Below are 72,089 nucleotides of genomic sequence, written 5' to 3' on the forward strand. Positions count from 1 at the left end.
ACACATATTGAGTCCCAGAATTCAAGTTGAATCATAGGCTCCTTCTCAGTCTCCTTTATAGGTTATACTATTTATAGTAGGTGACCCACTGCCCTTTGTCCTTGTTCCTCTTCTATTCTCATTTCTCTCTCTTGTAGCTTTCTTTCAGAGCATCTTCTTTCTCTCCACCATGGTAGTTTTAAAGCTCACTTTTCTTTAGGAAGTAATTTCAGTGTTGTTTTTTACTTCACAAAAAGGATTGCCTGGTTGGCTAAGTCTTTAGAGAAAAGAGGAGTGAATAATAAAAAACATGATACATATATAAAATGCTTTCAAGTTTGCACAATACTTTCCCTACAACAATCCTGTGCTGTATGTTTGGCAAGCATTTTTTTTAACCTCACCTTTTATAGTTGAGGAAATTGATTCTCAGAGATGTCAGGTGCCTTGATTATGATTGCGAAGCTGAATAAGTGTCAGATGGGAGATTTGAATAGAAGTGTGTGACTCTGAGTATGAAATCTATCACTCTTTATATCATACCACACTGCTTCTACTAAAAGGCAGAATTTCTGAATTCTACTTCTGGCAATTTCACTACTTGAGCAAGTCATTGGGAAAGACTTGGTTTCCTTGTCTATTAAATTAAGGGATTGGATTAAATGATCTCTAAGGTCATTGTAGCTCTAAAATCCCATGATTTGATGCTACATCAAAACAGAACTTTAAAAGGCAAAAGTTCATAGAATCTTGAATTTGTTACCTTTGTTTGGTGTAAGAGGATCATGTGGGCTTGTAATATAAGACCCCTTTACCCTGAGAAGGATTGCATGAAAGGAGACATGAAAATAGTGAGAAACTGAGAGATTGATGAATATATGAGTGCATCCAGGAATGTTGCCAATACCTTTGTTTAGCTTTATATGCTTACTCTAGGCACTGGAACTTTTTTTGTTTTCCTCAGTATAAAATTGCACATCCCCTACATCTGTAGTCAGTCCATCTGATAACAGGGTTATAACTGGGTAGAGCAAGCTTCCTGGGAGATGTTATGTATTCAGCTTCCTTTGTAGGGGAGTGGGATGATCATTTCTTCTTGGATTCTTGTTGTGTGAGTGAGAAGGATCTAAATCTATTTATTCAATAGTAATAAATCTTGTAATTAAATCATGAATATAAAAATTTGTTTACTTCTTGAATCCTGAACCTGACAAGTATGAAAGGGCATACATTTTGCCATGATTTACAAATCATTTAAATCCTGAGAACAATTAGCCTGGTTGAAATAAAATGGCTGCTGAACTAGACTGAACCTAAAACCAAAGGATAGTTTTCTTTCTCAGTGAGCTGCTGAAAGATTTGTATGTAACAGAGCTTATATGCTAAATAGTAATAATAAGCAAAAAAATTATCTCAGAAAAGTTTTTTTTCTTTCAGAAAACACTTCTCAAAGAGTTGTAAGATTTTTACAGTCTGATACAATCTCATTGTAGGATGGGGCCTAAGAATTCATCCAATCCAACTTCTTTCCTGCCAGATGCATGAATCTTGTCTACATCATCTACAAGTGGTCATTACCAAATATGTTCCCTTTTCACTTAAGAGGACCTTTTCTTTTTAATTCAAGGCTTAATTTAATGGAAAAAAATCAATTTTATCTTTCATCTTTTTTTTTTCCAAGGACTATTATAATCTGTTAATGCCAAGTTGTAATTTTCCCCTTAAATTTTTATAGATTTTCCATTTCCATCTTATAATGTGCTTAAAGCCAGGGTCTTCTTAATTGCAGGTTGTGATGTCAGGCTATATCAACAATACCCTGAGGCAAGAGCTGGGTGTAGTATGAAAATGCCTAACATTGCCTCACATTTGGTCTTATGCACTGAAAAATTTCCAGTGCCATTATTAACATTTTAAATTAAATAGAGAACATGATGACAGCATAGGATTTGTAACAAGCCCAAAATTTATTTATTTCGTCTAAAGCACAAGTAATATTCTTGCCATGAAATATGCTCAAAATATCCTCTTAAACTTGTATGATGAAGAAGTCTTATTTGACAGTGTTATTAGTAAATATTAATTAATGAATGATGTTTCTTTGTGTTATAGTAGAAAATTAGCTTGGTCAACAGACCTGGATTCTAATTCTGCAACTGTTAAAAACAAGCTGTTGTATTTGGGCCTGTTACTTAGTCTTTATTAGCCTATTTGTAAAATGGGAGTGGAAAGGGGAAGGAAAGAATCAGACGACTTTTTTTAAGCTTGTATTTATAGAATGCTTCAATGTTACAACACTCTTTACAATCATTATCTCATTTGATACTCTGTGTTGTATAAGTAGTTTATATTAATAAAGAGGAATAGAATGAGGTAAGTTGCTTGAGATCATGTAACTGGTAAATGGAAGCACTAGAGTCAACCCGAGGTTTCTGTATCCACATTGACTGCATGAAGTTAACATTTCTTCTAACTATGGAAAAATTGTATTATGCTATGAGTCTTTCTGGCTTAAATAACACAGTACTGTGTCTCAGCAGAAATAATACATTTTTGCTGGAGATTAATTTCATATGGAGAGAAGGAATGATATCCTAGAGAAGAGTCTCAGTGTAATAATAGTTCATATTAAAATTGTTTCATCTACTGCATTAAAAGAGACTTCTGATTTAGACTAAAGCTAAGACCCCTTCTTTCCAGTTCTAAGATTCTGTTGTTTTTTACTTGGAACCTAACTGTAACTGGTGGTAATGAATTATTTCAACACATAGGAATGAGGATTTGACTTGTTTGTCCCATTCACTTGTTTAAACTGGCACTTGTTATTGTTACATCCTGTTGGATTTGCCCTTTTGTTCCATAATTACAGGTAGAGGTCCCCTGTGACTACTAGTGCTAGCTACATCAAGAGTCTTTAGTGATCCCTTTCTGGAGAATCATCTGATTGGTTAACTATTAGATGGTAGAGGTAGTGTCAGTATTTTGTTGTAGAGACTTTAGCATTGGTTTACAGATTATCTAAAATTTAGAGCTGAAAAGATCCCTTAGAGGATCAACTCCCTTATTTCACAGATGAGGAAACACTAAGGGCCAACATGGTTAAATTATTTTTCCAAGGTCACAAAAATCAGCAACAGAGGTAATATTTAAATCTATGTCCTCTAATTCCAAGTTTATAGATCTTTCCATTGTACTATTCTGTAACTATTTTGAACAATTAAATGATTCTCCATTTATCTGTCAGTTAAAAAAATGGCACTCAATCCTGTTCTTGTTGTTTCCGATTAGGAGCATGTAGATCCTTTGTATTCAAGGACTATTTTGTTTTTCTTTCTGTTTTCAACATTTAGCACGGTGCCCTTGATATAGTAGCTGCTTATAAATGTATATGGCTGAAAGGTAGAAGCCCAAATGAGCAATGATAAAAAAAAAATCTAAAAGCAAAAGAGTTAAGATCATCACAAAAAAGAGACATTTCACAAACTAGAAACTGATGAGGTTTTCCTTCCTTCCAACAAAGAAGTGGGGTGGCTGTATATGTTGAGAGTAAAATTCACATAAATAAGGAAAATTGTGATGGTTGATTAATGGTTCTTAAAGCATCTCACTTAAGGAGACTGAGCCACACATCTGGTTAAATTTATCTTGTCTCTTGTTAGCCTGAGTTTTTGAGGGAGCACATGCACGCGCGTGCATGCACACACACACACACACACACACACACACACACACAACTTGATAATCCATTTCGTTAATCATCTCTCCATTTTTTTAATTTAGAGAAACAGACTGATTTTCAGCTTGAAGTAATTTTCCAACACATTATAAACTCATCTAAGACTAGCATGAGAGAGCATGTGCCATTTCCTGTTTACTGAATGACTCTCTGGCTGTCTGCTTTGTGTCTCTCAGGTTAGACCTGGAATTGTTCTCTGCCAGAGATGTCATGGAGCCATGTGTGAGGGCCCTCCACTTAGAGGGAAATGTTGCCTTGTTGGCTCAGGCCCTCATCAGTACCAGTCAAAGTAGATTCTCAATGGTTTACAAACTGAAACTGGATCAAACAAAGGTGTTGCTGGGAACCATTACTAGGTAAAACCTTCCTCTGCTCTTTCCACATTGGATGGGCTTTCTGGCTATCATGTAGATTAGCAAAGAAACTTCTTTGCGTGCTCATGGAGCTGCAAAGACATATGGTAAAAATGTTGCAGATGTTTGTTACAACGTAGCACTCATGTGGTCATATGTTGCATGACTTACACTTGTGATTGCTGAGTGATGGAATTGTTTTAAACCTTTTGAGATCCACCCACGAGAAAAGAATTTCTCACCCTACTTTATGAACGTGGGCTTGCAATATGGCTGTAAGATGAGTCTTTAATTCATCCTACATCCTCTTCTCCAGATTTCCTGTTCTTTGTGTTTCTTTATGACATATTTTGTCATGGAAATGTTCATTAGCCAAATGGTAGGACCTGACTTCCAATCCCCAAAATGATAAGTCCATTTTTAACTAGCCAAGTAGGTAGTTGCTGTCTCAAGTTTCCCTTAAGTAGTTATTTAACTTAACCACACCAAAATAAAAGAAAAAAGGAAATTAGGCATGAGGAGATCATTTCTTCTCATTCCTAAGACAGAGTTTTCAAAAGTAATAACATCATTGTCAGAAAAGCAGATACTCTATCCTTTTCATCTGTGGTTTCTTCCCCTTCCTTGCTAATCCATGAACTCCCGATGTCTGGGAGGAGAGATTGCTCTATGCCTTTTATTTTACAAGTGTCAGGAGGTAGAACTCATAACTTTCATGACTGAATCACTCGGAAAAAATCTTTCCCAGATGGTAACATTCTAATCGTTGTGGTTAATCTTAGGCTTCTGAAATGACATTTATTCAGCTTCTTGATAGCCATAGTGATTTTTATCTCTCATTTCTTCCAATCCAAACTTATCATTAATATCAAGTGAAGCATAAAATAAGGAGATGTATATTCGCTAACGTTCTTTGCCACTGCCATGGAAGAAATCCAGGATGAAGTCCAAGTCAAGGCAGAATTCTGTATAAGTGGTGATGGCCCTCCAGATGTGTCTGTTTGCAAATGATATTGTGTTGATTTCATCAAGCCCCAGAACAACTGCAGATCCTCCTAAATGAGATCCATAATCATAATAAACAGTTTTGCCTATCTCCTCACATAGGAAAAGCAAAGCAGATGAAGAATGCTTATTGCCTGATTATTATATGTAGTTCAATGGATAGGATATAGCACTTGTCCATTGGTATATGTATCTTGGACAGATAGAGCAAGCTGACAATGAGTTGGGCCCAGGTAGAATGGGAGAATATCCTCCTGGATTGTCTATGAGAAACTGCCAAACTTTCTTAATGGTCCCAAGCTTCTTCTAGAAACAAAGGGACCTCATAAAAATATACATATATTTTCTATTTCTGCATAATTGTGAGTCCTGGACCATTAGAGAAACATGAAGAACTTTATAGAGAATGAAGAACTTAAAATCAAGGATGAACCAAAGGGCAGTGGTACGAGCAGGCTGTAATACATTATAAATAAGGAGTTTTGAAGGAAACATGTAAAGGATGTTATTATATAAGAAAAAACATGAATGAAGAAGATGAGGTCAAATGGAAAAGGATAACTAATGGACGATTTCTGTGCTCAGTTGGTATTCTGGTGATGTCAAGGAAAAGCAAGGAAAGCCTTTAGGTTGTTGAATAAACTTATGGAAGATTATGGGGAAGATTGGACAGGCAGGTGAGTTGTCATATACATTACTGATGGTTCTTCTGAAAAAGAAATTGTGGATCATTTTGAATATTTGAGTACTTCCTCTCAATCTGGTGAGACAGAATGGTTCGATTCTTCATATTTTCAAAGACTGATAACAAAGAATTAGAGGTCTAAATAACTTGCCCTAAAGCATGCATTGATTTTGTGGGATAGCTGGGATTAGCAATCACTGTTGTTGTTTTTATAAAATTGTGAATTGTGAATCATAGAATTTTCAATCAGAGGATCCTATCATTGGAAAGGATCTCATAATTCATCTAGGCCAACCACTCTCAAAGTCTTGAATCATTCATCTTCTAGAAGATCCCTAGGAAATATGCTCTCTTAATTTGTGCAGTGTTTCATCTAAAAAGCCAAGTGTTTGTTGTATAGAAATTAGATATATGAATCCAGAAAGCTAGAAACTCTCTTGAGGGACCTATAAGTTAGATGCACTAAGGTGGCATTATGTTCTAGATAAAAAGAGTTCTATAACATATAGACAGCATTTAGTCTTAAAGGATCTAAGACCATGACCTATTCAAGGATACCAATCTTTTATTTTAAAAAGATCAAAGTTTTGAAGTCTTCTTATAAATAAAAAAGACAGTGTAGAATAGTGGGTAAAACCTGCCCTCAACGCCTGCTTTCTGATAACTACTGGCTTGTAATACTAGAAAAGTAATTTGACTTCTGTGATCTAGACAACTCTCTAAAACTGAAGTTACAAAGAAGTTTCCAATCTACATTGGTTAAGGGAATTTCTTCATCTTGAAGTTCCTGATAATAATGAAATCAAAAAGTCTTGTGATCCCTATTATTGTCTATAACGTGGACTGGATAATAAGACAGATGAGTGAACAGAAATCAGACCTTGTAACAGAGTTAGTGGAGTGAAACTGCTTTGTTGGGTGAGAAATGTATAAATCTGGTCAAAAAAGTGCCATAGTGTGAGCAGAAATGGAATGGATAATTCCTGAATGTGATGATCAAGAAAAGACACCTCAAACTCACACTAATATATAGCATGAAACAAAGCAGTCTAATTATATAATAAATGTTCAGCCATGGCAGCTGATGATTCTACTCAATACAATAGTTCCTCTAAGTCACTGGGAGGCAACAAGGGCCAGGTTCCTCAAACAATTAAGACCACAAATAAAGGAACTATTCAAATATATACTCAGCATAAAAGAAAATGCTTTACATTGGCTATTTCAGCCATACCTATACACAGACAACAGTCTTTTCAAGATATGGAGGGCTCTGACATTTGGTACCTAGCATATAGCAAAGAATCTTTTGGGGTTTATTTTGTTATTTGGAATTATCAGGCAAGAGAAAGCATCAAAGCAGATTGACCTGAGAATCAGAAGAAAAGAAGAAAAGGAAAAGTTTTTTTCACGGGACCAATGAAAAGGCTGCTGAGCACATTGGTTTGTAATTTGAATTGACTCACTAATAGCTTACACTGACATAACCTACATCATTAATTGGAATCACTTCATCCACCCCTGGGCTAGAGCAGCTGCTCTCAACACTAGCCAGTTGGGTGACACTAGAAAGGAACAATGAGTCATCAAGTTGCACCTGCAGTGGGAGCTGATGTGTGTGATATATGCTTCAAGTATGAGACGTGTGGAGTCATTTACATTGAGAAACAAATTCTGAGTTACTTTCAAAATTCATTAACAAATACAACTTATTTTTATTATGGAGTTAATAATTTCTAAACTGGGAAAAACATTTAAGATAATACATTAGTTTATCTGGGGTCATATAAAACCGGATTATCTAGTATTTTTAGCATTCACTGTCTAGTCTTCCATGCCTTTATGGAAAGTGTCTCTGGATAAAGGATAACAGGTAGTTAGGAACTAAGTGCTTTGGTAGTATCCCAGAAAGGAAAAGTCATCTCTGGAAAATGATGATTTTTCTTTCATTGCTGACTTATAGATAGCTTGAGGTCTAACTTAAAAGAAAGGCCCATGCTAACCAAGCAACACCTTTGCCTGCAGCATCCAGCCTATGTGCTTTTGGAGATGTTCCTTCCATGGACAAAGTAGGCTGGGCTCCACCCTGCTTTGCTGGGAAGACTGATGAGATCACAGTCCTGAGAATTAGAGCTACAGGCATGTTGTTTTGTTAGAACAGGAAAATGATTCTCAGTTATAGAGTACATTTTTTTTTGTTGATTTCCAAAATACACTGGATATTGAGCAGACTTGAAAGGATATAACTTTCCACCTTTGCTCTTTCTAGTCTCCTTCTTTCAAGCCACCCACTGATCTGATTTTCACTGTTATTGTACTTTAAGCCAGGTTCCCACTAGCACACTACTGGTCACAGGAAAAGATAAATCACAAAGGAAAACAAACAGGAAAAGCTAGTGCAGCCATGAGCTACTTCTGAACTTGTTCACTTAATGTGCTTAGTTACTATATATGTAACTATCCCTTTTAATTTCACTATGTTAATTGTCTCTTTTGGAGAAGAATGCATCCATAGGGTCCCGGGAGAGGCCATTCAGGGCAAGTACTTTTGCTATAGCTATCCCTCCCCCTGTGTTTGTGCCAAACACACACAATGCAGATTGAGGAGTCGTGAGATGAGATTTTAGTTAGGAAGCAAAAGATTGAACATTCCAACATAAATTTGGCAGGAAGGCCTCCCTATAAAATTTTCTGAGCATACTTGAACCTGCTGTGAATACTTCTACCATCTCCATCTTGTACCTCTCTGTCAAAGATTTCCCAATATACCAATATTTGCCAAAGCAACGGTACTTTTGGCAATTTTCAGGGGGAGGAGGATGAGATCATTAAATTTACCTCAATTTAGAGATAAAGATGGGATCTCAAAGACCACGAGCACTATGTCACCTTACTTCTATTTCAGATAGAGGCTTAAGAAAGATCTTTGAAAGTAAAAGATGATAAAAAATGGGCAATATTTTCAAAAGCACAGTGACCTTGTAAGAATGTTGATTTTTCTGCTGTAGCCATTTACTCCTGAGAAGTTCATACACAATGCAGATTGTGGTACTTGTGATTTGAAGCCTTGACACATGGATTTGAGCATGGATGATTTATGCAGAACGCAGTCTGGCTGAACGAAGTTAGAAGGAGACCCTGACCTCAAAGCATCAAAACATTGCAAGCTTATTTTTTCTCTGCCATTTTGGATAAAGTAGCATGTTTAGGAATAATAAAAAAGAGCGGGGGGAACTAAGTCAAAGAAGACTTTATTCTAAGGGATAGTGATTGAGGATCTTTGCCAAACCTCAGCAGGCCAGGATGAATGCATCAGCAGGGGAGAGAGAGAAGGAGTGAATGCAAATATACATTTAGGAGCTGGGCTGTATACACAGAGGGAAAACATTGTGTTTTTCAGGTTTTCTATTAGTTCATGAGAAGCTACTGTGTGCTTAAGCCAAAGTATGAAGAGATGTGTCTTTGGATGTTTTCTTTTTCTTTAATGGAATACCTTATTGAAAAATTTGGGTAGATATGTAATGCTACACATATATTTTATGCATTTCCAAGCTTCTAAATTTTTTTGTGTATTGTCTGTGGTTTCCATAAAACTCCCCCACCCCAATTCCCATTTAATTTTTATGCTGATCTACAATATAACAAAACTGTGATGGGAAAATCACTAAGTGGCAGAATTACTGTACTCAATTTATTAGAGACTAGGGATATTCTAGGGTATTCATGGGCAAATTACCAGGAGAATAGAAAAAAAAAGATACTTTTGTATCAGGGAGAATAATTAAAGACACTTATTTCCCAAAGGCAACCTTCCCTATTCTGCTTAATTTCTAGACCTAATTCATTATTCAAGACAGATTTCCTATGCATTGTTCATTCATTGCACATCATAGTCAAGAGGATAGACATGCTTCTTTCATTTGTTTTTTCTTAGATTGATAGATTGATCATTGTCTTTGAGTGACTCTTGGTTTCATTTAGGAAATTTTGTGATATTCTAGGCTTTAATAAAATAAACATGATATTGTCCTCAAAAAAGAGAATCTGGAGAATTTCATTATTTGGAAGGAAGTACTCTTCAATTTGGACTGTTGGAAATCCTCCTTGATATTGGCAAACATCTCTGACAATCAGAATTTGTCAAAAAAAGGTTATATTTTTATTATTACTGTTAAGTAATGATATTTTATTTAATGTTAGTATTACTTTTAAAGAATGCCTGTAACTATATATGTGTATATATATTTCCCCTGAGGCAATTGGGGTTACATGACTTGCCCAGGGTCACATACAGCTAGGAAGTGTTAAGTTCTGAGACCAGATTTGAACTCAGGTCCTCCTGACTTCAGGGCTAATGCTTTATCCATTGTGCCACCTAACTGCCCTTGTAACTATATTTTATAACCAATTATTTTTCCTATAATCAATGACAGTGGAACTATTTATCATATTTGGACTCTAACATCAGTCCCAGATGTGCTGCTAGAAGTCAAGATGTCACTAAAAAAAAGGGGAGGAGAGATCATGTATTCACTCAGAGTATCTGTGATGGAGGCAAAACCATCTCAAATATGTTAAAAGATTGATTTCCATGATAGTTGAAGAAGATAAAAAAACGGAAAAACAATCTTTGACATCATTATTATCAAAACAAGTCCAGTATCTTCTGACCCTTCTGACCCTTATGCCTAGTTCTCATCTCTTCAATATTTTCATGGGATTAATCTGTGTATGCATTGAGGGCATCTACTATGAGGATACAAAAAGAAATTTTCCTCAGGAGATTGCATTTTTATTATCATACAACTGTTTGAGAAGTATAGAAAATAGAACACCCCACTATGCTGTGTTTGTTGACTATAAAAAGCACTTGATTTGATGGAGCAAAATGATATCTTAAAGGCTTTCTTCCTAGAAGTTGTATCCCTCTTTCATACATATATAAAAATGAGTCAAGGCTCCCAAAAAGATGTAACAATATTGGTATATATGAACAGTCATTTAAACATCAGTACTATTGACATACAATGTGTTCTAGAAGCTTAAAAATTAAATTTATTATTTTTAACATACTTTTAAAAAATTAAGTTTCAAATTGTTTCTCTCCCTCAGTCTTCCCCCATCCATTGAGAAGACAAGCAAAATGATATCAATTACACATGTAAAAGTATGAAAAACAAATATCCATATTAGACATATTGTCAAAAAACCCAAGAAAAATAAAGATAAAAATTACACTTCACTTTGTACTTAGAGTTTATTAGTTCTCTCTCCTGAAGTAGATTGCATTTTTTAGCATGAATCCTTTGGAATTGTCTTAAATCATTGTATTGATCAGAGTAGTGAAGTCTTTCACAGTCAATCAACAATACAATATTGCTATTACTGTGTATAATATGTTCCTGATTCTTCTCACTTCACTTTGCATCAATTCATATGAATTTTTCCAGATTTTTCTAAAATGATTTTTCTTGTACTTTCTCATAGCACTACAATATTCCATTAAAATTATATAACACAACCTGCTCAATCATTTCTCTAGGTGATGAGTATTCATCCAATTTCCAATTCTTTGCTGCCTCAGGAGTACTACTTTAAATATTTTGTGTGTGTATATGTGTGTGTGTGTATGTGTGTGTGTGTGTGTGTGTGTGTGTGTTTGTGTGTGTATGATTTTCCTTTTTCTTTGATCTCTTTGGGTATTGCTTTGTCAAAGAGTATATACATGGTGACATAGTTCTGTTAGAATTCTTACAAGGGGTTAAGTCAGTGGAATTGATAGAGACAATGGTTGTTTAGCAGGGTGCTTAACAGATCTCTAAATGTACTTAGTACTTACTACAATTCCACAAGATTTCACACATTTAAGAGAGCATATATAAGCTAGGAGCTTCAACCAGGATTGACTCCGGGAGATTCACAAGCTAGGATTCAGTCGAGGAGATTCACAAGCTAGGATTCAGTCATGGAGATTCACAAGCCAGAGACGGCAGCTGGGCAGAACGAAGGAAGACAGAGAAGTGGTGGCAGGCTATCCTGTGGAGAACACTGAAACCAAGATCCAGAAGACCTCCAGAAAACTAGCCAAGCCCCAAGTGAAGGAGATAAGATTTTGAAAGAGACAATAAAGGATTTGGACTTTTAACTCCTGGCTGTGTTTGGGGTGATTACTAAGAACTGAAATGAAGGCTGCTCCCAAAAGCCCCTCAAGAAACCTGCTCCCAGAATACATTATATTTTAGAGAAGAATATTACATAGTTTCAAATTGTTTTCCAGAATGGTTGAACTCATTTACAACTCCATCAATATTACATTAATATCCTATTGTTTCCTCATTCCCTCCAGCATTTGTCATTTCCCTTTTCTTTCATATTAGCCAATCTGATAGGTGTGAGGTGGTATCTTAAAATTGTTTTAATGTGCATTTTTCTAAGCAATAGATATTTATAATTTTTTTTCAAATGATCCCTGATAGTGTCTACTTCTTCTGAAAACAGACTGTTGGTATCCTTTGACTATTTATCAATTGAGTATGACCTTTATTTTTATAATTAATGAATTTTTAAGTTTTAAACTGTAAAGCCTATATATATTCTACATATGTGAAGCCAGTTTGTGCATGTGCACACACATACACACATACATGTATAGATACACATTAGTAAGACTGATATTTTAAGTTGTTTAAAAAATGTAATCCATCAAAATCTACATTGTCTTGTATGTATCAAAGTAGTTACTTTGGGAAGGTATATATGTAACTAAATGATGCTCAAGACATTTAAAAAACTTTTTCTTGTAATTTCTTTCAAAGCCAGTTTGTGAGCTGCATATAAACATGAATCTCATTGTAAAAACAAATTGAAAGAAGAGAGTATTGGAGGCAAGTGATTTTGACTTTCTCAAAATTAAACTCATCTCTATAGGATGAATGCATTTGCTGGAGCTCTTTCTAATAAGTGGAGAGTAGCAGATAAATTATTGGCTTATCTTAATGATTTAATATTTTAAAATATAGAGGATATAATAAAGGGAAATAGTGTTTTGGCCATTTAAGAGAAATGGTTGCCTCTATTCAGATGACTTCCAGGTCTAGATATAGCCAGTTCTAGTCTCTCTCCTGAATTTCATTCACCAATTACCTTTTGGAAATTTCAAACTGAATATCCTGCAGACATCTACACCTCAACGTATCTAAAACATATTCTTCACAACCTACCATTCTTCCAGACTTCTCTGTTATTGTCAAGGATAGCACTATTCTTCCATCAACAGTAGGAGCATTGCTTGCTTCCTCATGTGCACTATTCCCTCATATTCTAAAGCCTGTTACCAAAATTTTGTCAGGTCAAGTTTTACAAGGAACGTTTTCTCAAAAAGGACCTGGTGCTCTTTAGAACAAAATTCTGACAGCACAAATTATTCTAAGTCAGAAAAGAGGGGAACTACCTGAAGAAATGGATTTGTATGTAAAAGGTAGTTAGTTGTCAATTTATTCTCAAGAAAGTACAACAAAGCAGCTGCAGATGATTACAAAAGAATAGTGTTAGGGCTTATACTCACTTCGTATATATAACTAATGATAACAGCAGAGGAAAAAGTTCCATATCATAGTTTGGGGATGGCTACATGGGTAATCTTTGCCCTTCCCCATCTCTCTCCATTCCTTGTTCCTTGCTAGCTCTTTATAGAAGGTTGGGTTCTGAAACTCAAATGTGAGGTTGTGGAGGGATCCCCAGGCTGTCACTGGCTATAAGCTTTCTTTCTCTGGAAGGGCAGTGTACAGGAATTTCCACTATCTAGCTACTACTTAGTTTTTTTTTTTTCTCTTGGGGACATGTGATTGAGAACATGCATATGTGAAGCTGCCACAGCCCTTCCAGAATTGGGTTCACACACTTAGAGAGTCCAGGAATTTGGGATCCAAGACTTCTCCTCTTGATCCCCATGGAACTCTTATGTGTTTTTGACTCAAGCTTGCCATTAATGGCTTCTCCTGGGGTCCACAGACACTTTTAGCTCTACTGTTTTTTGGCCTTTGCTTTGAAAAGGAAAGAAGGCCAAAAAGAAGATTAAAAGGTTAAAAGTATCAAAAGGAACCAGAAAATTTGTTAGTTCCCTTTGATAGTCCCTCCCACTCCAAAAGAAGTGGTAATAACTCCACAACCCAGTAAATTAAATTATCCATACTTGGTGAGATACATCCAAAATTGCCTTGCAAACACAATCTTGCCACTTTTTAAGCTGTCAGCTGATAAGGAACTCCCCTAATCAGCCACCTGCAAAGATTATAGTTGCAGATTATATGACTCTGGGAAGAGTAGCTAATATATCGAGAATTAGATCTAAGATCCCCAAAGAATTTGCCAAACTAGAATAATAGGCCAAGTATAATAGAGGAAATTATATAAGAGTAAGTACAAAGTCCTCCACAGAGTGCTATCCCAAAGACTCATTTTGTCATGAAGATGACCCAGGGTTCTTAAAGACTGACCGCTCTTATAGGTTTTTTATCATGATAGAAATATTACCTAGAAATATTATTGCCATAGCAGTAGATTGGGCCTGATTTCTAAAGACCAGCCTAACTAAATTGAAGATCATTATTAGTTGGCTGACTGTTTGTGACAAATATAATGACCATTGTAGTCCTTGAAAAAAAGAAAAACTTCAAAATGGCCCTTAATTCTTTGAAATTCTCTACACCTAAGTGACGAGGGCACTAAGAATTACAGTGTTTAGGCAATCAATGAACATTATTTAAACTGATATATTACTGAAGGAAGTGAATTTGTGAATCTTGACATTCTTATTATAAATAAAACCAGGAGAAAAAGAAGTATCTAAATGTATCCGATTCTTCTTGGAAAAGCAAATAAAAGAGTTAATTCATTGTATGTCCAAAGATTATAAGAAACATAATTTAATGGAGGCATTTAGTCATGTTGTATTTCTATTAAATTTTTGCAAACCACAACAATTTGTGTCCCACTATCTGTTCTGGAGGGAAAAAAAAGATAAGGAAGTTTTATAAAGACCATTATAATATTCATCAAATTAAATAAATATATACTTTGAGTGTACTTGAGAACGTCAGTGGGAATAGATGAAGATGGCAAGAAGTATGTTTTCAAAAGTAAGAATAAGAGAAACCAATTACTTGTGGATTACATTGATAGTTTATGCTTATACTCATAGTTCTTTCTTTGAGTATTGACTGTTACAGTTTTGTTAAAGTTGATTCAAAAACCACTGTGGGTGGATAAACCCAAAAGTACCAGAAATAGTAACATTCTCTAAACCACTGGCTCTTCTTCCAAGTTAGATCCCAAAGCCATTATCCAGGGGAGCAACCCCTATTGGTGAAGATTTTGTCATCTCTGTCTCCACTAACATCAATTACTATCACTCAAGTCAGCCCAAGAGTCCCAGGAATAGTAGTGCTCCAAGAGTCCCTGCTTTGAGTCCCAGCCCTTGGTGAGTCAGGACTTCTTGATCCTTGCTACCACTAAAATTAACTGGTATTCAGCTGTCACATATGGGTAACCAAGCTGGCATGAATTACACAACAAGATATTATGGGAACACTACACACCTCTCAGATTGGCTAAGATGACAGGAAAAGATAATGACGAATGTTGGAAGGGATGTGGGAAAACTGGGACACTGATACATTCTTTTTTTTAAAATTTTTATTTTTTATACTTTATTTTAAAATTAATTTTATAATTATAACTTTTTTTTGACAGTACATATGCATGGGTAATTTTTTACATTATCCTTTGTACTCACTGCTTTTCCGAATTTTCCCCTCCTTCCCTCCACCCCCTCCCCTAGGTGGCAGGTAGTCCCATACATGTTAAATGTGTTATAGTATATCCTAGATACAAAATATGTGTGCAGAACCAAATTTCTTGTTGCACAGGAAGAATTGGATTCAGAAGGTAAAAATAACCTGGGAAGAAAAACAAAAATGCAAACAGTTTACACTCATTTCCCAGTGTTTCTTCGCTGGGTGTAGCTGATTTTGTCCATCATTGATCAATTGGAACTTAATTAGATCTTCTCTTTGTCGAAGATATTCACTTCCATCAGAATACATTCTCATACAGTGTTGTTGTTGAAGTTTATAATGATCTCCTGGTCCTGCTCATTTCATTCAGCATCAGTTCATGTAAGTCTCTCCAAGCCTCTCTGAAATCATCCTGCTGGTCATTTCTTACAGAACAATAATATTCCATAACATTCATATACCATAATTTACCCAACCATTCTCCAATTAATGGGTATCCATTCATTTTCCAGTTTCTAGCCACTACAAAAAGAGCTGCCACAAACATTTTGGCACCTACAGGTCCCTTTCCCTTCTTTAGTATTTCCTTGGGATATAAGCCCAGTAGTAGCACTGCTGGATCAAAGGGTATGCACATTTTGATAACTTTTTGGGCATAATTCCAAATTGCTCTCCAGAATGGTTGGATTCTTCCACAATTCCACCAACAATGTATCAGTGTCTCAGTTTTCCCACAGCCCCTCCAACATTCATCATTATTTTGTCCTGTCATTTTAGCCAATTCAACAGGTGTGTAGTGATATCTCAGCGTTGTCTTAATTTGCATTTCTCTGATCAATGACACTGATACATTCTTGTTGGAACTGTGAATGAATACAACCATTCTGGAGAATGATTTGGAACTATGCTCAAAAAGTTATCAAACTGTGCATACCCTTTGATCCAGTAGTGTTTTTATTGGTCCTGTATCCCAAAGAGATCTTAAAGGAGGGAAAGGGACCCACATGTGCAAAAATGTTTGTGGCAGCACTTTTCATAGTGGCAAGAAACTAGAAACTGAGTGGATTTCCATCTGTTGGAGAATGGCTGAATAAATTATGGTATATGAATGTTATGGAATATTATTGTTCTATGGGAAATGATCAGCAGGATGATTTTAGAAAGGCCTGGAAAGACTTACATGAACTGATGCTAAGTAAAATGAGCAGAATCAGATCATTATATGTAACAAGTGATGATCAACACTGATTCTTTCCAACATTGAGATGATTCAGACTCTTTCTCTTGATCTTGTGATGAAGAGAGCCATCTACACCCAGACAGAGCACTATGGGAATTGAGTGTGAATCACAGCCTAGCATTTTCACTCTTTTTGTTGTTGTTTGCTTGCATTTTGTTTCCTTTCTCATTTTTTTTCTTTTTAATCTTATTTTTCTTGTGTAGCAAGATTATTGTATAAATATGTATACATATATTTTAAAAATATTTTTTACTATATTTAACATATATTGTATTACTTTTCATTTAGGGGAGAACGTGGGGGAAGGAGGGGAAAATTTGGAACACAAGGTTTTGTAAGGATCAATGTTGAAAAATTATCCATATATATGTTTTGAAAATAAAAAGATATCGTGGTAGAAAGGTAGGTGATAGCACTTCTATATTGGCTAAAACTGAAAACAATCTCATTTCAGACCCTACAATAGCAGGCCAGAATAGCAGAGCACCCTGTATTTCTAATGGGAAGGTGAGCCATCCCAATCATCACCACCAGCAACCACTTACCAACATGGACATGTAGATAAACTTAGGAACTCTGGGAATATCAGTGCTCACCAGGTTACCACCTTCATCTTCAATCCATCCTGCAGTTATCATCCAGAGGAGTACATCTTGTGGAGTCTCAACCTGTATTTATATATACTTGTAGCTATATACTTGTATAATACTTGTAATTGCAAGTATTATAACCCTTAATTCCTTAGTAACCGCGGTTACTGAAGATCCAGAGTTCTCACCATCAAAATCTTCATCACTATCAAATGGTTTAAAATCAGAAACATGATTTTTATTACTGGAAATGTAATTAAAAATATTTCAATATCTGTGTTGGTATAGCACTCTAGACACTATTGGATTTTCCTGCTTTATAGCTCAATTTTTTCGTATAGGATGTTTCGTTCTATTAGAATGTGAGTTCTTTAACAGCAAGAACTGTCTTGCTTTTCCCATTTGAATTCCCAGCACTTACTACAATACTTTGCAGATAGTAAGCACTTAATACATGCTTTTTCATTGATTCATTCAAGAAAAGAATGAGGGCACTGTGATGAGTACTGATTAATATCACAAAAAGCTAAATTGATTATATTTTGACAGAGAGGAAATGACTCATTGAGGTGAGAGTCATTTCTGAATCAACTCTTGTATAATCCACAACACTAACTTCTTGGAGTAAAGATGAAAACTAATAAAAAGCTAGAAGAAAATAAAAATGAGCATATTTGGCATACAAATTAAATATTAAAACAATTACAACCTGATCTGTTCAGTAAATTACTGAAACCTAAAAGATTGGATGGAGGAAAGGTTTTTAACATTGACTATAATAATTTCATACAGAAATTTAGTAGAACCCCTCTAGGAATTCATGCAAAGACAAGAGTCATTAAGGATGAGCAAGCATGGAGGGCTTTCAATCTGTACATTTGTGTACCCACAGAGTAGATCTTTTATATATAACAAAGGGAGAAGTAATCAAAGGAGACAATTATACTGCTTTTGTCAGAATGTGGATGAACTATCAGTTTTTTCATTGTAAAAGTATTGTTTTCTTTGGTAACATAGTTCTAAAGTAAAGTTGTAAATTCTGTATCTGAAACTGAGGCAGTTAATGATTTTATTAACCACCTTGATTTTTCTTGAGCTATCCTACTATCCAGCAGAGGCTAGACTGACCTGGGAATCAGAATCAGTCTAGAAGGAGGCAAACAGAGCACCTACTAAAATAAAAATTCCTTCTGCTATGTCAGCAGCTGCAGAACCAGGCTCAGATTGACTTTTGTGAACCCCAATGAACTAAGGGGCCCTGGGGACCTTCCAGTTTGATAGACTTCCCTGTACCCAGAAGGCATTTTGTAATTTCTAATGACAGCCCAGTCTAGTGAATGAACCTGATTAGGCCAAGGTGAAACGTCTGAGAAACATCAGCCCAGGGGACAAATGACCTGATTAGGACACTATGTGATTGCCTCCCTTGTCCCCCTTGTCCTCTCCCTTCCGTGACTTGTGGTTTTTGCCTTTATAACACCCTGCTGATTAAACCTACCCTGAGCTCTGTTCTGACTGTAGCATCCATGCATGTCTGCCTGCTTGAGAGGAAGTAAAGAATGCATATAATATAACTGTCTTTTTAAATACTGAATTCTGGGTAAAAGTTGACACTTTATAGCAGAAATCTGCTGATGGATCACATCAATTGTATCTTCATCCTCCATTTCCAACTGTCATTCATAATAAGATTCCATTAGTTTAATAAATGATTAGTGTGTTTGAAACCACGTTACTTTGACCATATTGATCTGATATATTTAAAGATTAATGTCATTATTTTGGCAAACTCTTTCCTTGGGCTTCTCATTAGTTATGGTAAATCTTAGGATCTTTTTAGCCAATGTTTCACAAAAAAGGTGTAGCAGCAATAATAGCTTTTTTAAACATTCAGCCCACACTTAAAAAAAAGATAAGATGCTAATCTATATTAAGACTTTTTAACAACACTCCACATATAATTGAATTTTTGCTAACTTACATGTGGCATTTGCAAAGGGCTGTGTGTGTTGGGAGAGTGGGGATAAGAGTGTTATGGTGATGTAAGTTGCTGAACAAGATTTCTTAGATGCTCTCATAGTGCTTCTATCCTTGTATTCATTTTTATCTTCATCTTTGCTCTAACAAGTCAATATTGTGGCAGTGGATTCAGAAACCAAACCCAGGTCTCTTACCCTGCTATGAACTAATTAATTTTCTGTTATCAGGTTTAAATACAATTCAAATAGTATGCATGGATAGATCTGGGTAAATTATAAAACATGCTACATCTGTATTAATTTACCATAGAAGTTTTTCTCGTCCCTTAATATTTTCTTCTTCAGTATCAAACCCTGGCCTCATAGATAACATCTGTGATAATGTCAAACTAATTTATTCACAGAACCAGATTTAACATTTATATAGAGCTCTGTACTTGTATACAGCCTCAGATTTAACATTTATATAGCACTCCATATTTGTACAAATCCCCATTTTTGTCAGGGTCATATGCAATAATTATTGTCCCAGGTATAATAATAACATATATGTATATATATATATATATATATATATAAATGCATATATATGTGTCTGTGTTTATGTGTATTATTCCAAAAGTCTTGATGCACTTCTTATTTTAATCGCTTATATATACATCTGTGTATATACACATATGCTTACACATATATGTATATAAGTATGTATGTGTGTGTGTGATCTCTTTATTGTGAAATCTGATGAGAAAGTGAGTTTGATGATAGAAATCCATCCAGATAGTTGACCAGCTTTAACAATCTAAAACCAAATTTCCTCTATGCCAGCTATAGTATCATTTTCCCAGCATGCATCTAGATCTATTTAATGTTTGTTTATATCAAAGATTTATTGAGGGGAAAAGAATGATATAGGCTTTATCTTTTGAGCTCTCTCCCTTGTGTCTGTTGGCAGTAAATTGGATCCAATGATTCCTTCAGTTCTTTGCCTAGACAGCCTTGGAGGGTAACCTGGATTCTCATATTCCTCCATACATTCTGATATTCTTGCATATAAAATGATTATGAAACTATCAAACTAGAAGGTGTTGTGAAGATAATGCAAAAATGTAATACATATGTGTCTATATATATGTGTGCATATAATTCAACAACACATCAGATGTGGGAAAAATTACTAGTCACCTCTAATCATCAGCTTTAATTGCTGAATTCTCCAGAGCACTTAAACCACTATTCTCTTAGGCTCTTGTCAAATTCTCTTCTTTAATATATCTTTTCCATAGAATATCTTCACTATAGAATAAGAATTAAATAAATTTCTCTCAAAATATTTCTTTAGTTTCCCTCAAAAATTATGGTTATCTCTTAGAGGTTCTCACAGCCTTTTTTTCTGATAGTTAATTTTTTAAGACTCTTCAGGAAAGCAGTTTTCCTCATCTTTTTTAGAGCCTCCCACCCAGACTCTTTCAGTCATGATAGTTAACTCTTTCCAGATGGTGGCGTTGTCATGTCTTAAGATTCTATTCCTCCTCTTTTAAAGCCATAGTAAATATCTAAAGATCTTTGTGAGAGAGGTTATTCAAATTGTGGTTGTAGAGGGAATTTGAGCATTGATGAACTCACATAGTCATTTGAGAGCGTAAAATCCCACATCTGTTTTTTTTTTTTTTTTAAGAACTATGCACATAGAAGATTAAGAAGAATGTCTAGATCAGGGCTTCTTAAATTTTTTCCACTTGAGTTCCCTTTTTGCCTGAGAAATTTTTATGTGACCCTGGGTATATACATATATAAAATAGATGCACAAATCAAACATTTACTGATAATAAATCATAAATATGTGACCCCCACATTCAGTTATAAGACCCCACATGGGGTCATGAACCACAATTTGAAAATCTGGGGTCTGGATTATACTTTATGGGAATTTAAGTGATTTCAAGTTCAATATAAGTCAATAGTAAGGCAGCTAAAAAAGTCATTATGATCTAGTTATAAATCTATAGATCATATACATATGATCTAGTGTTAAAACTGCAACACTACTATTATAATTGGGAAACATTAATAAAATAAATAAAAATATAACAAAACATAGATAATATTACATTTTAAAAGTTAATCAATTTGTTGTTCAGAGCAATCCTCCCATATGGTGTAGTGGTCCCTATTTCTATTTGAATTTGACACTTCTAGAGCTGCTTTACATTATACCAAACAAGTGATATGCCTGTACCATTGTGTTCTGTCCTGGTCATAATATACTTGGACTTGGTATTTGATTCTTTATACTTCATCTTATGAAGAACACTAATGAATTTGGGATATCAGGGGAGGGTAATTGGTATGATAAAATGTCTGGAAAACATGCCATAGGAAAATTAGTTGAATGAATTGGAAATGTTTATTTTGAAGGGAAGGAAGTTTTTTTTTGAAGGGGCCCATGATAGATGTTTTTAAGCATTTTATACTGTTGTGTGGAAAGAGGATTGACATATCCTTCTGGGTTTCAGAGGGCAGAACCAGGAATAATGGCCATATGTTGCAGAGAAATACATTTGGTTTGCTATATGGTGAAACTTCACACTTAGATTTTTTTAAGAGTGGAATGGGTCCATCAATGGATGTCTTGAGGTGGAGCCTCAATGATCACTTATTAGGGATTTTTGTCTCTAGTTGGATTAGATATTCTCTGCTATTCCTCCCAATTCTGAGATTCTCTGAGAAAAGAAATCATTTTCATTAGGAGAATGATACATTCTTATTCTAACATAAAAGATTCCAATGGATTTAAGAGTGAGCAAGTCTATCATGATGGCATTACTGTCACTATGATTTCTATGGCTCTCTCACATGTCACTCCATATTATCTTTCTTTGCAGCACAAATACGTTTCTTAAATCTCATGCCTGTTCTATTTATTTCTTCTGTCCATCTTATTTCATAGCTTGACTCCTATATTGATTCCATTCTTTTCTGAGATGGGTATAATCTCTTTTCAAAATTTGCTTTTCTTATGGAAATTAAAGTAAAAGAGAAAGGGGATTTTAATTATCTTTTTTCACCTATGACAGAGGTCCATCATTAAAGAAGGATGGTTATACTTTGAGACAAATTTTCTAATTGATGCAATATATCTTGTAAACCTTAAGTTTAGCACCATACAGATGTGAAATGTTAATATTCTTATATCTCTGGTTTAGTATGATCCTAGATTCATTTTAAACCATTTCTAAAATGGGAAGCTTGCTAGGCATTACATTGGCTACCAAAGTGCTGCCTATGAAATAGGTTGTTTTCTTCATACTTAAGTACCAAAAATTTGGATTGTTTATAACTAATTGGGAATTGTGTATTTAGAATATAGCTTCATTTTGAGCTTTGAAGTACTGTCCATATAGCTATTTCATATTAATTCATCTTCTCAGTTTTTTTTGGTGGTTGTTTGCATATTCTTCAAATGAAGGAAATCTTCCAGGTTGAAAGAGTTTGTTCAAGAGCAAATAATTACAGAGAAACCACAGTTCTTTTTGTAGGGTATGTTGTATTGGGTAGAAATATTCTGCTCAAATGAAATTGGTGAAACTTTTGGGCTTGTAAAATCTACATAGGTGAAATCTGTCATTTATTTAGGAAATTAATTTCTGGGACTTTGGTTCTGGGTCCTATACAGTTGTAGAAAAAATGTCTAATTTTGAAATGGCCTTTTCCAATTAGGAAGTTTCTGCTTCTCACTCACTTGCCAATAATTAGAGGCCAATAGGATTGGACTTCATCCATAACATTTTTACATATCAGGCTACTAGGCAAAATGTCTGGGGACAATGGTTGGAACATTGCTGTTTTCTTCTTTCTCCCTAAAAGCAACAAACAATGCAAGTTGTCCCACAGACCACCCACACAAATGCTCAACTGCCCCATTGGATTCTCCCATTGTTAGTGCAAAGAATAGGGACAGTCTAACAAATGCTCTAAGTTTGGGTGACAAGCCAGACATTTGGGTGTTGAAAATGATGCTGGCAAAAAGCCCAGGATTCTCAAATTTTTCTTATCTTGTCAGTTGTTTTACGCAATGTTAACTGCCACAGCCAAGGATGATTATGGTTGTGCCATAAGTATACATGGAAAAGGAGGGGAGATAGTGTACCTTGAATTATTTCCCACAGAGTCAAGGCCACCTGTCTGCTTTCTCAAGAGAGGAGTGATTGGACTGAAACTGAGTTATTCCTGACTGATGTGGAGAAAATCCTGAGTGATGGGTGATGTAGCTGCCACCTGGACACCTCTTCAGTTCCTTGCCAAAGAATAAACCCTCCAACTGTGTAGGCTCCCCTCTGCAATGTCAGCACTGGCGAGTGGCCCAAATTGAAATGATTTTTTTTTGTGAATGTTTGAGAACGTGTACTAGGTGTGCTATAAGCTTGTTCTTAGTCTCTTTGGGTTTTACTGCATAAACAGACATGACAGATAACACAGGCAGACAGACGGACAGACTGGCAAAACTGCTTCCTATAAAGAAAAGGTCAAAGAACAAAACTAAAGCTGACTGAGCCAACTTATATTTATTTCATCAGGGACTATTATTTCCTCCTTAGAGATGATCTTTGTGTTGCCTTGGAAGCAGATCAGAAAGAGAAAGTGTGTCTGTTCCCTAGCAGGTACTCTCTAGACTCAACTCAATAACCTTGTTCTGAATTTCACTCTTGTAAACTGGTACAGGAAAAGGAGACACTTTGTTTTTTCCCAATTAAAGGCAATGGTAGAGCAGCTGTTACCAGTAACAATAAGGCCACTATTGCTGAGACAAACATTTTCCCTGATGATGCATGGGAACACTAAATCCAAACCACATTGTTTAGCTTTCACTCCAGCTAAGGGGTATGTCACATCCCTGAAAGTAAATGGGAGAGATCATAGTTTAGAAAATATGACAAAGTTGAAAACTTAAAGCTGTACTACACAGTAACATCCTTTAGCAGGGGGAAATAATTGATATAAGACGTTGTGTATGTGTTTTCATGGCAGTTTATTAGTTTGGGGATGTCTCGAATCAGCAAAGCTAACAAAAGTGATGGTGAGTCAGCTATGCCCCAGGGAACCAATGGAGAGGCGGATACATATAGTAAGCGTGTGTGTGTGTGTGTGTGTGTGTATGTGTGTGCATGTGTGCATGTGTGTGAACCTTCACCATGTAGAAACAGATGTAGTCCTGCAGAACTTGATAAGTGCACCAGCCTCTGAGACCATTTTTCTCTCACTTGCTTCTACTGTTTGTCTCTGACATCAGAAGTCAAAATGTGATTTTGTGACCCTGATATTTATATTCATAGGTTATCTACTTTTCTGTATGTTATGAGAATATCACAGCCTATTATTACTGTATAATGGAGTTGGTTTGCATGGAATAGGAGCAAGTTCTGGGATAGAGAATGGGTGAAAAAGAGCTTATTGGTTCAGAGGGAAGGATACATGGAGAGGTTAAGTAATGATGGGATTATTTTCACAGGACCAATTTCTTTGAAATTCACAGTTTGTATAGGAGGGATCATCTCCAGTAGTCCTTCAATGAAGACATAGATTTAGGAGGTTCAAATAATCACATAGTTGACCCTGTGATATTGGGAAATGTAGAATACATGTAAGGCACCATAAGGAGGAGGGAATCCAAAGTTCTCTTTCCAAGAAATGTCAATTGTTTTCCAGCTGCTGTCTGACTCGTCCTCACGACATCCTGTTGAAGCAAGCAATAGATAAAGAAAGTGAAATGTTTCCTAACTTAAAAGAAATATGTCTGGCCCATCTTTTTTCTAGACTTTTTTCATTATGACCACTAGTATATATCACATGACTTCAATATAGCAGCTCTTGGTCAGTGAGGAAAACCAATGAAAATGGAAAAGAGAGCCCAGGACCAGAATTTATATACCTGAATGTGAATATATGCTGATGGAGAAATTATTTGAAACTTTGAAAATTAAAAGGCTATCATTTATGTTATAAATCATAAGGTTTTAGAATTTTTTAGAGCTAGAAGAAACCTTAAGGACCATTGTGTCCATTCTTTTTCCATTTTACAGATAAGGAAACTGAGGCCCAGAAAGAGTGACTTGCCAAAGGTCTTACAGATAATTAATGGTACTATAATTATAACATATTGACTATAGTCATGATTATAAATGGAAAGTATTTTTGGAGGCTTTGAAAATAAAATTTGGGAAGATCAGCATAGATAGCTTATGATTTATCACAACATTTGTATAATTAAGAAAAGTGAGTGAATTTGAAAAAAAAGCTAAAGTGATCTATAGCAAGTCATATTTTGTAGATTTGTCTGGCAAACATATAGAATTTTCTTTGCAGGTTCATTAGCACTACTGTGGATAAATGTTATATATGTAGAATGTGCATTTTTAGAGCCTAAGTTATAACTATTCTGGTTCCAATAATCCCTATAGCATGATTGGAGCTATAGACCAGTGGTCCTCAAACTTTTTAAATAGGGGGCCAGTTCACTGTCCGTCAGACTGTTGGAGGGCCGGACTATAGTAAAAACAAAAGCTCACACTCTGTCTCCGCCCCTCAGCCCATTTGCCATAACCCAGCCGGCCGCATAGCATCTAGCCTGCTGGTTATAGTTTGAGAACCCCTGCTTATAGACCATATTCTGAAGGAGATAATCCCCTTCCTCTAAAGTCTTCTATCCCAGAAATACCAATTATTTTTCAGTTTCTGTATAATCTTTGCTTGAAACTATGGATATTCAACATATATGTTTTACCCCAAATCAGTGTAACAGCTTTCAAGAGTATGGGACAGTCTCGATTGTGCAACTGTTAGAAAAATCATATAGATAATTTCCAATGAGGCAGTATAAATTCAATATCATAGGTCCTTCATTCAGAAAGCAAAAATCTCATGCAAATGCATTGAGAAGGAATATGTAAGTACTCTGGAGGTGAGCAGAAAAGGCAGTATGTTTGGGTAGGACATGTGAACATGGAGGAAATTCTGGGCCAAAACATGGATGTAGATATAGTCTTTTCTTCAGTGAACTTCCAGGGGGTTAAAACAAACTGCCACAAACTACCTTCTATTGAGCTCTTGAGTCTCAGCCAATTTCTGGAGCTGGATTGTTTCAAAAGGCCTGGATAATTAACTCTTTTCCTGCCAGCCTTTGTTTTTTGGCACCTGGCACTGCCAGAACCAGGCGGGGAAGAAAATACTAGAAGAAAGATCCTGCCAGGTCAGGGGCTGAACTGCCAGGCTCATAAGGCCTATCTTGTAGATACATGGTTTAATTAGCACCAGATTTCTAGAGGCATTATGAGCTTTGTCCATCATCAATTTTAAGAACCCCAAGCCATGCTCTCCAGCAGAGCCAGGCAGCCTGAAACACCACTGTCTCAGAAAGAGAAGTCATTCATGCTTTTGTTTTATTTCACAACATTTGGGCTGAGTTCAAAGTTTTTAACAAACTAGAAAAGGTTTGTAGGGAAACACTGACTGTTGAAAGTAGGCTTTTTCAATAACTGGGACAATGTGCTAGCTTGTTCCAGGAATGTATTCTGTCTTCTCCATAGTAGTAGGAGATCTTCCAAGGCCAAACTATTGCATAAGTTTTATTTCCACAATGTACCACACCAGTCTGGAGTGTCATTCAAAAGTCTTTTTTTTTTTTAATTTTTAGCCTGCTAGACAAGGTGACCAGCCCATAAAGTGTCAATTATGATTTTCTTCTAAAGACTTCAGTCTCTGATGGTTGTGAAGGCCAGATGTTTGAAAAAATGTTCTATAATTGTACCATAAATAACAATTGCTACATTAGGTCAGATCCATGGTCTCTCTCGCCCAGTAGTCTGACTCAGATAATGGTGCAGAGAGGCAGTTTTTGAAGGGTATGGGAGGCAAGGACAGGTTGTGATTTGCAGTGTTTCAGGGAATAGTTGCATTGATGAGATCACAGCTCTGCTTGGAATATCTGAGTCTTTGTTTTCTTCATGATGTTGCCCTTCAAAAATAAGGGATATGATCCAAACATCTTTGTTTTTATTTAATAATCTGCTATCAATCTTATAGTTTCATTTTCATTTAGATGCTAATAACCTGCTTTATTTCAGGTACTGGATTTGAAGATTTTAGGCTAGCTTTAATTTAGTTGGCACAGGTCATAGGTTCAACCTCTAACAGACCAATTCACTTTGCTCCTGTCTATAGTCTCACAGAGTAACACCCACTATAATGACTCAAAGTGGTATTAATTGCAAATTAAAACAATTTTGAATTACCACCATACCTAATATATTGGCTAAAATAACAAAAAAATGATAAATGTTGGAGAAGAAATGGGAAAACTGGGACACTAATGCATTGTTGGTAGAATTGTAAACTGATCCAAACATTCTGGAGACTTATTTGGAGTTATGCCTACAGGGCTATCAAACTCTGAATAGCCTTTGATCCAGCAATACTTCTTTCTGTTAGGTCTGTATCTCAAAGTGATAAAAAAGGGAAAAGAACCTATTTGTACAAAAAATATTTATAGCAGCTTTTTTTTTAGGTCACTAATAATTAAAAACCAAGGGAAGACCCATCAGTTGGGAAATGGTTGAACAAATTGTGGCATATGATTATAATGGAATACTATTATGCTAGAAGAAATGACAAACAGTATGATTTCAGAAAAACCCAGAAAGACTTGAATGAATTGATACAAAATGAAGTGAGCAGAACCAGGAAATCATTGTACTATTGATAGCAATATTGAATGATGAAGAACTGCTTTTTACTATTTTGCTATTTGCTATTTTTGCTATTCTCAGCAATACAATCATTCAAGACAAGCAATCTCAAAAGACTCATGATGAAGCATATTATCCGCCTCCAGAGAAAGAACTAATGTTGTCTGAATACAAATTGAAGTATGCTATTTTTCACTTTTTTTTTCTTTTTGTCTTCTTGCCCAAAGTGACTAATGTGGAAACATTTTACATGATTACACACATATAACCTACATTAGGAGTGGGGGGAGAAGGGAAGCAGAAAGAGAGTGGAGAAGGAAAGAATGAATTTGAAATCTAAACTTTAAAGAAAATAACAACAAATATTTAAAAATTGTTTTCCATATAATTGGGAAAAAATAAAATATTATTAAAAACCAGTATTACTGGTCACAAGCCCTTCTTTCTTTGTTAATTATTTCCATTTTATCTTGTTTAAAGCTTATTTGAATATAGTTGTTTGCATATTATTTCTCCCCTTAAACTGTGAGCTCATTAAGAGCAGGGACTGTTTTTAGTTTTTACTTTTCTTTATATCCTCAATGCTTTGTACAGTGCTAGGCACATAGTAGGAGCTTAATATATTTTTTGACTGGATAAGTGACTCTATACCATGATATAACACAGAGCACTCATGCTTCCCTAACAATAGGCCAGGGTCATCCTTCTATATAAAATCTAATACACTGTCAATTTATTCAGTTGCAGTATGTAGCCATGCACTAAATCAAGCTACTTACTGCCTTATTAAAAAACAAAACAACAACAAAAACAACAAAACTTAAAAACAACTTATGCAAATTCCTCCAGCCCCAGATAAAGATCTTTAAAAAGCAAACTAATCATATAAAAATTTGTACTGAAATTTAAAATGCCACATCTAGAATTTATTCTATACTCTGCAGCCTCATGGCCAGTTCCTATACTCCTATTCTGATGCTTCTTATGGTACAAAAAACTGGTTGGGAACTGGGGCTGATAATTATTGATATGCTCATTTAAAGTTATATGATTTTAAAAGACAGGGATATCCAAAGAAATAAGGAAATCATTATATCTGTATACCCAGGAAAATAATGTAATTATCAAACTGAACTAGATGTCCAAATTGAAGAATATTAAGAGTCAAAACTTTACTTCATTCATGTTTTATAGATTCATGAACTACAGGTGCTTTAGAAATCCTAACCAAAGTGACATTCCCACTTTCAAAGCTCCCCCAAAACAATGCATCCTTTTTTTTTCCCTAAATGAAGTTTGTGCAAATCCCAGTCATCCTTCCTGTGTGACTCATGTCCCAAGTGAATTTGCTTATGCTTAAAAAGAAAATCCAATGTCTATGTTATCACATTTCCCCCCACTTAATCAGTCCCCTCATATATGGAATTTGAAGTTTCTCAAGATAATGCACTTTCCCAACCACCATCATTCTTCCAGTTCTCCTCCAACCCCCCAAATCCCCAATGAAAGCAAGACATTTTAAACTGCTGAATAATTTTCATTCCTTATTATCGTACTTCTTGTGATAAATGTATGTAGGATTAATGCTGTATTATCTTAATTATGTGTCTCTTCCCAATGCATGCTGGCTAACAGTACTGGTTCAGCTATCAGTACTTTGCCAGGACATCCCTTAAAATGAAATCCATAACTGAAGGCTTTTCTTCTCTGCTAAATAAATAAAGAGCAAGCAGGCGTCGGGAGACTTCCAAACTCAAATTGTGGCACTTCCTGCAAAGCCCAGAAAATAGTGCAAGGGACATCTTTGGGCTGCTTTTCCTGAGGCTTGATGATGTGATGGGAAGTATGTAGGCAACATCAAAGAAAGACATGGTCATATCTCTACGTTTAGAAGGCCAGCTGAAAGCCCTGGTAGTTTTCTCTCTGACAGGGAAGGTTTTTACAAGCTTGGATTTTTATCAGCCCCAGACCAACAGCTTCCTTCCCCCAGTGTGTTGCCCGCCTTTCTGACTAGCCAGATTTTTCTCACATGTCTCAAATACGTCCTAAGTGACTCCCCACTGACTTGACTTGAGAGCTGTGCTGATCAATTACTAGCTGCCAAATCAAGCTCCCAAAGCACCAGATGATTGAATTCTTTAGATTAATGGCAAACGGATTATTCTTTTCCTTTTTCTTCTCACACCCTGGCACCCCCCAACTTTTTTTCCTTTCCCACTTCTATTCTGTCTCCATACCATTATAATCAAAGCATTCAGGTTCATATAAACACAAGTGCTAAAGTTTCAAAGTTTCCTCAGGTGAACAGCCACAAAGCTGATATCCTTCTTTGATCACATGAGATGACTGGATGGCAAGCTCAAAGGAGACAGTAGAATAACAAGATCATTCAGAGTTTCAGAGTTTGCAGAGATTGCAGATTCTTTTTAGTCTAATCTGTCCTTACTTGTAGGTGAAAGCCTTTTACAACAGCCTCAAGAAATGGTCATCCAGCCTTTACTTGAATATTCCAGTGATGGGGAACCAATTGGGCTCCTCAACAGCCCATTCCATTTTTAATCAGTTTTTTTCCTAGGAAGTTTTTCCTTCAATGGATCTTGCATATTCCTTCTCTGCATTGTCCAGTCATTACTTTTAACAATCCTTTAAATATTTGAAAGACAGTTTTTGTATCCGTTGTAACTCTTTTCTTCTCCAGGGTAATAATCTCTAGTTCTTTCAATTAATCTTCAGATAACATTATTTCTAGACTCCTCACCAACCTGAACACCCTTACCTTAAACATTGATTGTTTATCAAGCTGTTTTCAAGTGCAGTGTTCAAGATCAAGATGGGATCTGACTTGATCAGAATATAAAATTTTCATTTCCTAGTTTTAGGATCATGGGACTGTAAATTTAAAGTTGGAAGAGACTTCACACTCATCTAGTCTAAATCTTATATAAATGAGAAAATTCTAGAGAATTTCAATGACTTCCCCAAATTTCTGGTAGTAAGTGGCAGAAATAAAATTTAAATTTAGATCTTTAATTCTTTTTAAATTAATTTTATAATTATACATTTTTTGACAGTATATATGCCTGAGTAATTTTTTTATAACATTATCCCTTGTATTCATTTTTCCAAATTTTCCCCTCCCTCCCTCTACTCCCTCCCCTAGATGACAGGCAATACATTTTACATGTATTACAGTCTAACCTAGATACAATATATGTGTGTAAATCCAATTTTCTTGTTGCACATTAAGAATTGGATTCTGAAGGTATAAGTAACCTGAGTAGATAGACAGTAGTGCTAATATTTTACATTCACTTCCCAGTGTTCTTTCTCTGGGTGTAGTTGTTTCTGTCCATCATTGATCATCTGGAAGTGAGTTGTATTAGATCTTTAATTCTAAACCCAATATTGTTTTTGCTATACCATGGTCATAATCCCTGGACATGAAGACTAAAATTTATTTTTTTTTGTTACTATCTCAAATCATTTTACTCATACATCCCCTACTCCATTCAAATTGTTGTTAAAACATGTTTCTCAGTCTTGTACTTAAGAAGTTGGTTTTTTGAATCCAATAGTGTTTTTTTAGGACTTTTATTTTGATGGCTAATGGAAGGAATTTGGGGCAAAGCTTCTGGATGGCCTAATTAATGTAAAACAGCCACATTAATTTATAGAAAATAAAAATCTCACATTTAAGTCATGCCAATGATGGCAAGAAAAAAATTTTATTTTAATTGAGGTTTTAAAAATTGATATCAATAGCTTATATTTATATAATCCTTTAGAATTAAAAAAAAGCATTCTACTTATGTTTTCTCATATGATCTGTCACTCAACTAATAATCATTAATTAAGCATCTATTATGTGCCAGGCACTGTGCTACATGTACATAGATAATTAAATACAAATAGAAGAATAAGTGGATTGGAAAAGAGCTAGAAAAAATGGAATTGGGGGAGAAGTCATGGGGATAGCCAAGATCAGGAAAAGGCTTCTGTAGGGGATGATATCTGAGACTTCTGAAAATAAAAAGCTATATGATATATAGTTCTTATCAAGTTTAATGACTTGATATATTATAGCTTATAGACATTAAAAACTACAGCTCACATTTATGATTTTTATAGCATTTTGCAGAACTTTTCTCATAGCTTTTCTCTTTTTTTTAGATTTATAAAGACTTTATTTTCAAAACATATGCATAGTTTTCAACATTCACCCTTGCAAAACCTTGGGTTCCAATTTTTTCCCCTTCCTTCCCCATACCCCTTTCCTAAACAGCAAGTAATCCAATATATGATAAACGTGTAATTCTTCTATACATATTTCCACAATTATCATGATGTACACTAAAAATCAGATCAAAAAGAAAAAAAAATGACAAAGAAAACAAAAAGCAAGCAGACAACAAAAAAGTGAAAATACTATGTTGTGCTCTACTCTCAGTTCCCTCTCTTTGGATACAGATGGCTCTCTTCATCATAAAATCATTGGAACTGGCCTGAATCATCTTGCTGTTGAAAAGAGCCATGTCCATCAGAATTGATCATCCTATAATCTTGTTGTTTCTGTCTCACAGCTTTTCTCTAAGTTATCAATCATCCAGGGTTCAGAGATTTGTCCAAATTTACAGAGGTATCCTGCACCAGAGTACAAATTCATGCATTCAAACCTCTTAAATTTAAACATAATAATTGGTGAAGAAATCCTTAAGAAAATGAGGGGATGATTAAGCTGTGTCTGTGTGGGGCCTGGGGCCTGTAGTCAGGACGACTCATCTTCCTCAGTTCAAATCTGGACTCAGACACTTGGTAGTTGTGTAACTCTAGGCAACTCAGTTAACTCAATTTGTCTCAGTTTTTTCATTTGTAAAATGAGCTGGAGATGGAAATGGCCAACTACTCCAGTATCTCTGCCAAGAAAATCCCCAAATGGGGTCATGAAGAGTCAGATATGACTAAAAAGGACTGAGCAACAAGAAATCCCTGAAGTGTACAAAAGGTCAGGTTCTTCCTGCAGAGATAGGTGTATTTCACAGGTAAGAGGATTCTTTCTGAAGTTTTATTTCAGGATCTTGGAATTTAACTTTATTATGATTTATGCTCCTCATTTATTTATGCCTCTTTCCTGTTTCTGTTTCTGGACCAAAGAATCATCCCAGCAGAAGGACTTTCTGGAGAATTCATGGAAGTTATGATCCCCCCTTCTCCTACTGTGATGAGCAGACCTGCTGGGAGCATCAGTCATTCTTAGTACTCCTCTTTAGGGCCAGATCACTCGACAGGCTGAGCGCCTCTGTGGCAGCCATGGTTTTAAGGGGATCCTTCAACATCTGGTTTCCTGAGAGTCTAAGATAGGCTCCAATCCCGTTAGTCACCTAATCCTCTGCTTCCTCAAAGGCTGGTTGTGTGAGAGGCCCCTGAGGTCTCATCACACACTGTTAAAAATATGATAAAATGAAAGTATCAAAAACGCCAGTAAAAAGCACACCTTTAAAAAAAGGAGCTGTTCCCAGAAAGTGCATCCAACTAAAGGGGAAAAAATGACCCTCTAAGAGTTTTTCATTATTGTTTTCCTAGTAATTTTGCTTACCTCTATTGCTTTTCCCCCCCTCAGGACTGAGCATTTCTAGAGGCCTCTGGGAGATCTATTCTAGCTCACAAAAGGGGTGAGGAAATGCTCATTTCTCTAAAACTTGGAGATCAGACTTGTAGAGTCAGTCAGGGGAATTGTCATGTGGCAAGAGACAGTTTTGGTTGATCTCATTACCATTTGACCGGAATATTTTATTCAGGGTGAAGCAGCAAGAGTCAGAGGATGAAGATTTATATTCTGCTTTGGATGGTTACATATATTATGGGAAAAGCCAGACAACCTTCTTGCGCTTCAGTTTCTTCTTCCATAAGATAAAGGGAATTGGACTAGATGGCCCCTGAGCTCCATTCCAACTCTAGAATTATAGTTGCATGTGTTTTCTGTGTGAAGTAAAAGATGTGCCACCTTTTGCAGAGACATACTGTGGTATAATAGATGATATGCTAGAACTGGGTTCAAGTCCTTCCTCTTACTAGCCATGTAATCTGGGGCAAGTCAGTCAATTAAAAAAGTACTCCTTTGGAACCTGACTCAGTTATCAGGGCAAAAGGCTATTCCTTGGAATTTGTTCTATTGTATTAGTCACCTGTAAATGTATTTCTTATTATAATTGGTCATGACATCTTATGAGCAACTGTCTTTGACTGAATCTCTGAACTAGAATGTTCAATATAAGGGTAGAAAAACCAGGAATGAAATAGTAGGATGAGCATTAAATGTATTTTTCTTCTGCTTGCTTAGGGATTTATCCCTAGTCCTAGGGATAGTTATATTTGCATTGTCTATGCCTTAAAAAGCCACAGAAAGGTGAACTCAATTGAATGGGTTAAATGGCTTCTCGTAGCCCAAGGCACCTCCACAATTTTTCATTTCCTAACTGTGTTTGGCCCTTGAGAGGGAACTGATCATCAGGAATGGAGGAAGAGCACCATTTATTGTTGTTGTGGCTCCCCTACTGAGCCCTTTTGTTCCCCAGACCACCCTGGAAGCAAGAACAGATGACTTTTCAGGTCTCTTCCAACTCTAAGATTTTTTGATTCTGTTTTCAGATTTAGTTTCTTTCTCAAGAAAGTTTATGTGTTTTCTTTCTGTATAGAAGTAACCGTTTTGATAGGGTCTTTTGGCTACCATTTCCTTCCTGTTGTCCATCTGTGTTTTTCTTCCCAGAGCAGCAGCGATTTGTTCATTTTGATTTTGGCACTGATGATATCTGTTAGTTCCACTTCTCTAGGCTTCAGTTGTCCATATTGTTGAAGAGAATGTTACTAATACATAAATTAGGAAGCAGCACAACATGATGGAAAGAGCAGAATAACTCAGAAATTTTGATTTCTAGTTTAGTTCTCCCACTGACATGGTGACCATACACAAGTTATTTAGCTTTATCTATAAAATAAGGTAATAGGATTACATGGGCTCTTCATGCTGTGGGATTTAAGCTTAAACCATACTTTTGGATTTTATATTTTTATGTTTAAATGTTTAAATCTTGGAATATATGAAAATATTTAAATGACCACTATTTTCTTAGTTCTGAAATACATTATGGTTCTAAGATACATCTTAGATATCTTAACAAAAATCTTCACCTGATCACCCAATGACCTTAGGCTAGTCTTTGGCTGACAGTTACAGAGTTTGTCTATGGGTTCACATCATTATCCTTTCTACTAGTGCTTTGAGATCTCAGAGGCCCAGGGTCTATTCCACATTGAGATATCAGAGGAGGATTTTGAGGAGAAGTCTCTTCATAGCTTCATCAAATAAGTACACTGTTGCTGTGTCTCTGAAATTCAACTTCAATGCTGCGGGAGCTCTGTTTAGGTAGATTGCCTTTGAATATGAATATTGTTTGCACATGGTTTTTTTAAAAAAAAAACACAATAATTTGCTTTTCTTAGAGTCTTCCATTTAGTACAGCTAAGGGTTTCCTTCTCTAAAAAAATAAGAAACTGCTTTTCTTGCTTTTCTATGCCAGCCATTGGACATGATTTTGGCATGTTCTTCTTGGCCCTACAAATAGTCTATAGCAAATTTCCATCTTTTAGTGTTTAAAGACACAGATTGTTCTGCTCATTTTGTTCATTACTTCATGCAAATCTTTCCATATTTTCTAAAATCATTGAGGTTATCATTTCTTATAGCACCACAGTATTCTGTCACAATCATATACCATAACTTGTACAGCCATTCCCCAATGATTCCAGTTCTTTCTCAACACAAAGAGAGATGCTATAAACATTTTAAAACATATAGGTTCTTTTCCTTTTTCCTCATATCATCTTTGGAACTACTTAGTGCTATTGCTGGGTCAAAGGTATAGAGAGTTTAATAACTCTTTCGACATAACCTTTTCTAGATTGGGAAGAGAAGGAATTAAAAAAAGGAAAACAACTTGCATAGTAATTTTGTTGTATATTTGAAAAGAATTAGCAAGTTATAAAAATTTGCAGTCACATGTACAATCATCTTTTTATTGTACCTTATGAAATTTATGAAATGCTTGTTTTATTCCATAAATTGAGTAAAATAAAAAAAAGATTTAAAAAAATGAAGATGTAGATTATGCTCATGTGCCCCTCTCATTATTATCATTCTGGACAAAGGAGAATTTGTTACATTCATCTGGATGGATAATTCTTTTGGATTTATTAAATTGTTATAACCATGAGGGTAAGTATTGTGCCTCCAGCAGGAACAACTTGTAGTGTTCTAAATGTAGTAGATACTTAATATGTAATTTTTTAAAAACTGAATTGAATTCTAACAGTCAAATGGCAATGTATCCTTCAAACTGGATTGAGTTTCTTTTAAAAAATTATCAGTCCTTATATTTTTTGCATAACAACCAATTTTTTATATATTATTCTTCTCTTTTTTGTCAGCAAAGAATAATTTATGATATAAAGAACAATTTGCAATTCAATTTCAAATACGATATAAAAAACAATGCAGCAAATCTAATTGATACATGGATTGTTCTGATAATATATGTAACATTCTCCACCCAGAGTTTACTACTTTTTCAGTGAAGCAAAGGAGGTACATTAATGTGGATTGAATTCCTTTTAATAAAGCCTTCAATGAACTAGCTTAGTAGAGTCCTATTCCTAATAGGAAGTGAGGAGTACCAAATAAAGGACCAAGTACAGTATACAGGCATATAGGAGAGGCTCAGCTTATTTTGTTTTAACTTTTAATACTTTCTTTTATTTTTATGTCATATTCAATTCCTGAAATACCCTTCCCTCACTACTGAACTTTACCTTATGACTGAGAAAACAAGATAAAACAAAAAGTTTGGTAAAATCCTTCAATATATTTTTTATTATTATATCTCCAGTGGCCCATCACTGTGTATTACTTATAGTGAATATAGAGTAATGGTTGAATTGAATGGAAATGAATTGCGCACAGCAACCATGTCTGAAAGTGTATGTACCATTCCATATCCATAATCAAAAATTTATCTGGAGAGCAAAAGATGTTTTTTTAAAATATATTTTTAGGGCCAAAGTGGTGTCATTATAATTAATCAGGCTATATGTCAGTGTTGGTTTGGTTTATATTATAACATATTGTTTTCCTGGTCTCTTAACTCTTCATGAGTTCATTTGATCTTAATATGCTTCCTTGAATTTCTCATCCATCCTTTCCTATAGTGCTGTTATACAAAATTATAGTCACATTCCATAAATTGGGTTGTTCCTAAGGTTTTTATGAATATTTTGATATGTGTAGGGCATCTCTGTCTTTGATCTCATTGAGATGCATATTCACTTGTAAAATAAGTATGTTATTGACTATGAATGGTATAACTTTATTTATTTATTTATTCATTTATTTTTTACAAAATTTTAAATTATTTAGTCAAATTGTTAGATCAATTCACAGCTCCATCAGATGGAGTATTAGTGTTTCTGCCTTCCCACAACTCCTTTAATATTTACTGATGGTTGACTTCTGTCTTTTATTATCTCTTCCACTTTGACAAATATATAGTAGAATCTCAGAATTGTTTAATTTTTATTATTAGTGATTTGAAGTAATCTTTAATTTTTGTATTGATAGCTTTTAGAAAACTTTCTTACTATTATTTGAACACTCACAAATTAGAGAATGGTTCTTGGTCTTATATCATCGTATTAATTTCGTATGGAACTTGGATATTAGACTTTTCTCTGAAATATTTGATGCAAAGATTGTTTTCTCATTTAGCAGTTTCTTTTCTATTTCTAATTGTATTAATTTTTTAAAATTAGTGCTCAGAATTTGGAACTATGCTCAAAAAGTTATCAAACTGTATATCCCCTTTGATCCAGCTGTGTTACTATTGGGCTTATATCCCAAAGAGATCTTAAAGAAGGGAAAGGGACCTGTATGTGCAAGAATGTTTGTGCCAGCCCTTTTTGTAGTGTCCAGAAACTGGAAACTGAGGGGATGCCCATCAATTAGAGAATGGCTGAATAAATTGTGGCATATTAATGTTATGGAATAGTACTATTCAGTAAGAAATGACCAGCAGGATGATTTCAGAAAGGCCTGGAGAGACTTACACAAACTGATTCTGAGTGAAATGAGCAGGACCAAGAGATGATTATATATTTCAACAACAATACTATATGATCAATTTTGATGGACGTGCCTCTCTTCAACAATGAGATGAATCAAATCAGTTCATTTGTTCAACAATGAAGAGAATCAGCTACACCCAAAGAAAGAACTATGGGAAATGAATATGACCCACAACATAGCATTTCCACTCCCTCTGTTTTTTTCCACTTGCATTTTTTATTTCCTTCTCAGGTTATTTTTACCTTATGTCCAAGTCCAATTTTTCTTGTGCAGTAAAATAACTGTATGGATATGTATACATATATTGTATTTAACATATACTTTAACATATTTAACATATATAAGTCTGTCTGCCATCTAGGGGAGGGGATGGGGGGAAGGAGAGGAAAAGTTGAAAAAGAGGGTTTTGCAAGGGTCAATGCTAAAAAATTACCCATGCATGTATCTTGTAAATAAAAAACTATAATAAAAATAAATAAAATAAAATTAGTGATCAGTAACATTTGTTGAAATAATGGTAATTATTTAAGAAATTATTAGTATTAGTATTAGTACTCATCTCTACTCTCTTGTTTTGAAATGAAAATGTATTCTAGTTCAAGGCAAAGATGAAGTTCACTTCTTTAAATACTGAGCATCTACTATGTAAAAACATTGTATTCAAAGGACACTATTGTGTTTTCCTCCTGCTACCTTAATGTTAATAAATTAATGTATTTCATTCTTTTGCCATTTCTTTGGATTGGTATACAAAAGGCTCACACAGTTACACTTCCAAATCTGACAAAAATATCTCTCCAAATAGACTTGAGATATTTTGGTCTTTTTCTGTATTGGAGTGCCCTATTAGCCTACTTAGAATGCAGTTCCTTGGAAGAAATATTATCTTTTCTAAAAATGCTATATGGTCACAAATTCCCTTTACTTCCAGAGTGAGGAAAACTTCTTGGGTCAAAGTTATCTGGGATTTATTCAGAACTATTTTCTGTGGTGCTATTTTCCTTTGAGAAATGATAACTTCCATTTATATAATGATTTCAGTTTACAAAGTGCTACCTGAGGGTGGTAATAATTGTTATGAGCTTTAGAGCATATGAGCTTTCAGGTAGATTACTGTGTATATTCTTCCATTAAGAATTTGTTAATGAGTTTGCCACACCCCAAATCTGTTAGGAGCTAATATTTTTTCCAACTAGACTTCTTCCTTGGCAATGGCCAATAGAGTAACTAGAATAAACACATAATTTGGCTTGAAATGAGAAGTATCAAATATATGGTGGGCGTGAGCAGGCTACAACACATTACAAACAAAGAATTACTCAGGATATGGGGTAATGTCATCTGAGAAATGCGCGAAGAATAAAAAGGTTGTCCTGGTGCATGGAAAAAGCAAGACATTGATCTATAAGCAATGGATACCCTGTGTACTCCATTGTTACTCTCAAGAGAATGAGAAAAATTCCTTTCCACTGAATTCTCAGGTTTTCAAGTAGACTGTATATGTTGAGACTTTAGAAGGATGCAAACAAGAACCAAGAATGAGAAAACACGGACCTGGAAGAAATGTGCATATCAATGAAATCACTGATTGGAATATTAGAATTAATAGATTATTGGGGAAATTTCTTCAGTAACAAAAAATAACTAATGGAATAGAGTTAAGAACATGACATTTTAAAAACAAGTTTTTATTGGAGTTTTTGTTAATATATCATAAAAATTTCCAGAGACAGTCAATGTGCACCATTCTCCACTATTGAATAAGACCGTGTCACATTTATGCAATTGCTACAGTGACTGTGTTTGACAGTAGTGTTTCTATCTCTCTGCCTCCAGGAGCCAAATGAGGTTGGATTATCTGCTCCCTAAAATAAAGAGTAGCCATTAAAATTACATGACTTCCTTTAAACATTCTTTTCATTTATATTCTTTTCATCATTGTGTTTATTGAAAACCTCACTATAACTTATTAGTGTATATGTTATATCTCCTCTGGGAGAAAGTAATGTTCTTGAGGCAGAGATGGTTAGCTCTATCACCAGCACCTAGATTTTTGTTGAATCAAAAAGTGAATCAGGGAAGAGCCTTTGCTCTCCTATTCACTAAGGAGAGAAAAAAAAAGTCTTCACTGCCTCTATACAATGAGAATGTGAGAAGAATGAGGCTGTGATGGCAGCAGATTGAATACTGGGCTTGGAATCATGAAGACTTATCTTCATGAGTTCATATTTAGCTTGAGATACTTACCAGCTGTTGTGACTCTAGGTAAGTCACTTAATCTTGTTTGTTCCTTATCAGTACAATAAACTGAATAAGAGATGACTCCTGGGTGCCAAAGTGGCAGAGTATGCAGTAGATTGCCAAAACTCACCTATGTTGACAGCCAAACAACCATCAAATAGTGGCCCAGAGCACATCCTGGAATAGCAGACTACCAACAAGAAGTTGGGGAAAAAATTTTTGAGCCCAAGAAACTTAGAGTATCAGCAAGAAGGGTCTGTCTCACTTGGGTAAGGGGGGAAAGCACAGTCTAGGCCAGGAGATATACCCAGTAGGCCAGCAGGAGACCTTGCTGTAAATATTCACTGATTCATGTGGGAAAAAAAAAAAAACAACTAATCTGGAGAGACCAGGAGTGACAATATCAGGATCACTGGACTATTTGAAAGCTATAATAAAAAATCTGAATAGTATCTTCCCAGAAATTTTTCAAGAAAACTGCCCTGATATCCTGGAACCAGAGGACAAAATAGGCATTGAAAGAATCTGCTGATCACCTCAAGAAAGAGATCTCCAAATAAAAACTCCAAGGAATATTATGGCCAAATTTCAACAATATTAGATTAAGAAAAAAATACAAGCAGTTAGAAAGAAAGAACTCAAAAGGACCCACAATCAGAATTACAGAAATCTTGGCAGCTGCAATGGAAAGTGCTATTCCAGAAGGCAAAGAAACTAGGACTACAACCAAGAGTCACTTACATTGCAAAATTAAAAAAAATACACCAAGGGAAAATGGTCATTCAATGATATAGAAGGATTTCAAGCTTTCATAAGGAGAACAGCAGAATTGAACCAGAAATTTGATCTCTAATATTAAGACCCAAGAGAAGTATAAAAGGTAAAAAGGGAAAAGAAAACAAAGGATTCAACTTGACTAAACTGCTTATATCCCTACATAGAAAGATGATACTTGCAATTTTTTAAAAAAATTGTATAACTAATAGTATAGCTAGAAGGAATATAAATAGACAGAGAATATGGGTGTAAAGTGAATTTGAGAGAATGACAAAAATTAAGGGATGACATAGAGGAATATGCTGGTGCAAAAGGAAGGGAGAGACAGAATGATGAAAATAATTTTATATGAAGAGGTATAATACATGTATAACTGTAAAAGGCAAGATGGATGGTGGGCAATAGACATTGCTTGACTTTTATTCTCATCAATGTTGGCTCAAAGAGGGTATAATGTGCCTAATTAGTTGAAAATGGAAATCTCTTACAGGGAAGTAAGAGGGGAGGAAATAAAGTAAAGGGAATGGAGTAGAGACTGACAGAAGGGACACAAATCAGGGGAAGTGGTAGACAGATGCAAAGCACTAGTGAGGAGGGAAAGGGTGAAAGGAGAAGACAAATAGAAGGAAGAATAGGATAGAGGGAAATATATAGTTAGTAACCATAACTGTGAATGTGAATGGGATGAACTCTCCCATAAAATGGAAGCAAATAGCATAGAATATTAGAAACCAGAATCCTATAATATGTTGCTTATACACTTGAAGCAGAAAGACACACAGTAAATAAAAGTAAGGGACTAGAGCAGAATATATTATGCTTCAGATGAAATTTTAAAAAAGGCAGGGCTAGCAATTATGATCTCAGGCAAAAACAAATATAGACCTAATTTTAAAAGAGATAAATAAGGATGGGAACTAAAAGGAATTTAGATAATGAAGCAATATCAATTCTAAATATATACAATATCAATTCTAAATATATATGCACCAAGAGGCATAGCATCTAAATTCTTAAAGGAGAAGTGAAGTGAGTTATAAGAAGAAATAAATAGTAAAACTGCACTGATGGGGGACAATTGTCTCCTCCCAGAACTTCATAAATCCAATCAAAAAAATAAACAAGAAAAAAAAGAAAAAAACTGAGGAGGTAAGTAGAACATTAGAAAAGTTAAAGATGCCAGACCTTTGGAGAAAACTAAATGGGAACAGAAAAAAATACTCATGTTTCTCTGTAGCATATGGCACTAACATAAAAAATGACCATGTAATAAAGCATAAACCTCTCAAAATCAAATGTATAAATGCAGAAATATTAGCTATATTCTTTTCAGATCATTAAGTAATAAAAGTTATATTCAATAAAGAGCAGTGGAAAGATAGATTAAAATTGATTTGAAATTAAACAATTTAATCCTAAAGAATAAATGGGTCAAAGAGCAAATCATAGAAATAATCAATAATTTCATTAAAGTGAATGACAACAACAACAAAAAAACCCAAAATTTATGGGATGCAGCCAAAGCAGTATTAGAGAAAAAGTTTTTTTCTAAATTCTTACATCAACAAAATAAAAAAAAATTAAGTTGAGCCTGCAATTTTAAAAAAAATCTAGAAAAAAACAAGTTAAAAATCTTCAATTGAGCACCAAATTGAAAATCCTGAAAATTAAAGGTGAAAGTAATAATACTGAAAATAATCCCCCCCTCAAACTCCCAGAATGAACCAAAAAGCTAAGAGAACTAATTGAACTACTTGAGTGGATAGATAAATGTGAGAGGTGGTTTTATGGATAGATAGATAAACCACTGGTTAATTTGATTTTAAAAAAGAAAGAAAACCAAATATCCAGTATCAAAAATGAAAAGGGTAAAACTAAGACCAGTGAAAAGGAAAATGAAATAATCATTAGCAAATATTTTTCTGAATTACATGCCAATAAATTTGACAATCTGAGTAAAATCAATGAACATTTACAAAAAAAAAATTATCTAGATTAACAGATCAGGAAATAGAATGCCTAAGTAAACCTATCTTAGAAAAAGAAATTGAACAAACTATTAATGAACTCCCTAGGGAAAAATCCCTAGGGCCTAATGTGTTCACAAATGAATTAAATATTTTAGAACAATTTATATTTAAATTTACATGTAAAGAACAATCCAACATTCCAGAAACAAATTAGGAAAATAGACAAAGGAGTCCTACCAAATTCCTTTTATGATACAAATATGGTGTTGACACCTAAACCAGAAACAACTAAAACAGAGAAAGAAAATTATAGACCGATTTCCCTAATGAATATTGATGCAAAAATTTTGGACAAAATGCTAGCAAAATCATTACAGCAACGTATCACAAGAATTATACACTATGACCAGGTGGGATTTATGCCAGGAAATGCAAGGTTGGTTCAATATTAGGAAAACTATCAATATAATTGACCATACTAATAAGAAAAACAACAGAAATTACGTGATTATCACAATAGATGCTAAAAAGCTCCTGAAAAATATAGCATCCATTCCTAGCACTAGAGAGCACAGTAATAAAAGGAGTGTTCCTTAAAATGATAAGCAGTATCTATTTAAAACTAACAGCAAGCATTATCTGTAATGATAAACTACAAGCTTTCCCAATAAGATCAGGAGTGAAGCAAGGATGCCCAATTATTTCAATAAAGCACTAGAAATGTTTGATATAGCAATGAGAGACAGAAATGAAATGGAAAGAATTAGAATAAGCAATGAAACTATCACTCTTTGCAGATGATATGATGGCATACTTAAAGACTCCTAGAGAATCACTAAAAAACTACTTGAAATAATTAACAATTTTAGTAAAGTTAGGATATAAAATAAACCCACATAAATCATCAGCATTTTTTTTACAAGTTCAGCAGAAAGAGATAGAAAGAGAAATTCCATTTAAAATAACCGTAAATATAAAATTTTGGGGAGTTTGCCTGCCAAGACAAACTTAGGAATTATATGAACATAATTCCAAAACACTTATGATACAAAGTCAGGTCCAAACAATAGGAAAAATATCAACTCACATGCTATTAGATTGGCTAAAAATGACAATTCTAGCTAAGTTAATTTACTTATTCAGTGCCATACCAATCAACCTACTAAAAATTATTTGATAGAATTAGAAAAAAATAACAAAATTCATCTGGAAGAACAAAAAAATCAAGAATATCAAGGGAATTAATGGGAAAAAATACAAAGGAAGGTAGTTTAAAAATACCAGATCTCAAACTATATGAACACAGTAATCATCAAATCTGTCTGGTACTGGCTAAGAAATAGAGTGGTGGATCAGTGGAATAGACAAAGTACACAAGACAAAATAGTTAATGACCCTTGTAATCTAGTGTTTGATAAACCCAAATACCTCGCCTTTTGGGATAAAAAGTCACTATTTGACAAAGACTGTTGGGAAAATTGGAAAACAATAGGACACAAACTAGATATAGCCCAACATCTCATACTGCATACCAAGATAAGGTCAAAATGAGTGCATGATTTAGACATAAAGAATGACAACATAAGCAAATTTAAAAGCAAGGAATAGTCTACCTGTCAGGGTATCCATGACCAAATGAGATAGAGAACATGCCATAATGTAAAATAGATAATTGTGAATATATTAAATTAGAAAGCTTTTACACAAACAAAATCAATCAATGATTCAAGATTAGAAGGAAAAAAGAAAGGTAGGAAATAGTCTTTATAGCAAGTGTCTCTTGAAAAGGGGCTTTCAGATATATAGGGAACTGAGCCAAATTTATAGGAATATAAGCTATTCCCCAATTGATAAACAGTAAAATGATATGAACAAGCAGTTTTTAGATGAACAAATCAAAGCTATCTATAGACATATGAAGAAGTGCTCTACATCACTTTTGATTAGAGAAATACAAATTAAAGCAACTCTGAGGTACAACCTTACATCTTTCAGATTAGCTAATATGACAAAAAAGGAAAATGATAAATGTTGGAGAAGATGTGGGAAAATTGGGACATTATTGTACTGTGGAGTTGTGAACTGATCCAACCATTCTGGAAAGCAATTTGGAGCTATGCCCAAAGGGCATAACTTTTGATCCAGCAATACCACTACTAAGTCTGGATCCTAGAGAGATTGTAAAAAAAGAGAAAAGGACCTATGTGTATAAAAATATTTGTAACAGCTTTTTTCTTGGTGGAAAAATATTAGAAATTAAGGATCCGTCCATCAATTGGGGAATAAACTATGATATATGAATATAATAGAATACTTTTGTGTGATAAGAAATGATGAATAGGCAGATTTTGGAAAATCCTGGAAAGATATAAAAAACTGATGCAAAGTGAAATGAACAGAGCTAGGAAAACCTTGTATACAATATCAGCAACGTTATTTAATGATCAACTATGAATGGTTTGGCTCTTCTCAGCAACACAATGATCCAAGACAAGTGCAAAAGATTCATGAAAGAAGATATTTACATAAAAATAAATATTGATTAGGGCTTTCAAAATTAATTCTAATACAAGAGCTTTTACTTAGAAATATATTTACTTCAAAAAGAATAAATGCAAACAAACTTTTTTTTAAGATGCTGATGTTAAAAAAAATAAAAAATAAATAATAATAAAAAAAAGATGCTGATGTTGGAGACATAATCTTTCCCCTCCTCATATATACCTCAGTGCTTGGGGAAGAAAAGAGGATCCTCTTCATAGTTTAGTTTTGTTCCCATAGAAAGCATAGTCTCAGGTTCAGAATCTGTTTCAACTTTTTCAAGTCAGGCTAAAAGAAAATGAACAGGGGAAAGATTTTCTTTCACTTCTCATCTGTTCAGTTCATGGTGTCCAAAAAATGACAGTCTTACTGCTTTTAAAGACATAGGCAACCAATCGAAAGAGGTCCTCCCTTACTCCACAATGGGATAGAGAATACGGCAGGTTCTATGTTAGAATTGAATATTTTTATATCAACCTGGGATTACACAATTATCTTCTTATATTGAGTAAATCAATAGAATCAATAAGCAAAAGGGTATATAGCTTTTCTACCACTACCTTATAAAACTAATGCATCAGCTGCTTTGCCTGTCTCTGACTTTTGTAGAGCTACGAAAGGGTTTTTGTTGTAGTTTAGTTGTGTCTTATTCTTTATAACACATAAGGGATTTTTATGGCAAAGATATTGGGTTGATTTGTTATTTCTTTCTCCAGAAGATTATGCAAATAGAAATTAAGTGACAAGAGGGTTTAGGAGGCATCTACTTAGGTGGTTCAATAGTTATAGTAGTGTATCTGGAGTCAGGAAGACCTGAGTTCAATTTTAACCTCAGATACTTACTAAGTATGCCATCCTAGTCACTTAATCTTTACTTATTTAACCACTTAATGTAAGTCACTTTACCTCTGCTTGCCTTTAATCCATTGAGAAAATGAAACACCAAATTGGTCCAGTATTTTTGCCAAGAAAATTGCATGGATAATATATTCCACAGGATCATGAAGAATTGGACATGACTGAACAACAAGAAGGTTTATCTATTACTCTTTTGAAATTGGTGGCAATGGAAGGCGGGGTCACAGCCAAGGTGGTGGAGATGACACATGTTTCTTTTTGACCTTCTCCTACAACTCTCAGACTAATTAGCAAATCCAGCCTCTGAATTAGCTCTGGACTGGCAGAATCCACAAATATTAGGAGTGCAACAAATTACCAGCAAAAGATAATTTTGAAGATTGCCAGAAAAGGTCTGTTTCAATTGGAAATGGGATGGAGGCAAACAGCACAAGCAGCTGGGCACAAACACCAGGGTAGATAGCACAGAGTCCTAGGGCTGTGCTGACTCTGCCAGCAGTGCAGCCTCCATGTGGCGAAGAATCTATGGGGAGGAATCTACAGCAGCAGTGTTGGATACTCTGCCTTAGCTGCAAGACAGTAGATCAACAGAGAAGTGAGAAAACTTCCAACACAAACACAAAGGTAAATTGTGAACCCCAAAATGCCAGAATGTCATGGGATCTGGGCATGTCCACCCAGCACACAGAGTGAGTCAGCACTGACCCAATGCAGCCTTGGACACTTATGGAGGAAGCTGCTGCTTGGAAAACCTATTCTGCCCTAAAAGCAAGCCTTAACTTTAAAAAAAAATGAGTAAAAAAAGTAAAGAGAACTCTGAATAGACAGCTTCTATGGTGAAAGAGAACAGATATTAAACTTGAGGAGACCCTAAATCGTCTCCAGATGAAACCCCAAAAGGTAATATAACCTTGTCCCCGTCACACAAGTCTCTCCTAGAAGAAATTTTAAAAGATTTTAAAAGAGAGCTAGAAGAAAAATGGGGAAAGGAAATGAAAACTTTGCAAGATTATACATGTACAGAATACATGTATAATCTGATTTTACTGTTATAATATTAAAAAATAATCTAGAGGTAGCAAGGGGATTGTAAAAAAAAAAGGGGGGGGGAAGTGGAGGTAAAATGAGGGAAATTATATCTCAGGAAGAGACAAAGGATATATATTATAATTGAGGGAAAGAAGGGAGGATGATGAGCATTGTGTGAATCTTACTCTCATCAGATTTGGCTTAAAAAAAGAATTAGATATATTTGATTTCAGTGAGAAACTTCTCTGACCTGATAGAAAAGAGGGAGGGGAAAGGCAAAAAGGGAAGGGGTAGGCTAATTAGAAGGGAAAACAGAAATAATAGGGGGAAAATATAAATAAAGGGGAGGGTCTTTAAAGGAGAGAGGACTACTTGAGGAAAGTAGTGCTCTTAAGTAAAATACTGGGGAAGAGGGAAAAAGGAAAAGAAAAGAGAAAAGTATAATTTGGGGTTAATAAGATGGCAGGAAATACAGAATTAGTATTTTTAACTGTAAATGTGAATAGGGTGAACTCTCCCATAAAACATAAGTGGATAATAGACTGGATTAAAAGCCAGAATCCTACAATATGTTGTTTACAAGAAACACATTTAAAGCAGAGTGATACATACAGAGTAAATAGCAGGGGTAGCCATATTGATCTCAGATCAAGCAAAAGCAAAATGGATCTAATTAAAAGAGATAAGGAAGGAAACGATATCTTGCTAAAGGGTACCATAGATAATGAAGCAATATCAATACTAAACTTATATGCACCAAGTGATGTAGCATCTAAATTCTTAAATTCCTAAAGAAGTTAAGAGAGTTACAAGAAGAAATAGATACCAAAACTATAATAGCTAGAGATCTCAACCTTGCTCTCTCAGAACTAGATAAATCAAATGAACAAAATAAATAAGAAAAAAGTTAAAGAGGTAAATAGAATACTAGACAAGCTAGATATGATAGATTTTTGGAGAAAATTGAATGGAGACAGAAAGGAGTACACTTTCTTCTTGGCAATTCATGGAACCTATACAAAAATTGACCATATATTAGGACATAAATACTTAAAATCAAATGCAGAAAGATTGAAATAGTAAATGAATTTTTTTCATTTCACGGTGCAATAAAAATTACATTCAATAAAAGGTCAGGGGAAAACAGACCAAAAAGTAATTGGAAACTAAATAATCTCATCCTAAAGAATGAATGGGTCAAACAACAAATCATAGACACAATAATTTCATCCAAGAAAATGACAATAATGAGACAACATACCAAAATTTGTGGGATTCAGCCAAAGCGGTAATAAGGGGAAATTTATATCTCTAGATGATTACTTGCATAAAATAGAGAAAGAGAAGATCAGTGAACTGGGCTTGCAACTAAAAAAGCTAGAAAAAGAACAAATTAAAACTCCCCAAATACCAAATTTGAAATGCAAAAAAATGAAAGGAGAGATCAATAAAATTGAAACTAAAAAACCTATTGAATTAATAAATAAAACTAAGAATTGTTTTATGAAAAAAAACCCAATAAAATAGATAAACCTTTAGTTAATTTGATTAGAAAAATGAAAGAGGAAAATCAAATTGTTAGTCTCAATAATAAAAAGAGAGAACTATCCACCAATGAAAAGGAAATTAGAACAATTATTAGGAGTTACTTTGCCCAACTTTATGCCAATAAATTTGACAATCTAAGTGAAATGTAGGGATACCTACAAAATATAGATTGCCCAGATTAACAGAAGAGGACATAAATTACTTAAATAGTCTCATTTTAGAAAAAGAAATATAACAAGCTATTAATCAACTCCCTAAGAAAAAAAAATCCCCAGGACCAGATGGATTTACATGTGAATTCTACCAAACATTTAAAGAACAATTAACTCAAATATTATATAAACTATTTGAATAAATAGGGAATGAAAGACTCCCACCAAATTCCTTCTATGACACAGACATGGTGCTGATTCCTAAACCAGGTAGGATGAAAACAGAGAAAGAGAATTATATCTCCCTAATGAATATTGATGCAAAAAATCTTAAATTAAGTTTTTATACAAACAAAACTAATGCAGACAAGGTTTGAAGGGAAACAATAAACTGGGAAAACATTTTTACATCCAAAGGATCTGATAAAGGCCTCATTTCTAAGATATATAGAGAATTGACTCAAATTTATAATAGGTCAAGTCATTCTCTAATTGATAAATGGTCAAAGGATATGAACAGACAATTTTCAGATGAAAGTAGTCACATGAAAAGGTGCCCCAAATCACTATTGATCAGAAAAAAGACAACTCTGAGATATCACTACACACCTGTCAGATTGGCTAAGATAACAGGAAAAGATAACAAATGTTGGAGGGGATGTGGGAAAACTGGGACACTGATATATTGTTGGTGGAATTGTGAATAGAGTCAATCATTCTGAAGACTAGTTTGGAACTATGCTCAAAAAGTTATCAAACTGTACATACCTTTTGATCCAACAGTGTTTCTACTGGGCTTATACCCCAAAGAAATCTTAAAGGAGGGAAAGAGATCCATCTGTGCAAAAATGTTCCACTGGAAACTGAGTGGATGCCCATCAGTTGGAGAATGGCTTAAATAAATTATGGTATATGAATGGTATGGAATATTATTGTTCTGTAAGAAACGACCAGCAAGATGATTTCAAAGAGGATTGGATAGGCCTAAATGAGCTGATGTTAAGTGAAATGAGCAGGACCAGGAGATCATTATACATGACAACAACAAGACAATCAATTCTGATGGATGTGGCTTTCTTCAACAATGAGATGATTCAAACCAGTTCCAATTGTTCAGTGATGAAGAGAGCCATCTAACTCAGAGAGAGGACTATGGGAACTGAGTATGGACCACAACATAGCATTTTCACTCTTTTCTGTTGTTGTTTGCTTGCATTTTATTTTCTTTCTCAGTTTTCTTTTCCTTCTTGATCCGATTTTTCTTGTGCAGCAAGATAACTGTATAAATATGTATACATATATTGGATTTAACATATATTTCAACATAATTAATATGTATTGAACTACTTGCCAGCTAGGAGAGAGGGTGGGGGGAAGGAGGAAAAAATTTGTAACAAAAGGTTTTGTAAGGGCCAATGTTGGAAAAATTACCTATACACATGCTTTATAAATAAATAAATTAATTAATTAAAAAAAGAAACTAGTGGTAATGGCCATTTGTAGCTTGTGGGGAGATGAGAAAGGAAGAAAAATGAAGAGAAAGAGGACTAAAATCCAATATTTCAGCATTTCCACAGAAATTTCTTGTGATACCCTGGAGCTTTCAATACTGTGTTTCTGTGAAGTATGAGCTGTTTGGTATAAAGAACACTGGATGTGGAATTAAAAGAGACCTGGTTTTGAATTCCTTCTTTGACACTAGTTGTATGATGATGGACAAGTGACTCAGTTTTTCTCAACTCTAAAAAGCTTCAGTTTTCTCAACTCTAAAAAGTGGTCATCAAAATACCTGAGGTTTTAATTTTACAAGATTGTTGGGAAGCTCCAATAAGAGAATATATTTAAAGTGCTTTGAAAAACTTTGATGTACCATGGTAAATATTATCTATTGATTTTTTGAGTGTTACTATTAATAACTGATTTGTTTTTCTACTGGGTAGTGGTACTAAAGAATTTCAGATGTAGTTTTAAAAATTACCAATTAGTGCTACTAGCCATTATTCTGATAGAATTGAACAATAGCAGAAGTTAGGGAGCTTAATTACCATGAAGAATTGCCAATTTCTCTATGAATCTCAAAGAGTAGATGATCTTACTTTGTCCTGACTCTACTTCTTTCTGGGATTTGTACTAGCTCACTATCTATGACAATGGTTCATATATGAGAATGTATAAAATATTCTTTCTTAGCATTCTCACACTTCCCTGCCAAAAGAAGGGTGATATGTTTCATTTTCTTTCTCTTTTCTATCTTCCATCTTTTCCCCAAACCATTATTGGCTCTTCACTTACTCTGCATTTGTCTTCTTTTAAATAATCATTTAATTTACATTGTTAGCATTATGATATAAATACTTGTAGTTTGATTTATTAATTCTTGATAATCTCATACAAATCACTTCATGTTTATTGAAGTCCTTCATATTTGTCACTTTGTTCTTTATAAAAATATTTTATTACATTTATGTATCATGACTTTTCACCTATTCCTTAAGTGGGCATTTTGTTTTCAATTCTTTATTACCATAGGTAGCCACACTTTTAATAGGAGAGTTGCCTTGTGAAAAGTCCGAAGAAACCATATTCTCCAATTTAACACCAATCCAATTCCATTTTTCCTTACTCCATTTTCAGAAAAATGTCTAACCCATATTTATTTGGATTTCCTGACCTTAAATTGAAATCATTGATTTCATAAATCAGAAGAAGAAGAAATTAAATATATACTTTAAGAGGTTGGTGAAGAATATTTTGTAATGGGTATATTTTCTTTATTTGTAATTCCACAAGTAATTCCTTACTTTTCCTTACTTGTAATACTACATATACAAAACTGAAATGCTTTGAAACTCTAGAACCACAGACATGTCTCCCTCCCTATCAGTAACATGATCATCTGGAATGTTGTATCTAATAAAGTTAAGCATGAGTAGCTTTCTTGGCCAATTCAATTGTTCAGGATAGTGTTATTCCCCCATTCAATTATTGTATATGTTTATTCACATACACTCAACTAGCGTATTCATTTATTTTGTACCTGACCTCAAGATTTTTTTTTAAGGGTCTTGGCCAGTGAATTCATGTCTATTTGCAGATCTGTTTAGTCTATTGCCTACGAGTAGTCTTTCCTAATTTGAGAGTCAATTCATCAAGGCATTGTGGAGATTGTTGTTTAGAACTATCATTAGGACCAGCCCTATGGATAGGCAGAATAAAATTACCAAATTAAAAAATTTCAAACCAAAATGCAGATCAAAATGCATCACTAGAAGATTACTCACTGGGTAACGAATTTACTTATCCTGGCAATTAATGGATATGAAAATGTAAAATAGTTCTTAATTCTTAGTCCTCAGAGGTTATTCTTAATTTATACTATGATGAAGACAGAGCTGCATGAAAGGGAGTAGAGAATACTAAGTGTCAATTTCATAGTTCTCACTTGTGCTTAAAATACTCTTTCCTCTGTTTTTGCCTTTGAAATCCTACCTTTCCTTCAACTTCCAGCTCCAATGACATCTCTCTCTTCTAAGATGCTCATAGACAGAAATAGTCTTGTATAACATTATGCTCTTTTACTTTGTTGCTCAGCCATTTTATCAACTTTATATAACCCCATTTGGGGTTTTCTTGACAAAGATAATGGTGTGGTTTGTCATTTCCTTTTCCAACTCATTTACAGATGAGGAAACTGAGTCAAACAAAGTAAAGTGACTTGCTCAGGGTCACACAGCTAGTAAGTGTCTGAGGTCAAATTTAAACTCAGGAAGATGAGTCTTCTTGACTCCAGGCCTACCATTCTATCCACTTTGCTATTTAACTGCCATATTCTTATTATACAGAGTATTCTTATTCTTATAGTATAGTATAGTATTCTTGTTGCATCCTCTTTCCAGATTGTAAACTCTAAAGATCCTTTTTATCTTCCACAGAGTTTGAGCTGATTGACAAATTATGGCTAAATGAATGAATAACTGAAATTTTACCTTTTGAATGCATTCCTTTAGCTAGAAGCTTCTTGTCTCTGTCAAAATGCAAGGTCAAAGTGACATTGAAGTCTGTTAGTAATCCATATCATAGTACATCATGTTCTGGGAATGGTTCCACATGTGGTGCAATGCATCCCTTTGAGCTTGAGGGCTCAGATAAGCAATTCTCTTAGCATTACATTGTTAGTGACCCCCAAGTAAAATAAGTCAATAGGAAGGAATTGCGAGATCTTGGAAGCTTACTATTCAATGCATAGTGTGCTCTTTATCATTCTTACTCAAAGAGCCCACAGGAAGGTTTCAAGTTAATTTACCTAGGGACAAAATTAAATCAACCTGCCCTGAGTCTGTTCCACAGCATTCTGTTCACAAAAACCTTAATGTGGGAGTAAGAAAGTTAACTCATGATCTCCTGGAGCTTCAAGAATCCTGGCCTACAATAGTATGAGTGAATTTATCACTTCTTTTCCCAGTAAGAAGGCTTTGATAGATAGAGAGAATATAAGGACACTAAGTGGGGGAAAGGGTTCTATAGGAGTTTATAGGAGTTTAAAAAATGGCAATAAGCTTTGCTCCCAATTGTTTCACAATTTTGCATAAGGCTGGTCATGGAGTGCTGACTGACTCTATTCTAGCAATAGTGGCAAAAAAAAAAAAAAAAATAGTAGCAAAAATAGTGTAATTTCCTTTACTCTCCTATCCCATCCCTTCTTTGGCCTATCAGTCTACAAAGATGCCAAATAATTGTGCTGAAAACTTCTAGTAATGGCAATTGCAAAATGATCTGAGACTTTTTTTTTTGATCTTTTGTTGGTAGAGAGGTGATATGAGAATGAGGTTAGAGTTAGTCACTAGAACTCTTAGAATGATTGTGAAAAGAAAAATGTGGAGAATCAGTAGATGCAGACTCATAGAAATGGAAAGTACTCAAAAAACACCCCAAACCCTGATATTTTAATACATATAAGAGTACAGGGTCCTAGAGATATTCAGTGTATTCCTAGAAATTACACAGCTAATTAGTGGAAAATTAAGTTTCGGACCCAGATTTTCTCACTTTTAGTCCAATCCTTCTTCATTTACCACTTTTAATCCAATAAAATTAACTTTGATGTGACTTTTCCTATAGTCCCCTAGGCTTTTCCAAACCTGCCCATCTAGATCCTACCTGCTTATAGCATGAAGAATTTATAATCTATCTAAGTAATGATTCTTAAACATAATACAACAGTACCTGGGTTCTCTCTTCTTCCCTCCTGTTCTAATGTGGGCAATGAGAGATAATAAATAGTGCTCAAATGGAATTATAGAGTATCCAAAAGACACCCTCAGGGAAACAATCTCGACATTATAATATAATTATAATTATAGCCCCATCCTAGCTGACTTGTAAAGCTTTTTATGTAGCTTTAAGAGAGTTTATTCTAAGTCTAGGGGTAAGAATTTGGACCTGGGATCAGATGATGACACGATGACATTTTTCTTTCTTCTTGAATCCCTTAATAGGGCGAAGGTGATTTTTGGTCACAAGGATCACCTTGTGGAGTCACCCAAACCTGTGTAATTCCTCTGGCAGGTCCTCTTATCTGTAGATATCACCAGATTTCTCAGGAGGCATTAACCATTCCGGTCACAAGGAATGACTGTGGAGATAATTATTAGCTTTACCAAAACTATCACACACACTCTAGCTTTTGATTTTGTAGGTCCTTATGTCTGGCTGGCAGGACAAATAGAGAGAGATTCCCTGACCTGTCACCACTAGCCAGCCCACCGAATCAGCACAGTACAGATCCCCAGTATCAGCAACTCTTCATCAATCTGGTAAGACCAAAGCCAACTCTCAAAACAAACATTTCCTCCCTGAACAATGTGTTTGTTATATTTCCCTCATTTGTTTATGATGGCTGTGTCAGCCACACTGATTTACATAAACACTGCCAATCCTGGGATGTTACACTCTCAACAAAAGTAGCTGAGTACAAACAGCATTCCTCAGTTTTAATTCATATTGTATAAACATAACAGATGTTGATAAAATGAGCCAACAAGAAAATACAACAAAGGAGACCATTTCAAGGGGGGCTTTTGATTAAAATACATTCCAGATTGAAAAAAATGATACAATGTTAATGGAATAGATCATTTATATGTCATATCTGGCTTCTATAGAACCATAAACCAAAGCCCTGTAATTTCCAGTCTGCTAATGTACAGGGTGTCTGTATATCCATTTATAAGAGAGACATTTTTGCTTTATACTCAATCTTTTTTCTTTTTTCTTTTTTTGGTATGTGTATTCTATATCATTGCCACGTTTACATCCTTAATACAGGGTCACCAGAGCCTAAAAGCAGCTGTTGAGGATAGATAGATCGTTAGAGAGATACTCAAATGGATCATGTAAAAACAATGACTTCACTTACTAAATCTTTGATCCATCAAATGATAGCATTCACAGTCCATCCATGATTGCCTGTATTATGGGAATCTGGTTCATGTCTTACCAAGAGTTTACCACAGGGAATCTGATCGATGTGTCAAGCAGCTTTCTCATTGGAGAACACCAATGGAACAGAAAAGCTGACCATCATTGTTTCTTCAATCTTTCCTCACAATCAACCTATTCATGGGCACACAATACACATATTTATATTCATAAACACATATACGTGCACATATATGTAAATGTATACATGTATATTAAATTCAGTCCTATGATTTCATTAGTGTACAGAATTCCAGTGTGATAATAAGTTTAACTTTAAGTATCATCTCTATGTATCCAAATTCATTTTATTTTCTGAATTACTTTGTCACTAATTGCCCAGAAAATATTACAAACTGGCTGTCCTGGTGTGAATATGTTTAATATGTTCAATATGTTTAAAGCTGAACTCAAATCTTTCCTAAATTCTCCTCTCTTCCAAATTTCCCTATATCTATTAAAATCACCACCATTTCCCCAATATCTAGGTTTCATAATTTCAGCATTATCCTGTGTGCCTCACCCCATATATCCAATAGCTGTCAAATCTTGCCATTTCTATCTTCACATTTCTTACATCTGATCCCTTTTTTCCATTCACACAACTACCACCTTAGTTCAGACCTTCAGCACTTCTTTCCTACACTATTGCAACAGCCTCGTAATTGGTCTGCCTGATTAAAGCCTCTCATCACTCCAGTTTGTCCTACACACTACTGCCAAAGTAATTTTCCTTAAGTTCAGATTTGACTATGATTCCCATATTCCAAAGCTTCTTAAACTGTGGGTTGTGATTCTATATGGAGTCTTGTAATTGAATGTGGAGGTCGTGAACATTTTGGCAACAGTAAAAGGTTTCTGAATGTAATGACCAATTAGTTCAAAATCAAATATGTAATGAATCCAAAGTCTTTCTGATAGTGTTTTCCCATTTTGCATTGAGTGACTTCACTGAAGTCTTGGTTCTGAACACAATATGTGTGTACTTAGCACTGCGCATGCACAAACACAGCTAGAAACACTTTGGCTCAAATTTGAGATGGGATCACATGAACATTTTTCAGGCAAAAATGAGTCCTTAGTGAAAAAAAAAAGTTTAAGAAGCTGTGCCCTATTTAACCAATTCCAGTGGCTTACCATTGCCTTCATGATAAAATGTAACTTTCTTTATTTAGCTTTCAAAAACTTCACAAGCTGATCCCACTTTATCTTTCCAGATTTCTTGGACACTTCTGCCCATTGCAATTCTGCCAACCTGGACTTCTTTTTGTTATTTACACATAACATTCTATTTCCCTTCTCTATGTTTTTATACTTCCTATCTCCTATACCTGGACTGCACTACTCCCTTAACTTTGTATTATAGAATCTTTTTGTTCCTAATAAGATATAGTGCGGGTACCATGTTCTTCATCACCCTTGCTGACTCCCAAGTCTGTGAGTTGGAAACCACCTTGTATTAAACTACTTTGTATATATTTATATTTATTTGTATTATATTATATATGTTTTTGTCTATTTGTTTTTTCTCCCATAAGATTGTAATCTCATTGTGAAGCAGAATTGTTTCATTCCTTGTATTTGTTTCTCTAGTGCCTAATGCAATAAAACTCTAGTGCCTAAAACTTAAGTGAATAATAAATACTTGTTGATTAATTGATTGATTGAAGCTTCTTCCACTAATACAGCTTCTCATGTCTTCTATAAGTTGTAGTCTTAGAGAATTACCATGGGCATGGAGGGGCTACCTGTCTTGCCCATTGTCAAGATATGCCAGTTTTGGGATTTGAAATTAAAGCCTGACTAATTCTATTTGTTATACCAAGACTCTTTTCATAGCTTTGAGATGTGTGTATGTGAATGTGTAGATAATACAATGGGAATGGTGCTGAATTTGGAATAAGAGGAGCTAGGCTTGCATTCTGACTTGGTCACAACTTCTCTGGGTCTCATCTTCAAAATGAAAGAGTTAGTACTCTGAAGTACTTTCCCATTCTAATTCTATGATCCTATGAAGTCATATTTACTTGAAATAGTAATATTATCAAGAGCACATAGCAGGAAAATGATCCTATCGTACTGGAATTGTTCATCAAATAGATATTTTCCCTTCACCAGTGTGTGTGATTCTGAGAATCATCTGTCAAATTACAAGAGTCTGTGACCATAAATAGTGGACAACAGTAAACAACAGAGTTTGCCTAATCAAGAACATTTTATTCAGTAACCCAAAGGAATAATTTTCTAAGAGAACTACTAATGAGTCATTTAAAATCAGACTAGACAAAGCAATGAAGAAGCTCCCCCTCTGGGAAGAGATGACATCATTGGCTTTACATATTGATAGTGTGCCTTGATCTTCAGAGGCCATGGAAAAAGAAAAAAATAGTTAATGCTGAGTCTCATCAATGGACAAACAGTTTTAAGTAAGAATGGAACACATTTGGTAAATGATAATTCCTTGATATATGAAAGAAGTTTCATCAATCTGATAGGGGGAAAAAGGTTTATGATGATCTTTAAAATTTTTTTTATTAAAGTGTAATGTGCTGTCGTCTCCAGAAGCTGCTGATCGCAGCGTAATCCTAACTTAATAAAGCTTTTTATTTATAAAACACATGCATGGATAATTTTTCAACATTCACCCTTGCAAAACCTTCTGTTCCAATTTTTCCCCTCCTTCCCCCCCTCTCTAGATGGCATGTAGTCAAATACATGTTAAATATGTTAAAATATATGTTAAATCCAATATGTGTATTCATAGTTATACAGTAATCTTGCTACACAAGAAAAATAGGATTAAGAAGGAAAAGAGAACTGAGAAAGAAAACAAAATGCAAGCAAACAACAACAGAAAAGAATGAAAATGCTATGTTGTGGTTCACACTCAGTTGCCACAGTTCTCTCTCTGGGTGTAGATGGCTCTCTTCATCACTGAACAATTGGAATCAGTTTGCATCATCTCATTGTTGAAGAGAGCCACATCCATATGATAATCTCTTGACTGAATACCAACTACTTAAGGGCAATTGCTGATGAGCAGAATTTATAGGGACACATTATTTTGACTTCATGTAATAAAGACTTTCGAATAGAATGGACTGTCTTGTGAGGTACCTAGATGACCATCATGGAAGCGATTAAGCAAACACAAGAGGACCACTACCCATACTTATCCAACAAGAGGTATTTCTACCATTGAGTGGAAGGTAGACAAGATGGTCTCTTAAGTACATTGCAACTCCAGCATTTTACAGTTTTATATGTTAGGCATACAACAGTAGTTAGTGTAATGTTGTATGTATAATAAAGATTCAATAAATAATTCAATAAATTCAATAAATATCTATATCTATCTGCATTAGAATTATTTTCCAACTTTTGAATATTCAAAGGATGAACAACTGCCTCAAATTCAGTTGAAGAATGTTTTGTGTTAGTTGCTGATATTTTAAAAATAGTCTTTCTCCTGAATGAACAATTGGTTTGGAATATAAAAGTTTAAGATTTGTAAAAAGAAATAACTGGTTTTTGTATCAAGTCTGAAGCCTGAGTTTAGTTCTAGTATTATTACTAATAGTTTATCCTAGGGAAAGTCATATACTTTTTTTCAGTTTGTGTTTTCATCTGTTAGGTGTAGTGATTGAATTAGATGATATCCAAGTCTCATTCATCTCTAAAACTGATTCTAATTCAACTCCACTTCAATTCAACAAGCATTGACTAAGCACCTACTGAGTGATGAACACTATGTTAGGCACTGAGAATGCAAATTTAAAAATAAAATATTCCTTGATTTCAAGTAATTTATACTTCACTGGATCCATACATTGTGTACATAGATATAAATAAATATAAAATGCATTCAAATTAAATCCAAAGTAAATTTTATTTTGAAGGGAGTATTACTAACAGCTATGGGAGGAAACAAGAAAGTTCCCTATAGGAACTACTGATTCAGAATTTGTATAAGTTATCTTGAGAAGTATGAGAATCATATTTTCAACAAGCATTTTAAGATATGAATTCATGACTCTCTATAAATTTCCTCATGAATTTCATACTGTAACTGTCAATTTTATTGAACAGTAACTGGGATCAACAGAAAGCTTGGAACACATATAAAAGTGATCAATGAAAGACAAGACTGTTATTTTCTTTATAAAATAGTTTCACTTTATTTGGTGTCTCAAGATTATGAAATAAAGGGTGATTAAATAATATTAAGGAAATTTATTTTTTATGCCATTGACCCCTTTGGCAATCCATAGATCAGTTGACATTTTCTCAGAAAAATATCTTAAGTTTGTAAAACAAAATAAATAGAATTACAAAGGAAATCAGTTATATTGAAATGCATTTATCAAATATATATAATTCAAAAATCAAATTTATAGACCCCCAGGTTAAAATCTCTTGATTTAGAAACATTGGATTGGCTCTAAAATGATCTCAATGTCTCTGGAATTCTCTGGACTTAAGGCTATGTCTCTTTTGAACAGAATTCCAGTTTCATTTTATACCACTGGGCTGGAAGTGAACTAGTTCCAGTGATGAATCTTTAGATAATAGAGAGATTTAAGATTTTATTTTTCTCATCCTTGTTTCTGAAGCTCTCAAGAAAGAATATAGAGAGTAGGCTAGCTTGTTCTTCCTTTTTGCCTTGGGTTTAATGTGTGTCATTTTAATTTCTTCTGTAATAAATTAATGTAAATATTTCTAATTGTAGAATTCAGTTCCAGATGAGAATATTAAAATTTATAAAGTTCCCAATCAGGCGAATCTCCAAATCCATAAATTTAGAGTTGGAATAAAGATTCAACTGTAGACTTTTAAAGCTGAATGATTATGGGGAGGGGTATTTATGTATATGTGTAAGTGTATGGTGCTCCTATAGTACATACATACATACATATATATATATATATATATATATATATATATATGTATGTATATATGTATATACATTACATTGGCTGATTTTTAATGAGTGTGAACACAAAATATTACAGGATAGCATAAATGACTGTGAAATGAGATAGCAAGCCATAAAATTTCTTAAGGGTCATACATATTTGGTCATTTTGATGGGGTTCTAGTGACAGTCAGAGAGTTGTGGAAATCCCCTTTTGGTTGATTTATATAAATCCTTCGTGAAAGAATTCATGAAACCGAAATATTAAGTGGCAAAAATGGAAGTTTATTGTTGGATGAGAAGTCAGCTTTTCTAGGAGACTGACTTCCTAGTGGCAAAGTCCTATTAGGAAAATGGAGGCTGGCACTGAGAAAAGAATGTATTCACAGTGAACAGGGTCCTGGCAGATATGCTGAAGAGGCAAAGCATACTACTTTGGACATTCTGCAAAGAAGTGAGTTTAAAATTGTCCTTTAATAGGGAATCTTGAGGCTCAGGTTTCAGGTTGAAAAGAAAGCTAAAGTCTCCAGGCCTAGATCTCCAATTGAATGGAAATCACTTTGAAGGTTTCTGGAATTTGGAATTTCCTGAAAAGGGTCTGCATCCCCAAAAGATCAATGCAGTGATTTGCCTTGAGAAAAGCCCAGCCAGGAGGAAATGCTCTCTCCCATAGACTCTCTGGAGTCTGGGAGACCCCAATCTCTTTTCTTTTGCAGATCAAAAGGGGACACAATTTCAGAGTGATTAATTTTACAGGTTAAAGGGAACACAGTTTCACACCCCCGTTAATTTGGTGTTTCCAAATAGAAAATCAAATAATATCAACTCAAGTCAATGCTAGCTATTCCCTTCTGTGAAATTTGGGACAGTTCCAGTCATAATAGCTTAGGGCAAACATGATCTTTTTATGGAAAAGAACATGTTTATAAAGGGGATTGTTTTAGATACTGAGCTAATCAAGGATTGTTTAAAAAAAAAAAAAAAACCTTCTGCTTTTATCTTCAGTATCAGATTAGACTTGTACTGGGTCTCATGGGCTCACCCTGTAGGTGGGGGTATTGAGGAATCTAAGAGTTCTTTTTGCAGGAGGGGTCTGGTAATGGTGAAAAGTTTGTACCAAGTAAGTAGATTTTCATTGGGCATATTGTTATACCTGCTTTTTGGAGTCAGGTCCAGAGTGACTCTAACCAGGATTATCCATGCTCTGAACTGGGTAGTGGGTTTCTCTCCATTAAACCTTTAGGCAAAGACTGACCATTTGTTGACTGTATCAGAGTAGGGGATTCATTTTATATATTGATGAGATCAATTGGCCATTGAGGGTCCTTCCAACTCTGCAATTCTGTGATTCTGAAGAGAACCAGGTAAGCCTAATGAAATAGAGAAGGCATTGCATTTAAAATTAGAGGATCTGGATTTGAATTTCAGGTCTGCTATTTATTTTTATGACTGTGGGAAAGCTGTAACCTTTTTAGGCCTGAATTTCTTCATCTGTAAAATAAAATGTCTTCTAATTCTAGCATAGTTAGGGGTGAATAATAATAAGTAGATCTTGGTAATGAGTAGTCTAGTGAAAGAGATGACAATTCTGGGCCCAAAGTATACTAGGAAGAATCTGGACCAGTACTGACTCTAGAACTGCCTCCAGTATTCTTAGGATTCTCTGGTCTGAGAGCACTTTTAATGAGAGTTTAGTCACATCCCAGGGTTAGAACTGAGGTATTTTCCAGCAATAAAAAAATAATTGAGATGATTGCTATTTACCTCTCTTGCTGATTAGGTTGGGCCTAATTAGTGAATTCTCTCTGGACATATCCCTGCCTGAATTCTACGATATAGTAGTAGAAAGTGTACTAATGCCTTTCTGAAATGTCTGCTCATCATTTCTCATAGAACAATAATAGTCCATAACATTCATATACCATAACTTATTCAGTCATTCCCCAATTGATGGGTATTCACTCAATTTCTGGTTCCTTGCCACTACAAAAGGGGCTCTTGCTGTACATTCTTGAACAAATCACTTAAATTCAATGTCATTTTTTATATCTGTAAATCAAAAATGCTATTATTTACACCATCTACCTTAAGACTGATTTTAGATCAATGCTTTGTAAACCACAAAACACTATTTAATTGTGAACTTTTATTAATATTAACAATTAGTCCAATTTCAACCTGTTAGTTACTTTGTAACTAATCTGGACTGACCTTTCTTGAGCTATTTAGCCTCTCCAGCTATGACTGACAGCTATCTATTTTCATTGGAGTAGGCAATTATATATTTATTTTATTCCATAGGAATCAGTACATTAAGGTTCTGAGAGACAAAGGGTTTCACAGATGGTAAAACTGAGGCATGGAAAGGTTAAATGGCTTTTCTATTGTCCTTAGCCATTGAATGAATTAGAAATCAAACTTCCAAATGTTTAGATTCATGTTTAGTTCTATCAACTCACTGACTTCTCTATACAGTTGTAGAGTTTTGTCTTCAAACAATAAGCTCACTGTACCAGTGAGAGACACGAAAATATATTCCATAGTGCCCAAATGAGTAACTGACTCAGTGCTCAACCTGAACCCTCTAATAAAAACACACGTTTATGTAATTTATAGCCAAATTAATCACTAGAGTGGCTCAGTGCAAACAGGAGCACATAAGTCACTGAGGACTCCTATGTTTTCTAAGTGCACTGAAATCATTAATCCCTAATGAAGTGCTAAAAGAAATCTATTAATTCATTTTGCCCAAAAACAATGAAAGACTTTGACTTCCATCTTTGAATTCTCAGTGCATACACAGGGCCTGGCGCATAGTTATAAATGAATCAATTAGAATTTATTATCCATCTATTATACGGCAGACATTATACTAAGTATGGGGATTATAAAGACCAAAATGAAATAGTCCCTGCCCACAAGAAGCTTGCATAGTAGGTGTTTAAAAAATATTTGTTGAATTCAACTGACAAAACCAGAATCTAGACCCAGCTTTTTTTTTTTTTCCAAGTCAGTATTCTTTTATTATACTGGGCTGCTCCTGGAGTGCTAAGGTTTCTTCTGGTCCTAAAGTTCCATACTCCCATGAGTCACATAAACAAGGCCAAAGTAGCCTACTCTCAAATCACCCACGGATCCATTCAAAATGTAAATATAGACATGGCTTTTTAAAATGTATGCAACTGTGTGTGAAGATAGGACATTTGGAGAGGGAGGCCTTTGGAAAGGAGTGGAAATTAATTCTGAAGTCAGAGATTTCAAATGGCACATCATTAAGCATTGATTAATTTCAGTGACTCTTTTTGGGCAAGACAAATTAATAGATTTCCTGTAGCACTTCATAAGGGATCAATGATTTCAGTGCAATAAGAGGACACTGGAGTTCCCAGTGACTTACTCAGTCCGTTTTGCACTAAGCTACTCTAGTGATTAATTTGGCCATAAAATATACAGAGGAAGGCTATTCATAATTGCTGCTGGTAATGAAGTGTGGCCAGATTTCCTGTGAAATGGGACTGTGGTGTGAAGACACAGGCTGGCTATCTGACTTTGTCTGTAATTAGTAATGTGTTTTGGAACCCAGTTTTCCCATTTGTGCATTATTTCAATCATATGGTAAGAATGGAAATTGGCATTAAGAACAAAATGGTTAAACTACGCCAGAATTTAATGGGAGTTCATCGTCCTCCCTAGGTGAACTGAAAACTGGTTATGAAGTTGTTCATAGTTTTGGTTCTTTTGGGAATGAAGAAATCTATGGGACACAAGGGAAAAAATGCCTAATTTTAAGAGAAAATTTTGTATTATGTAGGTTTCATTAGAAACCTTAGCTTTTTTCCCTTATTTTACTAAGGAAGCTTACTGGTTTTTCTTAGAAAGAAATGAATCTCTAGAATGGCTCAAAATCCCTATTTCTGATTTCAACTGGGATGTAGGAGGATTGGAAAAAGATACAAATGTCTTTTGCATGCTCCTGATAACTTGTATGTTCCATTTACCAAGAGACAGGAGCTTTATGGAGTATGTAATGGAGTCAGGAGACACGAATTCAAATCCTGACTTCTGTGTTCCTCACTTGGAGTCAGCAAGACCTGAATTTAAATTTGACCTCAGACATTTACTAATTGGGCAAGTCATTTAACTCCTGTTTATCTCAACTTCCTTAATTGTAAAATAAGAATAATAATAACATGTACTTTGCAGGGTTATTGTGAGGGTAAAATAAGATAATAGTTGTAAAATGCTTCGTACAGTGCCTGGCACATAGTAAGTACTATATAAATGTTGGCTATTATTATTTCACTTCAGGATTTCCATGTTTGATTAGACGGCACTTTACAGTAATTTGTGAAAACAATTCTTCCTTCCTCTTCCCATAACTTAACATAATGGATGATTTCAGTGCACTTAAGCCAACAGGGTTACTCATCTATGATTAGGAGCCAGGTTTCTTTGTTCCTATTCTTTTGGACAATTGGAAAAGTAGATACAATTATGAGATTAACATAGAAGTGGCCACCTTATTGTATGTCCATTGGATGAGTATAATTGTTCAAGAGGCAGTAGTTGTTAAAGGGAGAGATCTGGACTTGGGGTCAAGAAGATCTGTATTCACTTTTTTTTTTTTGGAGAGGTACTTAGGGTTAAGTGACTTGCTGAGGGTCTCACAACTAATAAGTGTTAAATATCAGAGGCTGGATTTGAACTCAAGTGCTCCTGATTCCAAGACAGGTATTCTAGCCATTGTGCCATGTAGCTGCCCTTCTATGTATACTTCTTGCTTCTGCCACACATGGGCTGTGTGACTCTGGGCAAGTCATTTGACTTTCAGTGCCCCACTCTAAAAATATGTTTCAGATAAATTGATGCATTGGTGGAGTGAATTTCCAAACTGAAAGTCCCCCAAAGCAATGGATCCAAAGAAATCCAAAGAAATGGATCAAAAAGAAATTCAGTTGACAAGAGTTCCCATTAGTAGCAGCATTTCCTTTGGAGTTGCTGACTCCTATCTCTTCTCTAATCTTTTTCTCATTTCCCCTTTATTTGTTACATTATATTATGGTATGTGGTATAAAAAGCACCAGATTGGGAGTCAAAAGACTTGAGTTCTAGACTAAGTTCTTGTGCTTTATAGAAGCATGGTATTGGGCAAGGTATTTAACCCTCCTTATTATATTTCCTCATAAAATGGGGAAAAAAGTAGATATATATCTTAATAGCATAGTATTAGGTCTAGAGTCAGAAAACTCTGAGTTCAAATTTGGACTCAAACAATATCATTTAACCTCTGTTTGCTTCAATTTCCTCATCTGTATAATGGGTCTAATAACTGTACCTACCTCCCAGCGTTGTGGTGAGGATTGAATGAGGTAAAAGTGATATATAGCTGAGCATAGTACTTAGTACATAATCGGAGCTACATAAATGTTATTTATTTATTATTATTGCTTCAAAGAGATGTGAAATTCATTTTATATGACACTTTTGATTGTAAATATCTAATTTATAACTTATATCAGATGAGTTTGCTGTCTTGTGAAGGGGAGAGGTAAAGGAGGAAGGGAGAAAAGTTTGGAATGCAAAGTCTTACAAAAATAAATATTAAAAACTTGGAAATTTGGAAAAATGAAATACTATTGAGAAAAAAGAGATGATACTTATAAAGTGCTATATAAATATTATTATCTTTGCATGTCTTCTCCCCCAGTATTGTGCTACACAGTTCCCCTTTATTGTCCTGCCTCAGTTTCCCTAATTGTCCTGCCTCGGTTTCCCTAATTGTTCTGACTCAGTTTCCTTAATTGTTCTGCCTCAACCCCCTTAGTTGCAAACCCCCTCCCCCCCACTCTGATTCATCAAGCCTGGTATAACTCAGAGGTTATAAATTGTCATTGTGTAAACTCAAAAAGGGGGAGTCCAGACTTTCTCTCTCTAGCCAGACATTTTCTTACCTCCCCATTAGTAAGAATTTATGGTCCTACCCCCCAAACTGTTAGAACCAAATTAATGGTTCCTACCTGGAGATTCCCGATCACCAGAGTTTGGACTCCACCCTCTGCTTTTGTTTAGCTACTGTGTATACATATGTGTTGGAAAACTCACATTGGCCCCTGGCTCCTGGCCGCTGGCTCCTGGCTGCTGACTGCTGGCTGCTGGATTCTTGGAGATGATAGTCTCATTCAGTCCTGGGACCAAACCATGGATCTATTTGGTCCCAGTAAATCTGTCCCTTTCAAATAAAATATTAAAAACTTTCTAATGTCTATTTTGCCTCAGTTTCTCCATCATTACACCAGTTCCTCTCATTTATCTTGCTGATACAAAGTATGGGTCTATAACATGAGTTCTCATCTCTTTTATACATCACACATATTATACTGGTGGTACTTAGTTCCAGCTATATTCTCTAGCATGTGAAGGGGAGAAGGGAAATGGGAAAAGGCATTAAGTACCGTCTCAGTTCCAGGCACTGTGTTAATTACTTGACAAAAATTACATCTTTTAATCTTTATTACAACTCTGTTAGGTTTGTTGTTATTATCCCTATCTTACAATTGAAGATGTTGATTTGCCCAGAAGCACACAGGTACTAACAGTGTCTAAAGCTGGATTTGAATTCAGGTTTTCCTGTCTCTAGATGCAGGGTTCTTATCCACTGAGTAGCTAACAGGTAGATTTTTTTTTTTTTTTAAACACAATAAAAATTCTCCCTACTTGATTCTGTTCTCAATTATTTTATTTGTCTCAAGAAACAAAAGGGCTTATGAATTCTGTTGCTGTTGATGCTCTCCATAATTGATGAATTAGAACATAATTGTTGCTCTTTGACTAGCTTTTTAGAATGAATCTGTGAAATGAGAAGACAAAGGGGTGTGGCTGTTGGGCATTTTAAATGAGTGTGATTGAATAACATTTAACCCTTTTGTCACTAAGAGGATTTTTTGGTTTGTGAGAAAGTTTTTTGTTACTTAAAACTCATTCTTCAAATTTTTAGTATTTCCCTTTTGGTCAATTATGAGCAAAAGTTCAGTAGAGAAAGCCACTGACCATGGAAGCAGAGGACATCCTTTTACATTTCACTTTTGCCACTTGCTACCTGTGTAACTGCAAGTCACACAACTTCCTTAAGACATCAATTTCCCAGGGGCAGGGAGGTGGAGCAGTGGATAGAGCATTGGAGTCAAGAGGAACCTAAATTCAAATCTGGCCTCAGATACTTACTGACTGTGTGACCATGGACAGGTCAGTTAATCCTATGACTTCCAAAAAAGAGACTTCATTTCTTCATCTGTATAAAAGAAAATGTTGCATTCTAATTCTGAATCTTGGCTGCTGAATAGCCAAGTATCTTCTTCTCTTCTCTAGGATCATAGAGAGGTAAAGAAAGGAAACTCACTTACATCTATCCCCCCCTCACTGTTTTCAGTGTCTGTTACATAAATTGGTGGCATGGAGTTTGAAATCCTGGATAAATGAATTCATTCTGTTTCTGTCCCCTGTTATCATGATTAATTGAGAGGAAGACAGAGATGTAGTTTTGGAGGTTAAATTAGGTAGAAAGGTGGGACTCAGAAGAGTTAGGTTTCCATAAAGAGAATTTTTAATACAATACAATAGTAGAAAGTAAAAGAAAGAAAAGACTATGTCAGTTTTATGCTGTATGAATTTATAAGTCCTTAGATCTAATTCTGGAAAGACCACATACAGTATGATACCCTTATTTTATAGATAAAGAATGTGAGACTGTAGAAGTAAACGAATTGGCCAAGATTGTGATTATCAGAGGCAAAATTTGAGGCCCAAGTCCTCTGATTCCAGAGACCATAATCTTTGTACTATATCGCACAGTGTCCCTATTGTAAGGATATTTAAAGAATATTAATGAATGGAGTATAATTAATGGAACATTAAAATAAATGCAATCTCTATGGATGTGTAGCTGGATCAGCTTCATTAGGCCACTGCAACTGACTTCATATTTGTAAAAATTGGTATCAATCATTTTAGTTCTCTTACTGTTTCTCTGATTGGACCAAACCTAACCCCCTAATCTGGTCTATCAATGTGCTAAAAGAATATATAGTCATAGAATTTAGAGTAGAACTAGACCTTAGATGTCACTTAGTCCAAATCCCTCATTTTATATGTGAAACTCAGAGAATTCACATGAATCTAGGACTAGAATCTAGATTTTCTAACTCTTACTCTAGGATTTATGATTTGATGTTGGAGATTATCTCATGTGAGATGTGACAAGGTAGCAGTTTTTCCTAAGGAAGAGTGTGCATTCCACTGAACATGGCTGCCCATTGAGATGAGAAACCTCATCATCCCTTCATTCACCTGGGATAAGTATCCTAGATCACAGTGGATAGTATGGCCCCAGATGTAGCCAGGTTCATCAGTGATTATAGTCTAATCACCTTTGCTGAAGCTGTTCATTTAGATTTCTTCTTTCTTGCCCTCTCCTTCATCACTTTAATCTTTGGAAGTAAGTATTGGGAAAGAACACTTAGCACTATTATGTTATATTTTTATTATCAAAGAAAAACAGGAATTTTTTCTTTTCTTTTCTTCTCCTTTGCCTTCTTTTTCTTTTTTTTTTTTCTTCAAATTGGAATCTCTTTTCTTTAGTCAAATACTCTAAATGTTGCATCCTGGAAAGCATACCAAGACAATGGATATTGTGAAGGACAACGTTTGGCTGGTGGTGGTCATGGAAATAAATTTCATTCACAAAATCATGAAAAAATGAAGATAGGATCTATGCAACTCAGATTTACCAGACCAAAAATATGAAATGAGAAGAAATAAGAAAGCATTGTTTATGTTCCATTGCAAAATATTTTTGAGCATTTGGGACACTTCAACTTTAGAAAGATTTATGTGCAAGATTCTGTTCTTAGTGCTAGGGATACAATATATATTTTTTTAAATGTTGAAATTCTCCTATATGTTTGAGTCCCCAATCAAAATTTGAGTCCTTTGAAAGTAGAGCCCATCTAGATTTGCCATTCAATTTCTAGAACTTAGCACAGTGCTAGAGACATAGTAAATATTTAATAAAAACTTTATATTTCATTACATAACTATAGTAATAGCTAATGTTTATAGAGAGCTTTTAGATTGGCAAAGCACATTATATGTATTGTCTCATTTGATGCTCATCAAAATCCATGAAATAGTTACTATTATTATCCCCATTTTACAGATAAGAGACAAGTCTGAGAGACTAAAAAAAGTGACTAGCCCATACTCACACATCTAGTTAATGTCTATTGAAGTATTACAAATTTGACTTGACTTGATTTGACAAATTTGACTTAAGTTCCCTGGTGCATGCGTTATGCCTATATATAATTCAAGAAAAGTTAAATAATCTGTTATGATTCTAATTTCCAGTAATCTCAATGATAACAGCACTAAACGATTTATATTTTTAAAAAACTCTCAGTTCCTTTAAATACCAATATGCTCAGAAAAGAAATAAGAGAAGATCAGATACCAAGAGAATAAAGCCATTGCCTCCTGCCCAGAATAGAGAGCTCCCATTGACTTCAAATCACATTGTAATTCAGGCCCAATGTAAACAGGGCTATAACAGTAATATTAATGAAATCCTAAACCTGAACTCAATGTGCCAATGAAAATCAAAAAGAGGAAATACAAAGATTTTCCTGGCAGAATGAGCTTGTCTATCACAGACTGTATTGTATGTATTAATAAAGAAACATCTGACCAAAAATAGCTTTATGTGTAGTGTGTTTTTTGAAGAGAGTTGAATATACTATAGTTAAAAGCTCTATTTCTGATTGCTATTAGCAAACTGACTCCTTAATCTCTTTGTGCTTCAGTATTCTCATGGGTGAAATGGAGATGGCAATATCCTTCCCTCCTTGCCTTAAGACTTTATTGTAAGGATCAAATGAGATAATTTATGCAAAAGCAACTTGAGAAATTAAGCTGCAACAATGATTCAATAATATTGTTTATAGTCATAACAGCAAGCTTATCTTATCTTTTATGCCTCAATAGCATAGTATTTCTTTACACAGGCTAGGGAAAAAATCACACGTACAATTTGGTTGTCACAATACTTCAGGTTGCTTTTGCTTATCCCCAGGCTTTTAAATTCATCACATTTGCTGGAGGCCTCACCTTGGATTCCTGCCTCACAGGTACTTCTCCTTACCCTTCAGCCCTTTATATTTCCATAACTCTGAGTAATAACATAAGGAGACTTTGGAAAGTGTTCATGCATAAGCATGAATATTTCCATCATCTCTAATGTACCTTCCAATTCTAAACCTTTGATGAAGAGTGATGAGATATTTATTTTGTTTTATTTGCTTTTGCTTCAGAATTTCCAAAATGAATTAGATAGGATGGATATTTTACCTTCACTCAAATAGTTAACTTCCCTCTCCTCTCCTTAAGTCCATTAAGTAGTTTCAACTAGCTGCTGCTTAAACAAGGTAAGCAATGCCTGATTATTCTATACTTGAATCATTCAAGGAGCTCTGTGTATTTCTTTTTGAATGGAAACACTTGTTATAATCCCTTTAGGACTTAAAAGTTTTTATGAGCTGAAGAAGCTAAACAATTAATCACTCTATGGTCAACCTGATAAAGAGCTTCTCCAAATTTAGCTAAATTAATCCTTAGTTGAAGGAGGTAAAATCCATCCTTTTTGGGTAAGGGCATTCTAAAGTTCATATTTTTTTTCCCTGACTTGGCCTTCAAGACATGTCTTAAGGGAACTACAGAGCAGGACTTTAATGTATTCGTGGAAAGTTAGTCATTTTGTACAATTATAATAAACAATAGGAGATATAACATTAACCTGATATGATTCATATCTCTGCAATTCTAATTTCTGGGTTTCAAAAACCTTAAAGATATCTAGGTCCTACCACTAACTTGAATAACCATGTCTTCCTCTTCTATTCGTTGTATGGTTAGCTATACATGTAGCTGCCACTCTCTTCCCTCTAACATTTTAAGCCCTAGCTTCTTCCTGGACAATCTCTTGACATTGCTCTCTTGAAGAAATATCCTAACTAATTGTCTTTTATTTTCAGTCTTAATCTTCTTTGAACTTTCTGTAATATGTGACAGTGTTGACCACTCTGTCTGTGGAAACTCCACTGGTTTCCATGATACTGACTTTTCATTGTAACCTTCTTAACCTCTCTTATTGTTCCTTCACTATTTCTGTTGCTGTCTTCTTATTCCTGCCTCCTGAATATTGTCATTCCTATGAGTTTTTCTTTGGTCCTCTTTTGTTTTTTTCTCCCTCTGTATTTTGTTT

At 34.8% G+C, this 72,089-nt stretch overlaps 1 long non-coding RNA gene across 1 annotated transcript; it reads right to left on the minus strand.

The window, feature by feature from the left end:
• Positions 1–24,370: 24,370 nt before the first annotated feature.
• On the minus strand, positions 24,371–55,902 carry LOC141548827 (uncharacterized). Its single transcript, XR_012484094.1, has 2 exons — positions 55,802–55,902; positions 24,371–25,092 (listed from the first exon to the last, which is right to left on the minus strand). It is a non-coding gene; the product is annotated as an uncharacterized LOC141548827 (long non-coding RNA).
• Positions 55,903–72,089: the final 16,187 nt, after the last annotated feature.

The sequence above is a fragment of the Sminthopsis crassicaudata genome, chromosome 1 (assembly GCF_048593235.1).
Source record: "Sminthopsis crassicaudata isolate SCR6 chromosome 1, ASM4859323v1, whole genome shotgun sequence".
Taxonomy (NCBI): Eukaryota; Metazoa; Chordata; class Mammalia; order Dasyuromorphia; family Dasyuridae; genus Sminthopsis; species Sminthopsis crassicaudata.